Here is a 72089-nt window from a genome sequence, read left to right on the forward strand (position 1 = left end):
GGCTTGGTAGGTTCCTGGGGATGAGACAAGACTCGGGGCTGATGCCTTGTCTTCCTTGGGGCAACATCTTGCCATAAAGTAAAGAAAATAAAAGAGGGTTGGAGAAAAAATAAAAGTGAGTGTTAGAAAAGGATGTCGCCTTGCGAGGGCTTAGGTACTGAGATGGGACCTGAGGCCGATGCCCTATTCTCCTTGGGTCACTATGCTCAGCTCCCTCCTTTTTACACGCCCGAGTATGGAAAATAAGATGCTAAAAGAGCAATGTGCTAAAAGAAAATATTTCTTGATCAGGTCAGACCACCACTTAGGATGACCTCTTTGATAGTTCTTTATAGTTTAGCTGTGTTGGAGCAGTTGGTTAGTGACTGGCTTTGGGTCTTCTATTAGATTATGCTGGGCCTACTCCTTGTGGATTTCATGCCTTGGTTTCATTAGGGGGTAGGGTATGAGCTGTGATGTATTGTGTTGTTATTTTTTGTATCATCTTGATGCTTCTTTTTGTTGTTTATGTGCAAATCTATTCGTGGGATTCAACAGGCTGAGTCACCCTATCCCATGGTCGCCAATGACAGATGATTTTTTTGCCGAGAAGTGCTTAAAAATAGCCAAAATTTACGAATATCTGGGGAAAAATAGACTTCTCGAAGGCAGCGGTGGCAATCACTTCGATTTTAAGCAGCAAGTCCCTAAAGCGCTAGTCCTTATTTTCATGGAAATCAAACGGTGGCGGATGGCCGAGCTAGAGTTTTCCTAGATGTAAAACAATATCAAGAATCCAACGCAAGTCTCAGATCTCCATTCCGAGGTCGTTTGATCCCTCATTTAATCCCCGCAAGGTTTGGGGTTATGAAGCAGCTACTCGATCTGAAAGCCAAGAAGAGCATGGCGAGGCCCAGCTTTGTAAATTTTGATGCCATGGAGCCACCCGTCTAGACGGATCTCGAATCCAATGTCGTTTGCCCCCTCAAAACTGAAAAATCCATTTGACCGGAAGTGTGAATGCAAAAAGCCATGAACTAGATATTTGGGGTGTTTAGCTTAAAGCTCTTAATTAAGAGCTTAAGGCAAGAAATGCCCACGAAATGAAACGATTGGGGGGGGGGGGGAGGGGGAGAAGGCGTCTGTTTTTTGCGCCCCCTCTTTTCTCCCCTCATGATGTATTTTCTGATTGGTAGAGTGGAGAGGAATGCTCCTGGGCCTAGAATGCTTCTATCCTTCACCCTCCATCGTCACAAACAGATCAAGAAATGATGCACTGAATCTAGAGAACAAAAACTGGTCTTTCTCTCCTCCCTCTCTCTCCTGCATAGAGGCTATTCATATGCAAGAAGTCAAGAAGAAGAGGGGTTGAAGAATGCTTGTCCGGATGTGATCGGATTGCTTCAAGATGAACAGGAGGCTGAGGAAAGAGGTTCACCACTGAAGAATGGTTGTTGGTTGGTCCGTGGGCTACTCAGAATAATGATCAAAAAATCCGCAACACGCAAGACACGCGTTATGCTCCAATTTTACAAAGAAATTTGATTGTTTTTGTTGTTTCATGGTCCAAATGTTGTTCATATGCAATGAAATTTCGTTTGAACCTTGTTTGCATGCATCATGATTGAGGATTGGAATTATAGAAATATAGAATCTGTAATGATTTAGAGTCGCTATTAATTCTTTAAAACCCGTAAAATGGTATTTTTTATGGAAATTAATGGCTTTTTTTTATTTTGAGTTGGAGAAAAGGGGTAAAAATGAATAAAATCAGAGAAAATGTTAAGTTTCAATCAAAAGGATAAGCCAATACAAGTAAATCAGAAAATACCTATTTTTTATGAATAATAAATAGGAAAAAATAGTAAAAAATAGAGAAAATTGGGTTTTTTGCGCTCAAAAAATATAGAAAAATAAGATTTATGTGTGAGTATTTGGCAAGGTTAAAGCATGAGGTCAAGCCTCAATTTGGCCTTGTACTTTGTGTTATAGTCTGTGTTTATCACTTTTTACATACAAAAATGATACAAAACAACCATTTACACCTATGCACACCATAACAACACCTAAACGGTGAGGGGGGGTGAAGGTTGTGTGACGATCTAATTGTTGAAAAGATACAAATTCTGATTTTCCTCTTTGTGCATAGCATTTTGGGATCGTTCCATAATTAAATATAGGCGATTAGTAGCACGAAAGTTCCAATGCTAGTTCATAAAGCAGCGCAGCATGTAACGCTTAGTTAAAATTCATGAAAGGGTTGTTTTCCGCACCTCATATGGCTAGTTTTTTTAATCTAAAATAGTTGTGCACAATTGTTATACACCTTGCAACAAGCATGCCATGTGGTATCCCCTGGAATGCATTACAATTGATTGATAAACTTTGACCAACGCTGAGAGGACAGGAAACCTAAGCCATAGGTTAGACGAGTGCTTCCATGGGGGAAAGTTTTGTGAGGCAAATCAAAATCTCCTGGAACGCTGAAGTATGAAAGAGTGGATTTTGTAGGAATGTTATATGTGTTAGCGACATATCTTGGGGCTAATCCCTGAGGTGTAGGAGAATCGCAATGGAGCCGCGGCAATCAGCCGCCGCCGAGAGGTGCTTCCCTATGTGTGTATTACGAGGCAATATACCTATATGTTATGGGATCTCACTCTGAGGAGATGGGAAGGTGAACATTGGACTACATATTGGATAAAAATGCAAAATTGTCATAAGTATTTAGTGCAAAGTGAGTTTCAGATACTCCTAGCCCGCGAGGCCGTATGGTGGGGTTGTCTGTCGTATGCATGAGGTCCGGCTAGTGCCATAGCTAGTGCCGGCCCATTTTAGGTCCCATCACTTCACATATCTCAAGATCCTTCTCAATGTGTCCAAGTGAGGCTTCGTAGGCTTCTGCATGAACTAGCTAATCAGTCCAACTAAATAACTAAGATCCAGTCTAGTAATGGTAAGGTAAATCAGGCTACCCACCATTTGTCTATACATAGTGACATTCTCAATCTCATGTCCAACATTTGCAAGTAGCTTAACATTTTGTTCCAATGAAGTGCTTAATGCTTTGTAATCCAAACATACCATACTTGATTAACATGTCCTGTGCATACTACTTCTACAATAACCAAGTACCATGAGGTGTAGAGACAACCTCAATTCCAAGGAAATACTTCAATTCACCCAAATCTTTGACCTGAAATTCAGCATGTAACATTTCCTTGATCTCTCTAATTCTCGTGACATCATCACCTGTAATGATCAAGTCATCCTCATAGATGATTAATATCACATAACCAACCCTTGTCTTCTTTGTAAATAGGCTATGATCAGCCTTTCCCATAGTGAAACCAAGTTTTTGTAAGCATGCACTTATCTTAGCATTCCAAGCTCTAGGTGCTTGCTTCAACCCCCATATAATGTTTTCTTCAATCTACATACACATGTAGGAAAATATGGATGTACATAGCCCTCACGTTGATCCATGTATAGTTTCTCAATCAAATCACCATTGAGAAAAGCATTCTTCACATCCATCTAATACATACTCCATCCTCTAGATGCTACTAAAGCAATCACTATTCTCACGGTTTCCATTTTAGCAACAGGGCTAAATGTCTCCTCATAATCAAGACCATGTTGTTGTGCATACCCTTTTGCCACAAGTCTTGCATTGTATCTTTCCAATGTGCCATCTCATTTGCACTTCGCTTTGTATACCCATTTGCAACCAATAGCCATTTTTCCTTCAGAAAAATCAACCAAATCCCAAGTGTCATTTTCATGAATATTCCTCATACATTGCCTTGCACCAATGATCATCCAAAATAGCTTCAGAAAACTTTGTGGGTTCCTTGAAGCTAGTGACTTTTGCCATATATGCATAGTGCCTCAATGTATAGCCACTATATGTAAGCCTATCCAAAGCTTCCTGACTCTTTCTGATCTCCTCAATTGAGATGCAATATGAGACTCTCCTCTCTCATGAGGTGGTATGTATCTATGTCTCACACCAGGAGTCACAACTGATGGAATACCAAACTCACTATCCAAGCTGTCAGTGCCGGTGAATCATAACCACAAGTGAGTGGCCCTGTAACATCATCAAGTTTGCCTTTGCCTTTATCCACATTTCTCCCCCTCATTGACATACCTGTGTCAGTGGGATAAAGATGCCGGCATTCATGACATCACTCTTGTGCTTCAACATATACAACCATGTGTACCTACTATAGTTATCTATGAATGACACATAGTAATGTGATCCCCCAAGAGATGCATTCTGTGAGGGTCCCCATACATCAGAATGTACAAGTTGCAATGGTCTAGTAGTAGTGCTTGCATGCCTCATAAATGGAAGCCTTGATTGCTTCCCAAATTAACAAGACTAACATACATGTCCCAATTCCACCTGATTGAACTTAGGAAGTCCAAGTACAACTTGCTTATGCTACATATTATTTAGCTTTTGAACATTTACATGACCGATCCTTTTATGCCATATCTCAATGTCCCTTATTGCAGCATTGTCATGTGAGTACATAACAGCATTCAATGCTGGAATTTTTGTATCCAATGTAAACATCTAGCCATTTATTTTTCCTTTAGCAACGAGTTTGCATCCTTGACCATACTCTTCAATGTAGCATCCATCTCTATAATTTGAATCTAACTTGTAGATTATGTTTAGCCATTTGTCCCACAGAAAGCAAGTTTTTGGCTATGGAGGGTACATGTAACACATCATAGAGACTCTTTTTCCTATCACCATGCATCATTAAGGGAACAATACATGTATGCATAATATCATGTTGTGTATCATCCCCTATGCAAAAATATCCATGAGCACCTTCTACCAATGTGTCAAACCACTCTCCATGAGGAGTCATGTGGTTAGATGCCCCTGAGTCTATATACAATACATCATCTGCTTTGCCTTGTGTAAGCAACCCTTTGTCACATGTTGCATTGCAAATAACCTATCATCCTCTTGCATACCACTAGAAGAAGCATAATTACCATGTTGCTTCCCTCTTGCTCTCTGATCATTCTTCTTCTTGTAGCAATCCTTGGCTACATGCCCATATTTGCCACAATAATGGCAATCCTTATTTGCATTTGATTGTTGTCCATGACTCATTTGAAGTTGTTGTCAAGTGCCTCTTCCTCTAGGTGAATAACCGCCTCTTCCACGAGCATTTGAGGCACCTCTATATGCTTGAGGCTACCTATTTTTCCATCCAATAGCTTGCTATTCATGGGGTGCATATGCATTTCCAACACCTCTTCCTCTAAACTTTGATCTTCCTCTTCCACCTCTACCCCTTTGATTGGAGTAGAAGACACTGTCCCTACTATTTTTAGACCCACTGGAACTTGTATTGAGTCAAAGTTTCACTTCTTCATGCAATAGAACTGCCACAAGTTCATCAAAGTCAGGTTTCTCCTAACGCACTGAAATGGAAGTATCAAAATGCTTATACTCCTGTCCAAGTCTATGGAGGGTAGTAGCCACCAAATCATCATCCTCAACTTCACCTCCAATTGAGCCTAGTTGTTCTGCAATGGAGCTTATCTCATTGACATAGTCTTCAATAGACCTTCCATTCCTAGTTATGTGTCTGAATTTTTACTTTAGTTGTGTCTTTCTCGCATGAGTAACATGCCCATAATTCTTCATCAATATGTCCCAAACAGTTTGCAATTTGCATAGCTTTTGTGTCTAACACACATAATGACAACCAATGCAAGACCTTGCTGGCCTTTTCCAACCATGTCCTGTGTGCCTTTAATTGATATTGTGTTAGAGGTCTATCCTCTGGTAGCTTGGGTTCATCTTCAAGACCTATAACTAGGTCCCAATAGTCTCTTTGAATTAAGAAATTAGACATCTTGAATTTCCATAGAACAAAATTGTTGTAGTCCAATTTCTCACCAACAATCTGAGTGATAGTATCCTTCTCTCCTGTGTTTGCCATTTTCAAGGCCCTCAGCTTTGCAAAACTAGTAGATTTTAGTTCTACCAATATCATACACTTCCAAACATATGGCAAAGCACCAATGCTTGTCTAGCTCTTTAGGCAACAATGCTACATATGCTTGCCACAAACTATTAACAGTCAACCCCACTGTAAAAACTGTAGTAAATCAGTTCAAAAAATGAGCATTCAATACTCACAACATTCCACCTTTACAAAATCAATCAATTTCTCAAAATGCCAATAGGCAATATACTGTAGTGACATGTAGTTCAACCAATTTTTACTTTAAAACTATAGCAATAACCACTATTGCATATTCAAACAGTACATGTCTTGTTCCCATTTAAGTGCAATTACAATGCATCAACAACTTTGCATTACAATGTCATATGATGATTACAATTCTTGGCAAAGAGACTACTGTATGTTTGTTCAGCCCATATTTGCAAGATTTTAAAATGGTGTGGACCACGATGAGGCAAATGCCTTGAGAGAGTACATGTTCATTACAAACATTCTTTTGGCAAGGTCACAGTGACATGAAAATATACATGCTACAACATTTAATTTAGTGCAAGCAAGGCTCCATGTCCATCTTTGTAGATGCACCTCACCAAGCCCAAGAGTCAGTCCAAACAATGTCCATCTTTGCAGTTCATAGAAATGATTGCTATGTTTTCTCAAGTTCTCTTGGCATTTAATCCACAAAACTATTGCCAATAGATAGCTAAGTCACTACTCCTTTCAAGGTACCAGCATGCATCTCAACTTATCTTTTCTCAGTTGGCTGCTTTAGTGCAAGGAAACTAATATTCCAATCATAGGCCACAAGTTTGTATTCTAGCCAGTGGCTGCAGGAACCTTTTCGATGGTATAGGTCTTTGGTGTCCAGTTGTCACATGGTGTAAAACATGATCTACACTTATACTTTCCTTTCTTCTCATCAAGAGAGCATAGTTTATGTTTTGGTGACTTCAGAATTACATTGATTCACAAATCCTGCTATGACTAGATTTGATGTACACCATACATCCCAATCAACCACCGACATTCCATGACTCAATCTTGAAATGCAGCGAATGCAAGTAAAAGATAATATCACCTCCTATTGGGAATGTAATGCGACCCCAAGCATAACTATTGTTAGTGGCCTTCTAATCAACCTTTGGAACTTCTTCAATAAAGACCTTCTAGTCTTCAACAACACGGGGCCAAAAACTCCATTCAAACATTGTTTCTTATGCATTAGATACTAATCTGTGTTTATGAGCTTGGAAGTAGTATGACAAGGGATGAAATACAATGGATAAATAAGGCATCGACAGCACAACGAGTTGGCAGGACACTGCTATCATCTCTACTCATCAGTAGTATATGATGATGCTTTTACTAATTTCAGTTGTTAGAGATTTGTCATGCTCCACTAGAGGGTATCATGCTACTCTTGCACCATGAAATGAATAACCTTTTGACTTCTGAGCATCATGAAGATAGCAAACTCTAATCCCACGCCATCTTTAATAGCATTGAAAACTTGCTATGGTGGCACTTTACACATCAATGGAGGGAGCTCCAATTTTTTCAATTTTGTCTTAGTCTGACATCCATCCTACTGCCTGGATGTAACTCCATCACTGACATTCTATAATCTTCATGTGATCTCTAGAGAATCACTGGCAAGTAGGGCGTTGGTTTTGGCATATCAGAAGAAATGTTTTCTTGAAGGTGCTCTCCTCTGGAGGTCGTAGCCATGACCACCAACTTGGCTCTGCATCCCTGCTACTTGGCGCTCTGATACCATATTAAAGTTCAAAGAGAAAGATGGACAAAAGAGACAGGCAGGAAGGATAGCACACATGCTCCCTGTCATTCCATTCCATCAACACAGACTAAAGCCAACTGTGTACAATCCACACAAAAGATCAAAATGACCTAGATCTAACCATGGTTAAGTCAGTGGGATTTAACCTTATTCAAGTAAGGTAGAACTATGAGTTTGAATCTTAGCAGAGATGATTTGAGATGCTTTGAAGTATTGTTAACCTGAAAATATCTCAATTATTGCAAAGACATTCCTACTCATCATTGAAGGACTGAAATTATCTTACCTAACAAATTTCATGCCTATTCTACTTGGCTAAAATCTTGAATCTTCTTATTGATGTTACTTATGTATATCAATGATGTTATGAGGTGCAAATGTATGTGACACAATAAAGAGATTGCAAGTAAGTAAGATTTTCCCAAAAGGATATGAATTAGATTTGGGTTATGACATTTTGAGTAGTCAATGCATGTATGTAGATAGCTATAATTTAAGTACAACTAACTTCCGTAGTCTTACATATCTTGAGCAGTTGATGCCTACTAAAATATTTCTTAATGGTTATTTGTAGCTACAATTAGCAAACTGCGACAAGGTTTTGCAACTATTTGAAGGCACTGCTATTTCCTAAGTGGAAAGACATTGCATTGTCCTAAACTGGTGAGGTATCAATAAAATTACACAAATTGTGGTGGAGAGACTAGAGACAATAAGAACTTTGATCTATGGAAGTTTAGAATCCAATAATTTCTCATTACAAGAGGTTATTGGGATCTATGTACAAGAGATGAAGCTAAAATGAAACTATCAAAGCAAAATCCTATTGTTGGCCATGAGGGCTCATAAACAATGGATGGAAAAACCTAGTACTACATTGGTTCTTATTGTGAATATTAGATATTATGGCCATGAAAATCATTGATTATTACTCTCCAAATAATGCATGGGATATTTTTATGAAAATCTAGGGAAATGTACAACATGCAAGCAAAGTTCAACTCAAGCAAAGGCTTACTAGCATGACTAAAACCATTGCTAATCATCTTGCTTCTATTCAATTGAAGGTTGAGGATGATGATATGGTTGTAGTTTTCTTGAATGGTTTGGGTAAAGAGTAGAAAGCATTTGACACATCTATTTTTATAAAATCGAAACCCCCGATTACAATGAGGCTTACATTGTTGTTGTATGAAGAAGTCAAACTTGGGTAGAATACATGTTCGAGTACCTCTTAGAGCAGAGGTACCATATTTTACTCTAGTTAAAGAGCTAGAGGTGGCAGGGATTGAGAAGCCTCTCAAGGTCATGGTGGCACTTAAAATAACTATGGACCACAACAAAAAAATGCTTGAAACAATCAAAATGCACAAGGTCAAAGAGGATGAGGAACTTTTAAGAGGCATGGGGAGATCACCTAGAGATAGAGGTGGTTCTTCGCAATCTAATGATTAGTTAAATAGAGACAAAGATTGTCATTATTGTAGCAAGCATGCACATATGGCAAAATATTATCATAAAAAGTGGGCTGACATGAAACTTAAGGGCATGCAACATGGCAACTTTGCATCCTCTAGTAATGCGACTGATGATCAGTCAAATAGGCTATTCACCATGACACATGTATTGAAGGATATGCCTAAGCAAGGCAAGGCTAATGAAAAGTGGTACATGGACTCAGGTGTCTCAAATCATATGAGCCCACATGGAGAGTGGTTTGATGAGATGGCCGTAGGCTCTCATGGCTATGTATGTATAGGTCATTATATGCAACATGACGTCAAGCATACATGTGTTGTACCATTACTCATGCATGATGGGAAGGAAAATGTTAGAAGAATGGGAGAGAGATAGGGGCAATAAAAAGCTGACTACTCTCCTTGTTCTTGATTATTCATCTTACTCTCCTAACTAAATAACACACAACATGAACTCAGTCTAAGTGACCACATTAACTAACCACCAACTAACTAACTATGGTTAAGTCATGTACTGACTTATTAAGAACACACACATGATCAACATCTACACACACCAAACTTTCATGTCACTAGGTAGTAGATGAGTGATGGGAGCTTGACTATCTCAATACTCCCCCGCAAGCTCAAGTGAGGTACTGTACTCCAAGTAGCTGTTTGAAGTAACTAAACTTATCTTTACTTACTGACTTGGTAAGGATATTCGCTACTTGATCATCTGTCTTCACATGCAAGAGATCCACTTATCCCATAGGTACCATCTCATGGATAAAACGATAGTGTACCTCTATATGATTTTTTTTGGCATGGTAAATAGGATTTGTTGCCAAAAGTATACTAAGGTTATCATAGTATGATGTCATTGGAGCCCCTACGTGCATATCCAAATCAACCACCACCATCAACTTAAGCAACCATGCAATCTCACATGTGGCTAAAGCAACACCTCCATACCCTGCCTTAGTACTAGATAGTGCAACAATTGGTTGCTTCTTGCTACTCCAACTAATCATCCCACTACCAAGGTTCAATGCATAGCCACTAGTAGACTAGTGATCATAAGGATATCCTGCCAAATTTGCATCAGTGTATCCAATGAGCTTCAGGTCCTTATCTTTCTTATAAAACAGCCCACATTCTACTGTTGCCTTGACATATCACATGATCCTTCTTACTACATCCAAATGTGATTTCCTAGGCTTTTTCATAAACTCACTAATGAGCCCAATGGCATAGCTTAGATTAGGCCTAGTATAGTCAAGTATATCAAACTTCTGACCATTTTCATGCACATAATAACATCTATAGTCTCAGCTCTAGTGTTTAAATCCAATTTGGTATTTTGATCCAAAGGAGTATCAAGTGTTTTACACTCTATCATGCCATACTTTTTCAGTATTTCCAATGTGTATTGTCTTTGCATCATCCAATTTAAGTCCATTGGCTGAATTAACCACTTCAATGCCCAAAAGATATTTCAACTCATGTAAATCTTTCATTTTAAACTCTGATTTCAACATATTCATCACAGCCTGTATTCCAATGTTATCATCACTTGTAATTATGAGATCATCCACATAGATGACCAGCACAACCAAACATGTATCTATCTTTTTAGTAAACAAAATGTGATCAACCCTGCCAACAACTATAAAATCAAGACTCTGCAACTAACTTGTAATGCATGCATGCTAGGCTCTTGGAGCATGTTTTAGCCTATAAATAGCTTTCTTTAGCTTCTTGCACACATAATTAGGAAATTGTGGGTGGACATACCCCTCATATTGATCCATCAATACATCCTCTTCTAGGTCTCCATTCAAGAACACATTCTTTACATCCTTTTGTTGCAATTTCTAGCCCTTTGCTGTAACTAATGCTATCATAATTTTGATGGTTGCCATCTTGGCAACATGGCTAAAAGTTTCTTCATAATCTAAACATATTGCTAAGCATATCATTTGGCGACCAACTTGGCCTTGTATCTCTCTATGTTTCCATTAGAATTGCATTTTTCTTTATATGCCCATTTATAGCTTATAGTCTTCTTGACTTTAGGCAATGGAACAAGATCCCAAGTTTGATTTTCAGTCCATGCAGTTATTTCTTCATCTATGGCTTTGCACCAGTTCTTATCCAAGAAAGCTTCAGTAAATGTAGTAGGCTCTTTGTACTCCATGACCTTAGGAGTCATGTATGCATAATTCTTTGCAAAATATCCATTGTATGTGAGTCAATCAACTGGTCAATCCACTCTCTACAAGCATCTCAACTATGGTGCACTGCTTGATTTCCCTCTTTCATGAGGCAGAACATACTTGTTTTGCTTAACACCTAGAGTATACACAAATGGAATTCCAATTTTGCTATCAAGGCTATCAACCAAATCATAACTAGAAGTCATCATGTTAGAAATATCATTAAAAACTATTTCTTTTCCTCTACTTTCTACCTCATTTCTCCCCTTTAGTGTTGTCAGTGTGGATGATTATGTAGAACATCTCAATATGCTAATCGATGGAGATACACTAGAAGATACATCACCTGTAGGCCCAGACAAGGAAGCACTCAGGTCTACTAGACCACATTAAAAACATGTTTTGAAGGCATATCAATAGGCACATCAGTAGATGATGCATACCAAGAAGCCATTTCATCAAATATAACATCTCTATTGAATAATGTCTCTCTAGTAGACAGATCTTAACTTTTATATGCCTTCCTCTCCTATGCATAACGAATGAACACACACTTGTGTGCTTTAGGATCCAATTTCTTTCTCTTCTCATCAAGGATATGATCATAGGCAATGCATCCACAATTTTATTCAAATTGTCTTGAGTGTGTTGCGACTACCAAGATCCTCTAAACAGTATAGTAGAGAATTTGGGAGTCTCCCAAGTTCCACTCTCAAATTAGAAATAAAGATTTGACCATGTGGCTAAATCTTGATCCCTTTTTTAAAGATCAAACTTGGTAGTATCATCTATACACTGTCTAGAAAAAGTTTCACCTTAAGGAACGGGGTAACAATTTCACCATGTGACCAAATATCAACCATCCTATAAATTTCCAAAGTATATGAAAATTACCAAACTCCCTAATAGAGTGTTTCTACCCTTGGGGTTGGATCTCCCCCTTGCTCTAAAATGTCCACTACTTGCATTTTGGCCCTGCTAGGTATTACCACTTTGAGATGCATTCTGTTGTATTCCTCTTCCATGAGCAAACTCTCTTCCACAGCTATCACAGCCTCATTAATTATATTAGAACATTGTATCTTTACTTTTAGAGCTACTTGATCTAGTAGTTAACCCCAATTTGACTTCTTCATGTATAAGCAATGACATAGAGGTATAAAAATTTTGTACGAAGGTTCCATACCATTTACAATCCTCATCATCAACATCAACTCCTAGTAGAGCTAGTTGATCTGCAATAGTCTTGACTTTAGTCACATAATCCTGTATGCATCGACCTTTCCTATCCATAGTGTTGAGCTTTTGCTTTAGTTGGATTTTGTGAGCACTAGTGGTCATGCCATAATATTGCATCAAATTATTCCAAGCATCCTCTAGTAAATTATAGTTTATTACCTGCATGACCATTGCATCAGAGATACACAAACACAACCAATGCAATACTCTTCGAGCTTTTTCTATCCATGCTCTATGTGCTTATCTCTATTCAATAGTAGGATTTTTGTCTGGATGCTCAGTGGGTTTATCTTCAACACCTATCATGAATAAATCCCAATAGCCCTTTTTGATCAGGAAGTTCTCCATCTAAAACTTCCAAATAGCATAGTTATAGTTGTCTAATCTCTCACCCACTATTTGTGTAATGTTCTCAATCCTCTCTACATTTTCCATATCTACAATTAAAGGTATTTAATAACTGAAATGTACCTCATGTAAGTGCCTAACTCCCTAGAAACCACTCAGTTGTGTATGATAGTTTCAGTCCAAGAACCTCTAACAATAGATCTCTACACTAATCAATGTGTTTTAGCTCACAAATTTGTCAAAAAAATCTCTAAACATGTGGCAAGACATCTAGATGTAGTGGCATTCCTAGAGTAGATAGCATTTGTTTGCATAGTAGACATGTGGGTGTAAATAATATTAAATGAGACACAACATTATGTAACTAGCAACATTAACTCTACCAAATTAGAGTATTCTTAGCTCAAAAATCCTCTCCAAGCATTTTAGACATATGCCAATACATTCGGGGATCAATGCCTAGCCATTCAGGCATCAATTCTTACTCAATTTTTAATGACCATAGTGGACAATTTTCAACCAGTTCTCTGTTATGACTAGCAATGAATTCTTTGCTATAAAATAAGGGTATTTGGACCTCAAAATAGTCACAAAACATCTTAAACAGTTATCACTCCATGTGGTAGTTCATTCCTTTCCCACCAAGCATCACAAGTTGCATATACATCAAGTAGAGATGACACATAACCTTCCCATTGCTAGTAACCAGCCAAAAACCTGTTGTAACCAATAGTAAATCAATCTAGACATTGAGCATTTAGTGTGGCATCATCCAAGCATTAATGGCCAACAACTTAAGCTTCAATGAGCCCAAACTATCAAGTGCAAGCTATCACAAGCTTTATGACACCACCTTACCTATCATATACATTCAATAAATGCACTTCCTGTCACTCTCAAGATACTCACGTATATAATATTGATACTATGATCATTTCCAAGCATCCATTGATGTTTGAGTATACCAATTCCAATCATTTGATGGTTGAAAAATCCTGACAGTTTCAGGCCAACACAAATGTAATTATCTATAGTTCATGCTAATTTTAGGATGTTTGATCATGTGTTGCTTCTCATTTACATTGTGAGAATTCCATTGAGTAGCACACTAAAGAGTTCTTGATAAGATCCATAATGTAGGCTAAGTCGCCACCAAAAAACAAGGCACAAGATGCTTACCTTCTTGACTATAGTTCATTAGCCCCCCCACATGAGAGAGATTATAAGTGTAGATCTGAGAGCATCACATTGATATGCTAATGTCAATGCTGGTCATAATAAGCCAATCCAAAAACTCTAGTACATGCCAATAGGTCCACCTTGAATGCCTCAATAGGCCATGAGAAAGTCACACAAAAAATTCAAACCTTTCTAACTGATGTAATGGAAGTCATGAAGTTAATGATGCAGGTCAATTTCACCTCCAACTTTCCAACTCCTACTCACTATGACATCGAGCTCTCTGGCTCTAATACCATGTTAGAAGAATGGGAGAGAGATTGGGGTAACAAAGAGATGACTAATCTCTTTGTTCTTCATTACTCATCTTACTCGTCTAACTAAATAACACACAACATGAACTATGTCTAAGTGACCACATTGACTAGCCATCAACTAATTAGCTATGGTTAAGTCATATATTGACTTATTAAGAACACAGGCCCATAGATGAATGACGGGAGCTTGGCTATCTCAACACCCTCTTTCACCTTCTTGATGGCTTTGAGTTGGCGCTTCAAGTTGGGGTACTCCCCAACCTTAGCACTTCTCTTTTCAGCAGTCCATGGAGTTGACGTTTCTTCCTCTACATCAATGACTTTCCCCTCACATGCAACAATGTTGTGGCACTTTGGTTTTGAGGGCGACCTTAGCGTCTGGCAAATTCTTCCTTTGTCTCTAACTCTTCTTTCCAACTGAGGTTGCTTCAAGGTTGCTAGGCCATGGCAATGATATGCCATCCTGCTTCATTCTGCTCGTGGGTCATGACATGCAATGGGATAGGCGTGGCCTCCCCATCAAGTGCCTCAACACCAAACATCCCCAATGGAATCGATGGCTCATTTCTCAAACTAGAGGATGGCCTCGCCTAGGGCAATCGACAAAGAGATGAGTGATTCCACACTCAGTGCATCTTAGGTCAGCCTTATCTCTATTTGCTTACTTCCTCTCAGGGCAACGCGAAGAAATTTATCCTCGCAAGTCCAACACACGATTGGTTCTTGGGTCTGTGCTCCTAGGCCTCTACCTCTCCCTCTCCCTCTACCTAATTCCATCACCGGTACTAGTCAGTAGTCCATGAGGACTACATTGCCTTCCTCATCGTACGACACATATGGGTTTACATAAGGCTTGTCAGCATAGTGGACTGGAGTATTACTTGATGGGTGGGTCACATAGGGTCTAAGTGGTCTAAGGATACCTGTAGGATTTATTTCCATCCTAGGGATTGGTAGCCTAGTGTCATTAGGTGATGGGAGAGCCAATGGGGTTCCCCTTCTAGAGAAGTTTGATGGCTTGTTTGCAAGGTAGGGTTGACCGTAAGGCTATAGGTATGGGAGTCTCTGAGGTAATCTACAATGCGTGGTATCATGGCCCTACCACAATTAGTGCAAGGTCATGACCTAGGTCCTCACATCTCAGCTGGCAAGTGGTTTCTACCACAATGCATGCATTGGACATGTGGGAGCATTGGTCATCTTATCATCTCCTGTAGCTTGTCTATGTCCATCCTAATCTCTGCTAGCTCTTGTCCCGAATCAGTGCCCTTCCCTTTATCCTATGTGCTTGGGTCTGCTCTTTCACTCAGCTTTGAGGCCCTCTCAAAACTCGTGGCACTGGACTCTTCTCCATTTGAGCCCGTGAAGTCTCTTTCCTTGAGTTGATCATCCACTCTAATAGCTTATTCAAAGACCCTTGCCAATGTGTCTTGCTCTAAACTCAAGTTTCTTGCCAAGGCTTTGTAGAGCTCTTCACTTCCTATTTCATTAATGAATACCATGGATACTGCTCTTTTGGTTGGTCTCTTTCCCATGGGGATTCTCTTGAAGAGGCTCCTCACATGGGTCACATAATCTTGAATATCCTCTTTCTCTCTCTGCTTGACATTCATGAGTTGCACTAGCAGGTTATCGAAGTATCCAGGTTCAAAAAATCTCTTAATGAAGAGATTTTTCAAACCATTGAAATTGGCAGACTCTATATCACCAAAACTTGTGTACTAGGTCCGAATCTTGTCACCTAAGCACAATTCGAAGGCTTGGGAGTGTTGAGTAGGATTAGTGAGGCCGTTGTTCTCGAAAACCTACTTGAAATGTTCCACAAAGCTATATGGGTCATCGTTTGCTTGGTATTTGTCCATCAGTTGCTTCGCCACCAGATGAATTTTCAATTGACTCTTAGAGCCTTGGTTGACTCCTAACCCCGCTAGTAGCCATGTTGCTAATGCTACAGCGCTTTGCTCTCCTGTTGTGTTACCTAGCACTCGCTTCGTCTCAAAAGCTCACTCAACGTGAGATCTCTTCTAGCACTCTCTCGCTCTTTGACCGATTTCTACATGCTAGGGCTAGCACTCTCTAGATCTCTCGCATTTCCATGATTTGGTGCAAGCTCCTAGTTTATTGATCCTTGTTGTATGTGGCTAGGCCTTGCAAAGCCCTACATGCTAGCTTTCTCACCTCCTCAAGGTCAATTATGATGTCCTCTACTAGTCTACCGTGGTGTTCTAGCTGGGTTTGAGCATCGTATTTGTTCATGGCCTTAGGAAAATTCCCTAGGTCAAGTTTGTTGATTTTGCAATCTTAACTGCCCTCTTCCATGTCCAAGGCTTCATGTTCTAACAAATCATTGATCAAATTGATAAGGCAGGTAGTTCCACTTCCATGATAGCATCTATCCTCGTTGTGTCCGGCTTTTTAGCTGTGTTCTTTGCTTGGTCCTACCTTTGGGGATTCGATCACCCTTCTATGTCCTTGGGTCTTCTCTTACTGGTGGGTTCTTTCAAATTCTTAAGTCTAGGTGAATTCCTTGTTAATTACAACCAATCCTCAACTTCCCCTCTTTGTAAGTGTGTACGTGTGTGTGTTCTTTTTTGTGCACTGTGCAAAATCGGGCTTTTAGCTCTTCATAAGTGTGTTTTGAGGGCTGGAAATCAGCGTGAGTGAGAAAACAAGTGTCTAAACGGCTCTAGTGCTCTCTCATGGCTTTAGCCTGATAGGCTTGTACGCTTGCCATCCCTGCTAATTCATAGGGTTCTCTGCTATGCCCTCCGCTCAGTCATGATTTCTTTGGGCTCTATGACTCCGCTTGATGTTGCTCACAGTTTGGATCACTAGATGGTCAACTAATGTCACCTCTATGCTTGTGTCTCATTGATTCTTTTGTTCCTTGTGCCAAAAAAGGCGTCTCAAGCATCTCTGTGGTCTTCGGATGATCGTACGGCCGGTGTCTAGGTGGTCTGGTCTAAATTTTAAAAATTTTGGGAAAAATCAGACTTGGTCCAAGTGGTTTGAATTGCAGGGGTCGAGTGACTAATTCAGACGGGCCGAGTAGCCAAATTTCGAGTGCCTAATCTGGCCGACTGGGTGACTTAGAGGGGCTAAGTGCCTAATGTCAGAATGTTTCTAAGAAAGGCCAAGTGACAGTTGGTTCGAGTGGCTAATTCGGATGGGGCGGTCCGAGTCAACTGGGCCAAATTGCCAAATAAAGGAGGGCCAAGGATCGAATTTCCATAAGTCCGAGTTGAGTGGGCTGAATGGCCAAATATAAGAGGACAAGGGCCAAATCTAGGACTTGGCCTAGATCGAACGTGTCGAATGCGGCGCGTTTTTTTCGAAGCAATGAAAAATTCATCACGTGGAGCGATTGTGGGCTTCACACTAGTTGAGCACCTTTAGATCCTACCTATGCACGAAGGGGAAGGTGTGGGTATACTTGGAGTGGGAAATAAACTTGTCGGTGACGTGATTGAAGTGGATCCATGCAATGGAGCTCTCTCTCTCTCTCTCTCTCTCTCTCTCTCTCTCTCTCTCAAGCAGGGTTTCAAATGAGCTTCACCTTGGTCTCCTGGCTATTAAACACCTCCTTTGCAAGGTTCTTACCACTCTTGCCCCCTCACTTGTCGACCTCAATCCCCTTAAACACTCCTTTCTATTTTTCACAAATCTATGCCTTATTTGGCATGTTTACAACAGCAAATCCTACACTTTTCCAACCGATCTCTTAGCCTTAACTTACTCTAAATGCAACAAGAATCAAAAGTAAAATACGGAACTGATTTCTCCTACCTAACTAGCCATCAAAAACCAAACATACTTACTTGTAGCATGTATTAAAGACCCAATACCTCCTATCTATCTTAAACTCTGGTTTGGGGATGAAACCCTTACTTCGATGCTCGATTTGAAATGCACAAGTGCTCAAGCTTGAATCTGTCACAGCAAAACGGAACCAAAATGTAGAGGTGAGCTCAAGCTCAACCACCAAGACCCACGGACCACTTATTCTTTCAAGCATTTCAAGCGAGCACTAATGGCTACCTCTCACATAATTGACGCACTATCCCTCTCTATGAGTGTAAAGAGCTTACCTTAACGCCCGATTGAGTTGCTTGCTCTCTCAAGCACTCCGATAGCTCCACGATTCGTGATGCACACTCAAGCATCCTCAAGCCTCTTTCTTCAAGCTCCATCCTCCATAGTCACGTGTGAGACGAGAGGAGAGAAGAGAAGAAGAAGAAGATAGGAGATGGTGGAGAGCTTCACCTTCAAGATCCCTTACCCTCACACACTCACTCCCTCACTTACTCACACTCCCTCCCTCAAGCACTCACAAGCAAGCAAGAGAAGAGAAGAAGAGAAAAAAAAGAGTCCACTTTGCTACACACCAAAGAATGAGCTCTCATTCACTTTTTGAACTTTATATACAAAACCCTAAATCCCTTTTGGGTGGTCATCCCCTTACCCCCTTTTTTACGTAGCCGGCTGTGGCCCTTTTTGCCATTGTCCTCCTCTCTTCCTAACTTAGTCCTACCGCCCATTCATGGTTACAAATTGCATAGAAGGGAGCCTACTGCAATCATGGCCATTTTTCCCATTGTCCTCCTCTCTTCCTAGCTTAGTCCTACCACCCATTCATGGTTACAAAATGCATAGGAGGGAGCCTGGCCCTCTTTTACTACAGAGGTTTTGGCTATGCCTTTATATTTAAAGGTGTACCTTCTTGCTTTTGGGTTCTTGTGGCTTCCACGGTTGCATCTTGTACTCATGGTGGTTGTTTCCATGCTTTTAGATTTCTTATGGGTCCACTCTCTTGTAGGACACATTTTCCTTTTTTTAGCCTTGTGCTTTTCCTCTTGATGCCTCGTTTTTCCCTTCCTTCGCTTTGTAGTAAACATATAGAGAGCATCACACACCTTGCGCAATGTTCAAACACACAAAATTTGAAAACAAAACCAATTGTACCAAATTCTTGTACCTCATAAAACCTTGTACAACACTTTGACTCTTCAACATTCGAGTTCTCGATCACTTCGTACATCACGTCAAGACTCCACTCTTGCATGTGTGACCCTCCACTCTCTTCACTCAAGTCATCCAGTTTAGAATAGGGAGGAAGGCCCCTAACACTCACTGTCTCCTTCCTTATATAGTTTTTTGGTGGCACACATATTTGTGTTTTAGGCTTTTCAAAAAGCATAGAGGCTTTTTTGTAGGAGCTTCTCTATTGCCATTGCGTGCCTTGTCTCTTTTATACATCACCACTAGTAACACTATATTAGGGAATTTGGGTATTTCCATACACTTTGGGAACCCCCAATACCTTTATTATTTGACCACATGGTCAAATCTTGTTGTCTTACTTGAAGGTGAAGTTTACCCTAAATGCTATATAAGCTACCTTCCTAAAAACCACATTCAAATATAGATTAAGGTTTAGCCACGTGGTCAAATATTTATCACTTATTTAAAATTAGAACTTGGGAAATTTTCAAATTCTCTAATATGGTATTTAGTATGGTTGCTATGGCAAAATCTTTTATCTTTGCTGAATTAACACTTTCGATAACCATCAAAATTTTGACGAAACCACCTTGGTTTGAATATCTTCACACAATGTTTCTCTTTAATGTTTCTTCAATGTAACCCCCATAGTTTGGTAATTCATAAGCCAAACATTTAATTAGGCCGCTGTTCATTTGTAGCATGCTCTATCGTAATGAGAGTACTCTCTCATCATTCTCATCTCACCCAAATGAAAAATCCAAACTTCGCCTCCCTTCATCATTGTTTTCTTTGATACCACCTTCTATAATGCTCCGTCATTCTGTTAGAATCATGCAAATTCCTTTAGCATCAAAGACATTAGGTTTCCCCCATGCAAAATATCTTATCGATCGCTTTTGGACAAAAAGGAGTAAAAATTTGCTGCCTTGGAATACCATCTCCACAATCAAACAAATAGATTGCCCCATCCATTCCTTTTTAATAATGGACGATGAGGTGCCTAAGAAAACAAATTGCATTCCTCGATGGTCACCAAAATTTCCAATCTCGTAAATGCACTTCGCAACTCCAATGTTTGAAGTCTCCTAGGTGCCACAAACCATCTTATGAAGGATGGATGAATATTCTGCCCCAAAATTTCATGCATAGCATATTTGATATGTATCCTCCCTTCAAAGTGTCAAGTACCCATTTTCATAGCATTTAGGCCCATAAATATTGAATAGCTGCACCTTTGAGGTTGTTAACCCATAATCTAATAGCAAGCCTCTCAACACTCAACAAAAAGAAATGATGTGCTCCACTCCACCCATCCAAAATCTCACAGTCGCTCAAAAAAACAATGGCCCTCAAGATGTTGACCAAATAAAAACAAACTATCTCACCACTCGCGGCATCCTTCATGACCCTCAAACTCATCCAAGCACCTTTCCCACTCAACCAAAAGTTCCTAATTTGGTGATGAAAACCCCAACTCTCATGCGTGTAAGAAAATGTGCCTGCACAATGAAGGTGCTCTCTTAAGTGCACGTGCAACTAAGATTTACTGCATGTAGCTGCAGGGAGCCTCATGTTGTACTAGTGCTCAACGATGGTGCAAAATGTGCATCGATCCAACCCATGGCATGGAAGCATTTGAAAATATCAAGAGAGGACCCTCGAGTGTAGTGCATGAGACAAGTGCAAGGTCATGATGTGCTCAAGAACCCAGAATCTTTGTGATGTGCAAGAGTCTCGATAAGAAAACTTACCAACTCCATAATGTTCTACAGCTACTTGCAAACCTTAGGTCCAACAAAAAAATACCAAACTCAACCAAGGCCATCAAGTTTCCACACTCAAAAATTCAAACAAAATGATAGAAAACAAATCCTAAGCTAGACAAACATAGAAAATCCAACTACAAAATGAAAAAACAAGCAAGTATGTAAACAACTAAGCAAACAAAAATTAAACCTATCTACAATTTTTCTAGGGGTTTTCAATTTTTGCAAAAATGCTTGACAGCATGAGACACTATTTAGCAAAGATATTGTATTTGATGAGTTTGCTTCTCGACATGGTAGTTAAAATATGGTCATTTCTAATGGAGTAGAAAATGATACTCATGTTGAAATTCATTTTATGGATAGTGCCACTACTAGTGGGCCTACAAGAGATACATGCTCTACTGTTAGTCTTCAAGTTGCTTGTGTAGTCATGGTTCTATGTCCATTGACACGAATTGATGCCAGGAGGCATATTTCACGGTGGATTCCGTGCCACGGTGGATTCTGTGAGGTTTTACGGTGGATTCCGTAAACTTTGTTGACTGGGGCTCATACACAAAGTGGATTCTTTGTGCGAGAAGTTGATGGGGATGCCTATCCTTTTCGGGCGTTTAATTAATTTAGTGTGTACATGGGTGATTCCATAGCGGGTGATTCCGCAAAATACGTATTAAATTAATAAATATTTATGAGTTTAGAGTGCGTACTCGTAATAAATTAAGGTTAGGATTGATTTCTAACCAGTTGATTTATTTTTGTAGCTGAAGACTGCTAGGTATTCACTTTTGTCGGTTTAATTGTATTATTTTACTAACAATTGTGAATGCTTTAGTTGATGTGTAGAGATAGCAGCAGTGGCGGAGGAGAGGATAGCGTGTATTCGAGTTATCACTTATATTTTGATGGGCGTATACCTTAGACATGCAGCCTATATTTTTTCGCCCCTATTTATTGAGGCGTTGGATATTTATTTATTATTTTGTATGCGCATGGGCGCACGATTATGATATTTGTGTTTGGAAATTGTACTGGGTACGCTTGACTCTTTGGGCACCCGCCCATTAGCTTTATTTCTATTTTTTGCTAAAGCAAACTCAAAAGCCAAAAGCGTGCTATTTTGTAATTTTGGCTATTATTTGAGCTTGAAGATGATTAATACATAAAATACATGCTTTGTGGAGCGCTCACACAAGGCATGGGGGGAGATTGCACCCAATTGGTCTCTTTTTCAGGTCGTGCATGCTTTTTACCTTGACTTTTGTGCAAAAAGTAGAGTTCTTTGTTCTTGGGACCTTCCGACATTTACTATGCGAGCACATGGCATCCGATCTGCGCAGCAGTGGTATCGGAGCGAAGCTGAGATCGAGAGCTTCCAATCGCTACCCATCTTGTGCGAAGGCGGAGCTCTTGGAACGATCAAGCTCTACGGTCAATCTCATCGTGAACGGTCGATACGGATGGATTCCTGGCGGTCAAGAACCTATGTTTCTAGCCTCTGATCGCGAAGGACCGGCCTGCAACGGTGGAGGACCACTCCTACATCCTCTTCTCCAAGTCGTGGATATACAGAGATAAGTCTCCAAATTCTATAAGCTTAAAAGCTTAAGTAAGCTTAATAAGCTTAGTATAGACTTAAAGAAGCTTATAATTCAAAATCGTTGATCAACAGCGGCAGGACATGCAGGGTGGCAAAAATTCCGCCGAGGACATATTCATGTCCTAAAAATCACCGACTGGTAAAGAAGCTAAAAGCTTCTTAATAACCTAAGTCTACTAAGGCTCCCCAACTCTTCAAGTTCAAAGTTACCTATCCTGCAAGTTCTGTTAGTCAGCAGTCATGTAAATCTATCAAGTTGATCAAGTTTCGTAAGTCTACAACTCTGCAAGTCAATCAAGTAACCAAAAGTCAGAACTGGCTTGTGTTCAAAACTCCTATAAGGACTGTTCCTGCGCAGAAGTACCGAACTGCAAAGTTGTTCCCTGGAAGGTACTATTCGCATACGCAGACTTGTTGAACCAGTTTCAGCACAGGCACAAGGTCAAAACGCAAATTTTTCAAAGATTACAAATCCCGCAATAGCCAAAGACGAAAATTGTGAAAGCCACACACAAAAATATATAAGCCTTGTACACCCGATCTTGAGCTACGCTCATCCCGCTAATTAGATTTTGAGAGTGTGAGGTCTTTTGAAGTTATGTAGGATGACATAACAAAATATGGATGATTTGATGGCTGAAGGCGATCTTCCTGAACCTATGATGGAGCAAAAGTTGGATTTAATTATGATGCAGTTGGACGAAGAACGAAGAGCCCGGTAAGCATTGCAAGTTCAATCGGCCAATTTACAAAGATCGACTACCGACAAAGAGGAACCACAATTTGAAGATCTTATCCGACGTACCATCGATGTGACTCTCGAAGCTCAATCCATCTCCAAAGAAACAAAGATAAGTTAAAAAAAATTTAAATTCCGTACTTTCAATGGCACTCAAGATGGAAAAACTGTTCTTGCATTCATCAGTCAGTTTGATGATTACTTTCATGAGGAAACATACACTGAAAAAGATAAAATCAAGTGTGTCACTAATCATTTAGTGGATAGAGCATCTCTTTGGTGGACCGTGGTTCGTAAGAGTATAGATTGTCCCACTACTTGGGAGTGTTTCAAGAATAAGTTTATGCAGAATTTCCTTCCTCCAAAATTCCATGAAAAAGCCATAAAGCAATGGGACCTTCTTCAGCAAAGAGATCGTGAGCCTATTCCTCAGTATACTGAACGCTTTTGGAATGCATTACTCCAGTTACACATGCTTGAAGATGTACCTGAAGCGACTCACAAGCACAAGTATATGTCTGGATTACTTGGGCATTACTACGTTGCGGTCAATATGTTCAAGCCTGCAACTCTTGAAGATGCAATTTCTTTAGCTCATGACACTGAAGACAAGCTTCGAGGAAGAGACAAGCGTCCACAACAATTTCAAGCAAATGGTAACTATGGATCTAAGCAATTCAATTCAAATTTTAGAAGATTCAATCAAGGTCATAGAGGTATCATATCTACTTTACGTACATTAACTGAAGATTTTTATTGCCCACATATGGACACTGATGTATCTATCTTTGTTTCTGAATGTCTGATTTGTCAAAGAGTTAAGAGACATCATGGTAAATAGTATGGATTACTTATGCCTTTATCTATTCCATCAAGATCATGGGAACAGATTTTTATGGATTTTATTACTGGTTTACCTAATACTAAAGCTAACCATGACATGATTTGGACTGTAGTAGACAGGTTTAGTAAACAAGCATATTTCATTCCATGTAAGAAAACTTTAACAGCATCTCAAGTAGCACAATTGTTTTTGAAAACTGTTTTCACTAATCATGGATTACCAAAAGTTATTATTTCTGATCGTGATTCTAAATTTTGTAACAACTTTTGGATTACTTTGTTTGCTAACCTAGGAACAAAGATTGATTTCTCATCTGCATTTCATCCTGAAACTAATGGACAAACAGAAGCCACTAACAGTACTATTCTAGATCTTTTACGTGCTTACACTATTTCTAAACCACAGACATGGGACACACATTTGCATTTACTACAGTTTGCATAAAAATAATACACCACACACATCTACAAAGAAAGCACCATTTTAAGTGATTTATGGTTATAGATTGTCTACACCTGTTGCATCTTTATCAAATAGAATTCAGAGTGCTGATGATATTGCTAATATGCACGCTACTATTTTTTATGAGGTTAAAGACATGATTGCCAAAGCCCATCAATCATATACCAAACAAGTCAATAAGAAAAGACAAGCAATGAATTTCAAAGTTGATGACTATGTTTGGTTGAGAATAGAAAAACGTAGATTACAAAGTGTAAATAAACACCTAATTGTCAAATTAGCACCTAGATTCTATGGATCATTTAAGATAATTCATAAAATTAATGACAATGCATTCAAGTTAGAATTACCACCTCACTGGAAAATTTACAACACATTTCACATTAGTTTATTGCGACCCTTTAGAGGCCAATTACTTGTACACCCTGTTTATGAAAACCCACCTTTGTTAGATAAAGAGACTAAAATACTTGAACCTGAAGCTATTCTAGATACTGACTTTATGACCACTAGAACTGGCCGAAGATATTCTAGATATTTAGTCAAATTTAAAAACCATCCTGTAGAGGAAGCCCAATGGATGCACGCTAGAGACTTAAATGCGTTCTCCACTCTGTTAGCTCCACATTGAGCTAATAGCAATTGAGGTCAATTGCTATCCCACCCCGGGGGTATGATGCCAGGAGGCATATTTCACGATGGATTCCGTGAGGTTTTACTGTGGATTCCATAAACTTTGTTGACCGGGGCTCATACACAAAGTGGATTCTTTGTGCGAGAAGTTGATGGGGACGCCTATCCTTTTCGGGCATTTCATTAATTTAGTATGTACATGGGTGATTCCATAGTGAGTGATTCCGCAAAATACATATTAAATTAATAAATGTTTATGAGTTTAGAGTGCGCACTCATAATAAATTAAGGTTAGGATTGATTTCTAACCAGTTGATTTATTTATGTAGCTGAAGACTGCTAGGTATTCACTTTTGTCGGTTTAATTGTATTATTTTACTAACAATTGTGAATGCTTTAGTTGATGTGTAGAGATAGCAGCAGTGGCGGAGGAGAGGATAGCGTGTATTCGAGTTATCACTTATATTTTGATGGGCGCATACCTTAGACATGCAGCCTATATTTTGTCGCCCCTATTTATTGAGGCGTTGGATATTTATTTATTATTTTGTATGCGCATGGGCGCACGATTATGATATTTGTGTTTGGACATTGTACTGGGTACGCCTGACTCTTTGGGCACCCGTCCATTAGCTTTATTTCTATTTTGTGCTAAAGCAAACTCAAAAGCCAAAAGCGTGCTATTTTGTAATTTGGGCTATTATTTGAGCTTGAAGATGATTAATACATAAAATGCATGCTTTGTGGAGCACTCACACAAGGCATGGGGGAGATTGCACCCAATTGGTCTCTTGTTCAGGTCGTGCATGCTTTTTACCTTGAGTTTTGTGCAAAAAGTAGAGTTCTTTTGTTCTTGGGGACCTTCCGGCATTCACTACACGAGCATACGGCATCCGATCTGCGCACCACGAATATATCAGTAAGGGGGAGATCAAATACATGAAAATGAAAGATGTTTGAAGATATTATTAGGCCACTTACTTTTGGTTATGAGTCATGTGGGATTAATAGTTTAGACAGTGAACTTGGTATATCATTAGTTACTATGATTGGAGTTAGAAAAAATAGGTATGTGCTGCCTCATGAGAGGGAATCTCATAGTGCATCACAATTGAGAAGGTCAGAGAGAGTCAGAAAGCATATTGCTAGGCTCACTTACAATTAATATTAAGCCAGACACTGCTTATATGATAAAATTGATGGGTCATGAAGAGCCAACAAAGTTCAAGGAAGCAGTTGTTGATGAAAATTGGTGTATAGCTATCGATCAAGAGCATGCTACATTGGTTGAAAGTGACACTTGGGATTTAGCCAAAATTCCTGGAGATAAAACACATATTTCTTGTAAGTGGGTTTACAAAGTGAAATGTAAAGTAGATGGATCTTTGGATAAATACAAAAACACACATGGTTGCTAAAGGTTATGTAGATGAATATGGACTAGATTAGAGGAAACTTTCAGCCCAGCTGCTAAAATGGAAACTTTGAGAATTGTTATTGCTTTGGTATCATGTAAGGGATGGAAACTTTGGTAGATGGATGTCAAAAAGTCATTCTTGAATGGGGATCTAATTGAGGAAGTGTACATGGAGAAACTTGAGGATTATGTACATCTAGATTATCCAAATCATGTGTGTAGGCTTATGGTTTAAAGTAGGCACCGAGAGCATGGAATGCTCAGATCATCTTGTATCTACATCAACTTGAAAATGAAGATCATAGTCTATTCACTAAGAAGATAGAGACAAATTATGTATTCTTTGAAGTCCATTATCCCTTTATCAAGGAGATGGTGCTTACATGAAAGATAGACTTGATTCATGTGAAGATAAAAGACTACTTAGTTGATATCTTTATCAAATCACTTGGTAGAGATAAGTCCATTTACTTTAGGGAGCTACTTGGAGTATATCAGTTGACTTGAGCTTGAGGGGGAGTATTGAGAATCAAGCTTAGTAGTATATACCGACAGTGTGTAGTAGTATAGTTGTAGCTCAGCTGGTACCATCATTTGTGACATAATAAATGAGTCTCTGTGGCTCATCCATAGTTAGTCACTGTGATCAATTTGTGACCTATCTCTTAAGTTGTATGTGTGACTTGGTGGCTGTTGGATATGTGAATTATTTGAATGAAAGAAATAATGAGAAGAATGAGGATACATTACCCTCTCATTCTAATGCTCCATCCTTTGTCTATCTCTTCCTATCTCTTTGAACATTCAATGAATTTAGTGTATAACTATGTAAATATGGGTGTTTAGTGTGCACTTGTGGTTGTGGTATGTTTGATATGTAAGTGTGCTATATTGTCTGTATGGGGTGTGAGTGTGTAAATGCATAAATTTTGTGTGTGTGTGTGTGTGTGTGTGTGTGTGTGTGTGTGTGTGTGTGTGTGTGTGTGTGTGTGTGTGTGTGTGTTTCTCGAGGGTCCACCTTATGGAACATGTAAGATACCATATTAGTTTAAACAAAAGGATATCATATTTAGTAAAATTTATAGGATTATATTTATAAAAGGAGATTTTTGTTATAATTTGAAAAAAAAACCATAATTGTAGTAAAGTAAAACTTAGGGGTCATTTTAAGGCCTTATAGCATGTAAAGAAAGAGTATTTCTTAATATCATTTGAATGCATGTTATATAGATGATTTCTTATAGATGGACACCCCCTGCCCTGGGGTGAGTTTGTGAGAACACATGCAAAAAATGACAAACTTGAACAATGTGACTCGTTAATAATTGAGGGCATTGCTTACACAACATGGCTACACCAACAAAGAAATGCTTGCTAAGCCAAGTGTTGTCAAGCTAGAACTTAAACCACGAATTGAAAGAACTCACACAAACATTCAAACCCACTACAATGGAGTATCATATCAGTAATAAAGCAATCCACCACAATGATCCATCTCTTGTACATGATGTGGTCTCATCGTGTTTGTGTATCTCCACATGGCCTTCTTCTTCACTACTTGCAAGCTCACATAGGCCTTTTGGCTTGCACCCCTTCACATCAAGTAGGGCCTAGAAGACCAAGGCATCAAATGCATGCCCTTCCTCCCCTCACATAGCGACATTGTAGGTGGGGGTATGAAGGTTGAGAGATAGAGAGAGACATAAAGGAGGGAAAGAGAGAAAGTTAGTTGGTTGAGAGAGAGAAGGTTGGGGGGATGATAATAGCCACAACACTTGTAAGCCCCATGAAAGCAACACTAAATATTGTTGGTAAGGTAGTTGCAAGGCCACGGTAGCTTGCCATCTATATCATTTTTTCTATTGAGGCACCACCACATGCAAGCAAGACCTTCTTTATACAGAGCATCCACATCTAAGGATAGGGCTTTGCATCCGCAATAGGCAATCCATCAAAAGGATTATAGAGCTCCATCATGAAAGCTTTCCATTTGACCCAATGCTCCAAGCAGACCACGAGAATGAAAGATGTTACAGTTGGCTTGAAAATGTAGTCGAGCCAAGCCGAAGATAGATAGGCATTCCAAAGAGCCGATCACCATGAGTTTGCATGCAACATATTATGAAATAATAACCATCTTGTTGAAAGAACAACAATGTTCAAGACGGACGGCTTACCTACAAGAACCTCACCCTGCGTAGATATCACCTTGGAAAATGCAGAGTTTTTGTTCTTATTCCCATTGGCCATGGTGCCTACAACCAAAAGAGATATGAATGTTCAAAATAATGATTAGTGACTCAAAGTATATATGCATATATATTCTCCTTTCGACATCCTCCATGTATTTAAACAACACAAAAACTTATCTACAAACATACTTCTCTTCAAAACACGATGCATGTCTAAACACCATCAATAAAACTACTGCATAACAAACATGAAAGAAGTGCATATAGAACTTCAAATGATTTACAAAATATTAACATAGTAGGAGAAACCTCTTTTGACATCATTGAGGTCCTTCTTAAAGCATCTGAAAACTAGAATCAAAGCTAATGAAGCTTCAAATCAAGCTAAATAAAATATTGATATTGATCACAAGAGAATGTATGCCAAGAAGGACTCAAGTGTGTCCTAACTCTCCTTTGATTCTTCATCAACATCTTGAGTGTCTTTGAAACCACTTCATGTGTGCTCCTAAAATTATGCCTCATGGATGCACCAGGTGCTCAACCAATCTTTCTTTGGAAGAAATGCAAAGTGAAATCAATGTCTATAGTCAAACAATTGATGCAATCCATGAAAAGATGGATGCACTGAAAGGATTTGTTCCTAACCTAGTCAATTGATCCTTATACTCATCCCTCGTTGCTCAAATAATTGCACTCCTCTCCACCCATCCATATCTCACCATTTCTTGAATATTTAGTGATCCTCGTAATGTTAACCAAGATAGACAACCCATCTCACAACTGAAGGAGTCCTACATGAACCTCAAACTTATCCAACCACCTTTACTCTCAAACTTAGGTTTCTAATTCAATTATGAATATCCCCAACTCTCGTGTGTGAAAAGAAAAGTGCATACAAAATAAAAGGTACTCTCTCAAGTATGCATGCATCTAATATTTATTGCATATATCTATAGTGGCATCATGCCATGCTAGTGCTCAACAATGGTGTAATAAGTGTATCAACCCAACCCACAGTATGGTAGTAGTTGATGAAAATTAGGAGATGACTCTCGAGTACAATGTATTTGATAAGTGCAACATGAAGTGTAAATGAAGATGTCCAACATCTATAGTCATTGCCCTCCATGAATCTATGAAAAAATACTAATGTTGACAATCAAGTTCTCAAGCACAATAAATACAAAATGATGATAAAAAGTATTCCCAATCCAAAAACCATTAAAAATTAAGCTAGATAGCAACAAGACATACAACTATGCAAACAATTAAGTACAAAATCCTTCCTACGAGATGTAGTGGTAAGGGTTTTTAGTTTAAGCAAAAATGTGTGACAACATCAGTTATGGGAAAACCCTTATGTGAAATATCAAAGTGGACTTGTGTCACACTTGATTCAAAGAATAATAATAATAAAGGGGAGCTAATTATGTTGGTCCCTCTACTCGTAGGGTAAAGTCTCAACCTAGCTCAATAAAAGGACACAAGATTGAGATCTATGATGACACTCTACAATAATCAGTATTTGGTTCTTTTCTAAATTTCCCTAATGTAACATGTTTGTGAGGAAAAATCTCTATGTTAATGAAGGTTACCCTACCATATGAGAAATCCTTTAAGGATTCTCCTTGTTGCTTCCCATTCATGATAGGGTTTGGTTAGTTATCTATCATGTTTAGTTTTACACATAAAAACATCTTCCTTAATCATCTCATTAAGAACTAGGTTCGTTCATGCAAGTTAGTTATAACATGAAAATAGTAAAAATATAATTATCTTAAAAAACAAAACTCTTATTCTAAGATGGAAAATAATTGTTTTATTATATTAGTTCAACAGTTCATATATAAGACTCCACCTTGAAGGCAAGAAACATTAATCTACTTTGAGCTAGCATCAAAGCCTTCCTAGAGAACCATCGTTGACTCATCGAGGGGTTAGACTAATCCTAGTGCGCTTAGGGAATTATGATTAGAGCCCCCCCTACTCCTTAGCACCTCTTAGCTAAAATATAATCTCCCTATAGAGAGGCCTCTCACTTTTGGTGTTAGTCCTAGCATCTAGAGTAGACAAAATAGCTCCTTAGAAAATAGCTTTGTGACTAGCCTTAGGGGAGGTGTCGTGCACATCCAAAGCATAACTTGTGTTGGTCCAACCTTGAGTGAAAATACACAACCATCCAAGATATCTTTCCTAGTGCATCAAAAAATTCTTGAAATATAGCCTATGCATTTGAACCTATTCTCAATGTTGTTTCCTCAAGTTTGAGATTTTTCTTGACTTATCCAAGTCTCGTAAACTTAGGGATGACACTAGCCTAGTCCCTTGAAGATAAATCAAATTTTGTTTTGTTTTAATATCTTAAACAGAATCAAGATTCACCCTTGGCAATCTTTGATTCCCTTAAAAGCAACAATTAAGTTATCATGACCTTTTTGGTCTCTTTGCACCATAATCCTCCCTTGTGGATATAGGAATTGAACTAGTGACTTGTTTAAGGCTCTAGAAAGTTCTCTTCATGAGGACTTTTGAAGGAAAAATCTTGTAGATAAGTATAGTCCTCTAGACCTTGACGGATCAAAAGTAAGATAATGTCCATTTGACTCAAATTTCTTTTAGAGGTACCCCTAATGAAATTCAACTTAGTATCTTGTAATTTTAAAGAAAGGAGTTATAACTATATATTGTGGAATTCCTTCCTTTATTCAATCCATGTATGATTATCATAAGAACATAATTTATTTTAACTATCGCACTAATATCATACCATGCATGGAGTAATCCCATCACATAAGGGTATAGTCCTTATAGGGGGGGAGGGGGTCTTAGTGGAAAGAAATGATGCTTCTTCAAGAATTTCTTTGAGGGATAGGTCCTTAGGTAGATTATGAATGGGGATGTAGGGCTTATGCACAAAATATAGTTTGGCTAGAGTGGATATGGGATCCTGATCCTAGGGGGGGATTAGGAAACTTGGGGGAGAGCTAGAAAGAATAATAGCATATTTCGATTAGGGATTTGATAATGATGATAAATGGGGAAGATGAAGGGCACTATGGAGAATATTGGTATTCCTTGGAGTCCACTTCATCTTTTGGCTCCTCTCTCAAGTGGTCATTATAAGTGCACTTCTCTCTCTCTCTCCTTCTTATTTACCGGTTGATCAAACTATGTTATGACATCTTGTGATTACTCCCAATGATGATTTCGATGGTGATGACATTGTTAGCTCTTTTACTTTTCATTTCAATGTTCATGGCGGCACAACAGTTTGATGAGTTGCTATATTTATTTCTAGTCTTTCAATTGCTTAGTCCTTATGGTTTTTACCTTGTCTCATATGCATAGTTCACATGTGGCTTCTCTCCTAGGGATATTACGAAAAAGCATACATACTTTGCATTAAGATACCTGAAATTTGCATGGTTTATTATTTGTGGGCACATTGTCTAATATCTATCTCATTAAAACACTTAACCACAATAGTTGGAGCTCTCTAATCAAAGGTTGGAGATACACACTTGTACCAACTATGAATTAGTAGATTGAGAATTAGATGAGTCTTCTTGGTTCCTAGGTTTGGAGAATTATAGTTCCTCAAAACCACATACCAAAACTTATATGTGGTTCCTTATTAGCCAAAAGAATTGACCCCATCCATTTCAAGGCTTAGTCTCAAATGTTGAGGATCCTTTCTAAAGCTAGGCCATTGGTCCTTGATATGTTCCTATGCATTACAATTCACATGGAAATTTAGTACACCATTACAATATCAATTTTTCAAGTGTGGTGACATAAGGGCCACTAGGTTCTTCAATTTAATTATGTGAATTTTACTAATACTATGTCACGTCAAATGTGATAGTTCAATAATAGTGGTATTGTCACATTTTTGGGCATGCATTTAGCTCTACATTTGTTTTATGAGGAGAATATAATCATCAAGACATGCATAGATCATGTTATAGTTAATACATGGCCATTAATGTAAGCTCCTTTTTGTGTTTTCCCAAGTGTTTGGTGTGATATTTAGTGTTGGAAAATATGAATTTTTCAAAATTGTGGACTCTTGAAAGGGCCTCAAAAGGAGGATATTGGCAAAGAGATTAGTTAGACTACCTTTTTGGTGAGTAGTTTGTTCAATTCTAAGACTATTTTTTGTCATAAAAAGGACATTAATGATTATAATACATATACTTTTTAAAGATGGTGGGGATTAAATCCCTCACATGTGTATAAACACTTTTATATTCTTTTTGAAATGGAAGGGGCACTATGCCACATGTTGCAATGAGATGAAATCTTGAAAATCATGGTTGGACACTTTTACACACATCATCTAGTTGAATCCCAAATTTTGAGTTTCAAATTTTTCCCTTTTCTCCATATTCACTTTTCAAATTTGAATTAGAAGATAGGACACATGCCAATAGATGGTTTGCCTCCATGCAAAGTGGGTCCTTCTTGAAACCACATATTACTAGAAAACCATTATGCTTTAATCTATCAAACTAGATAAAATGTGCATAGCATCCCCTAGTAGTTTACCTTGAAATTCCCTAGATTCAAAAGGTAGTTAAATCTAAAACAAAAAGGCCCTTTTGGAGTCTATATTTCCCTATTGTGATGAAGGAGATCAATTGCATTCTATCATTTAATCCATATCTAGAACAATTGGATCTATGGACATTTCTTGCTCCAAGCATGTGACTTGCTCAAGCCCTCCATTGAATGCTACCTCCTATGTTGTCCTCTTTGAGCATTTGTGAATGGCTCCTTGAGTGCACTTACCATAACCTATCACCTTAATATGTTGATATCACATTGCTCAAATTTATTTGAGTCATTTTAAGAAGTCCTCATCATTTGGCACATTTGTTTAGTTACTATCATTGTATGAGTACACAACAAGGCTAGTACATAATGAGTAGAATATGTAGTCACACTGAAAAGGAGTTTTGGTATTGCACATATTGATTTAAATGGGAGGGTTAAACCTTCCATAACATCATATGTTCTCTAAGGTTGTACAAAAATTCCATATAATAATCATCTTACACTAGTTGCATGAGCAAGTTATTCTCTGATTCATATATCTCACGTCCTAAACACTGCCTTGAGCCACATCAGAATTGAAAATTAAAATCCATAAAATTTGAATCAAACAAGTAAATAAAGGTTAAGATCCAGTCACCTATAATTTTTCTAATTTTAGAGGCTATGAGATCCCAAACACAATATTAAAACAAGATGCATGTCCATTATTATCCTAAGCCATGTGATGCTATATGCATGATGTGATGCTATACACATGACCCTTCCTCTCCAAGTGCTCATACACACATCAACATTTTACTTGTATGATGCAAAGTTTGAAAGAAAAGATATGGCTAGGGTCATTCAATCAATAACCAAACCTTCATTATATGTGTTGAGCTTGCCTGAGAGTAGCGGTAGGTCTTAGATGTTTTTTTTTCCTTTTTTTGTCTCTCCATTCGTTGTTTGTATTTCCTAATTGTGCTTGTCTTCTCAATTCCTCTTAGCCTAAAGTATAGGCCATGGCTCTTAGATCATTGCTTATGTTCTAGGACCCAAAAGGGTACTTGATGGATTGTCAATTGACCCAATTAGATCTTACTAAGGCCTTCTATGGCTAAGCCCTCTTCATGTAGATTAGAGTCTTGATCAATGGAAATGACTAAATAGTGGCAATCTAGCCTAGTTAATTTGCTTAAGCATCCCACATATTTGAGGATGTTTATTACGATGATAACTATATTTTGGAGCCAAATTGCTACATAACCATCATGCCCTCTCAAGCCATTTCATAAGAAAGCAAGCAAGAAAAACTCAAAAGCAACCTTGAAACCATGGTTTTCCCTTTCTACTATGTGCAAACTAACAAAGAGAAGCAAGAAAAGAATATAGAAACACATGAAAATAGAGGAAAGATGCACTTATGTTGCTGGTTTTTCTATGTTCATTTGATCTACACAATGTCATTGAAAAATGAAATTTAGAAAAGGACAAGTTTTGATTTTATATAGCTTTTAACATCAATACGTGCATCATGGTGGTGTCAAAATGCATGTCGATATCACCTTCATGTGCATTGCATTTCAAAAGGCTTTGAGTCTTTCTAAGAAGTCCTCATTCTTGATTAATAGAAAAGATTAAATAATGTAAATTTACTCTAAGTAATTTGTTTAAGTATCCCACATATCTGAGGATGTTTATTATGATAATGTAATATTTCTGCTGAAAATAGTACGAGGCCGTGTGAAGTCTCGAGAAAATGACAATGCCGGCATTGTGGTCACGGACGGTGCGGTCTTTAAATGGTACACTCTCCACTGGCCAATCGAGACTTAGGACTAAGAAACCCGCATATCTTCATAAGAACCTCCTCTTGGGAGGAGGTCAAGAGATAATGTCATTATTAGTGCAATTTTTTTTAATTTCCTTCCCCCAGCTGAAGCGTGGCTGAGGGAAGGGGATTACTAAAATGGAAAGGAGAGAGGTGGCAGCGAGGGGATAGCCACGCAAGGCAATTACGTGATAGGAAGCCCTTACCCCCCTCTTCCTATAAAAACCCTCGCTATGGCGATGGAGGAAAGGGGGTGGGAAGGCTGACAGGAAAGAAATTGTCATGAAGAGGAGGACGCAGAGGGCCATGCTGCGTGAAGAGAGAGGGGGAAGACTGTGATGACGCCGTGTTGCTGTACTGCGTGGAGAAGGACTGGGAAGACAATGGCGTGCTGTGCCATGAGAAAAAGGGGAGGTGGAAGGCACCGCTGATGCCGCTGCCAAGACCACTGCCAACTGATCAGTCACACTCCTCCCCATTTGACATGTACATCAAGTTAGAAGCTTCTTTAAGAAGCTTCTAAGGGGACTTCTATAAGGCCCTTTCACACAAGCCACCTTAAAGCCCATTTCCCATAGGCTTTTCCCGCAGCTTCATTCGCTAGAGGCCTTTTTCGCAAATAGGCTTCAAAGCCCACAAGCCATCTGTAAGCCCATTCCTAGCCACCCCGGTTTCCCCTAAAGAAGCTCATAAAGCTTCCTTTCCTGCAAGCACCATTCGTAAGATCCTTTCCGCAAAACCCCTTGCAAAGCTCCAATTTCCATACATCCAAATTCCATAAGCCCAAGTCTCACAAACCCAACCTTTTAAAGATTCGAAGTTCCGCGAAGGTATCTCCTGCATACGAGGGAGAAAAGCAAAGATCTTGAGGCTGCGTACCAAGGTGAGAAAATTCACCGATCGTGTAAGGCAAAGGCAACCCGGAAGTCCATAATTACGCCCACAATGGCCCAAGAAGTCGCAAGTCGCGCCTGCGGTAGGTTTTTCTCCTAACATTCACGTGGATATCTCCCTGAGCCCACAAGTCCAGGTTTTTACTATTTTTGATTCGTCGCAAAAGTAAGGCATTATGCACGATAAATTCATGGACTAGGAAGCACCTACGCATGTCAAATTCACCTAGCCTGTTAAATGCAATTGGAAATAGATTGACTATTTGAATAATTAGCTCATGACATGAAGTGGTCATTGGTATTTCCAATATGATGAACAAAATAACAAAAATTATCTATGCATCTCACGACCTTATTAGTAGTTTCCCTTGCGTGCATGTCAAAGTGACGGCCTAGAACACCTATTGCCTATCTTTATAAGGTCAAAATTATTAAAGTGCACCTTTGATTAGGCATAGAAAGATTAATCCCATGTCGCATTTTTAGACAAATCTTCATTGAATGATTCATTAGGGAAAGTCATTAATCCTGTAGAAAATAGAAGAGCGTAGAAATGATTCTAGAAATTTGCGTCTGGCATGGATTGTAAATTGGAATAAGTTAACTCTAGTTCTTTTGGCATAAATCTCAATCAATTACGTAAGTAGTTACGAAAGTTTGTGTAATGCTCATTTAGCATACGAATAATTCATTCAAAAATGAAATTAGAAAAAGGCTACATGGTTCATTTTAACATAAACCCCAAAAGCCTAGCAGCATGAATCGTGAATGCATGTTTTAGAAGGATCAATGAAAATTATGCCATAACTTAACCTACGCTTTGATCTTAACCAGGAAAGTTAGGGTTAGTAAATCTAATCATACGTAGGCAATGAATCATGATAGACAAGTAAATTGGTTTACCCTAAACACCTAAACCGCGAGGGACTCGCTTAGGAATGGTTAAATCAAAGCAACATATCCCAAGTGCTAACTAGGATTTAGCACGTTGAGGACGTGACCAAGTCGTTCTTATTGCCAAGCTGAAACTCTCATACCCTAAAGACCTGCCCACATTCACGGAATGTAGCGACAATAGGATATACTTGCGAGAAACGATCTAGGGTTTGTTACCCTAAGGATCGCTCGCTAAAAGGATGAAACTCGGTTTGAATTGGAACCCTAGGACCGATAAGGTCGGCCTAGTGCAATCGGGAATGGATTGGATATGAAGACACCCTAACCCTATTTCCTATTAATCATGATTTCGTGATTAGAAGACGACATTCGATGGGTAAAATAGTCCCATGGATTAGATGCGACACTTGTGCAACAAGTTGCAGAGTTGCATGACCTTGTGGGTTGACCACAAGGGAATGGCCAATTCCTCGAAATGAGATTGGCAGATTCTTGCGCAAGTTTATCTTGCAAGAGGATGAGTGGTCATCCTGATATAGCACCTTTCTTAGGAAAGGTGACCAAGATAAGTGGATTAGATAATTGCTTGGAAGCAAAAGACCAATCAGTAAATTGAAATAACATATTTACTGCTAATAGAACTTAAGGTATTGGTTAAGCTGGGTTAATAGGGTACGGCCCTAACCCAAGGACATAAGGGTTAACAAACAAACCCTTGGGGATCTTGCCAAGTCGCAATTGATCCCGGATCGAGTGCTGGATGCATTCGGAGAGAAGGATTCACTCCTTAGCAGTTGGCCAAATAAACGACCACTAGAATTAATTGTATTTGTAACAGTTTAGAAAGCACTGTTTGCATTGTTTGCTCAAGGAACTAAAGGATGAAAAGATATCTAATGCTTTAGGTTTAAGGCCTGAAGGGAGAAGCAACTTTAGTTACCCCCAACTGCCTGCCTGACCCTTACCAAGGGGGTTGTTGACCACGCCGGGAACATGGACCGAACCAGCCGTGAGAGGTCTCTCCGTTGAGCGCTACTTGGAGCAGGAGGATGCTTGGGTGCCAGAGGGGGCTCTGTCCGTAAATCCCTCACCTTCCGGGCCCTGCACAAGAGGCTAACGTGACTCGAGATTGGATCTCGAGGCCCGCATATTAGTCTACGGGTGGAATCTTGGATTAGTGATCCCTATGGATTGCTGGATAGCCTTCGGGCAGATTGTGGATAAGCCTACAGGCTGGACTTTATGTATTTCAAAGATAAATATGATAACATGTTAAAAAGGAACTTGTTTGACATTGCTTTTCTATATCAAGTGATATGATTACGTGAATGAACCTGTGCCTAACAGGTTAATTAAGGAAGCTGATTGATACATGTCCAACTAAATGTGTTAGGTAATTAAATAACTAAAAAAACCTAAGGAAAGTGCGGTGGATGTGGCCATAGGTCCATCCTACGGATGGGTGGTCCCAGTTGGCCGGGAACTTTTCTCAAAATACAAGGAACAATAGGATGAGCGTCAAAGGAGATGAACAACAAAATAGTTGACTTAGAGTTATGACTTAACCCGATTTACGTTGTTTTAGGGGAATGGAATGGGACTATGCCTTATGGCAAAGAGGTTGAGCTTTGCATCCCTCTCGTTTCCCATTCTCCTTGAACCAAGTGCAGCACAAATCCGCTTGGGACCTAGCGTTCCTGCGTAAAGTAGTTCGCTTGGGTCCGACGCTAGTTGCTGTTAGGAAATGACCAATCAGGAAAACCCTAACTCAGGTTGATCCTAGGTGGGAACGGCTAGAATACTTCCGCTACGTGGCAGACGCGGAAAGCCCTAGATCGCAAACCCCGTAACATTCCATGGGAGTGCCGGGCAGAGCTTTCTAGACATCCTTTCCGATGGACTGCTAAGACGTGTCCTGGATAATTCTAGTGGACATGTTACAGATAATAACTTTATTTTAGGGCCAAATTACCTAGCCATATTTCCCTCTCAAGCTTGTCCATAAGAAAGCAAGTAAGAGAAAATCAGAAGTAACCTTGAAGCCATGGTTTTTCCTTTTTAGTGTGTGAAGAAGAGCTGCAAAAAGAAGCAAGAAAGGAATCCAAAAACACATGAAAATCAAGGGAATATACTCTTATCTTGTGGATTTTTCCATGTTCATTTGGTTTGCACAATGTTTTTGTAAAATGAAATTTAGAAAAAATGAAAGTTCTGATCATAGAAACGTTTCAACAACATTAGTATGTGCATTGGAATGTGTGTCAAAATGCATGTCCATATGTGTATTGGTATATACTAGTGGTAATATTCATATTCATATCAATGCATATGCTACCATATAGTGCAATGTAAATAGTAATAGCATGAATTTTGGTCACCACCTACTTGAATTCAGTGTCAATATTTCCTTTGTTTGTGGTGATGAAAATTAGGGTTCTTAATATCATATTTGAGAACACTTTAAAAACATTTTGTTTTCCAAACTATATAAATGATAATCATTTCTCAAGGGAATTGTTGAAAAGATTCAAAGTGTTTTTCTTACGATGCAATGTTATTCAAAGGTTAACAATAATTTCATAAACATGAACATTTTCTTAGCAATGCAAACAATGTAAAAAGAATAGATTAGAAAAATCTCTAAGTGCACTTTTAATGCATATGAATGAATAAAGAGTAGCTTTTGATCCATGGGTACCTCTTGAAAGTCATCTTGGACTTATGATAATTGCAATGTACATATGTACTAATTACCCCTTTTCTCTCTGTACAAATTTATGTATTCCTCTTTTTTTTTTTGTAGTGAGCCATGTACAAAGTGCTCCATGGGTCATGTATAGAGTGATCCATGTTATTCATACCTAGATTATAAAGAAGATTGAATTCATAATACATCAATTGGAACATTGTACTATTTACATTTTTGTTGTTACTAAGTAATATTTGGAGTTTACCATTTGTTAAAAGGAGCATAAATGCATAAACACACCAATGGCTTTAAAGTATAGAGTCCATTATCCACTTCAAATTGTTAACGAATGTTCAAGTGATCCACGTCAAGTGCGAGATCGTAAAAAGGGTAAACAATGATGTAGCTACCCTCTTATATAATATTAGAATGGGCCCAACACATTGCAAACCAACATAATGACAACAAAATATATTGAGAATGATATATGCACCAATGGTTTACAATGGTTTTCAACTAGAGAATGACAGTTCGTTGATTTGATATTTTCCTCGTCTAGGTGCGAGAATTGTGTTGAATTGGTGAAAGCCTTTCTCAAACTCTAAGGCCAAGCTATATGTGATGTTTGAGTAAAACAATGCAAGAAATATCTCACGTGCAAGAAATATCACATTTATTGATGATGAGTGTCCATAGCTTATCTCTTTAGTAATTTACAAGGTAATATTGTTTTTCCTTTGTACTCTTGATCTTGTGTCTCCCCTTCAACCTTTTGACATGGTTCCACAACTTATCATGTTTCTTGATACCATTTAGGTCATGAGATGATTGGGGCTAATTAATGACCTTTGAGGTGTGTAAGTAAAATGGTTAGGTAATGACCTATTGAGATTTTTTTAAAAAAAGTGTAGTTCATGTGCCAAATGTAACTAAGTGATTATATCTAGCCTCAATTATGTGGCTTTTAATTTGGTTTTGCCGTTTTGGGATAAGGTAACTTGGATGTCACCCTTGTCCAAGGACTTCTTGATGCTTTCCCTTCGATTGATGAATGAAGAAAACTACGAGTGTAGAAAGGTCACTAGTGAGCCTCACTCACCCTTTTTCTCCTCTCTTGCATTTTACAAACCCAACAAGCTTATAAAAAGAGCATTCCAAAACACTTCCACAAGGGCAAATTTTTTGATAGCCTTCTTGTGAATTATAAGGATGTCACAACTTCTATAATTTAGTGTTGAGATTGTGAAGGGCTAAAGTTTTTTATATTTCCTCCTTGTGGGGACTAATTAGGATTGCTTAAAAGTCTACAAATGAGATAGGGACCCCTTGACTAACTAACAATTCTAGATGTGTGAATGGAGACGTGTCAAAGAAGATTAAGCATGCATAGGAGAGAGGGTCCAATAGAGTAAAATTTAAAGGGGCCCCATTAGACCTTCAATTATTTGAGTACAAATATTTTATTTCAAGATTGAAATGTATACATGATCTTCCACTTAGATAAAGGCACTGGGAGCATTTTGATTTGTTTAGCAAGTAAATGTAGCTACAAAGTAGGGGCTCAAACAATACTGAGAATGAGAGGTGAAATAGTCACTAACGGATGTATTGCATAAAGGCTTGAAAAGGAAGCAAACAATTAGAAAAACTATATATGTCCCGTGCTTAGAACATATAGATAATAATAGGATATGTATTTGTGATCTTGAGTATCGAGATGCATGGTTATCATGTCACATCTAGAAATGGCTTCGAAACGTGCTGAATGCCTGAGGCGTGTAATAATAGAAAAGATTGAGAGGACTGGAGGGAGGTACTACGATCCGTGCATCGAAAAGACTAGACCGGTCAACACTGAACAGCCGCGGGCGAAATGTAACCGGCGGGCCCTAAGCATTTGACTGGAGAGAGACTCGAGAGACTGACTCTGAGAGAGAGAGAGAGAGAGGCGAGTGAGGCGACCTATTCCGCATATATTGAGAGACGTAATCGCCGCCGCTCGCCCTATCACGCCTTGAGGTGCCTGTCTGAGCTCTGTCTCTTCCTTCCTCCTGGCATTTGAGCTACCGCAGCTCCCTCACTCCACCATGCCCCGTCACAGGCCTGCTACTCCCCCTACTTACAATACGCTGGCGCAGCTACTACCTAAGATCAAGCTCAAGGCGGCTGCTCGATCATTAGCCACAGCGCTGCTAGACGTTCACTGCAGCCGCACGTCTAGAAGGATGTGGATTCACAAGATGCTGGCCTACATTTGCAGTACTCAGAGTGACATCCCGTACCCTGCTCAGTATCCAGATACCGAATCATACAATGAATATGATGCATCTATCAAGCTCTTACACCTTACTAATAATTACAGTGATGACAGCGATCGCGAGCAAATGCTGCCACGGAAGGAGATGCAGATGCCTCGGGTGCCCGAGGGCTGCGTGCCTGTCATGCTTGTGATAGGGGATGGCATTGATGATCATACCGATCATCAGGCCGGGGAATGTTGTGCGATCCAGGCTTCGCTTCTCAACCACCCCCTCTTCTCTGCTGTCCTGGAAAGGTCGGCACAGCAGTTCGGCTACTCTGGGCAGTACTCGGGCCCCCTGAAGCTCCCCATCGATCCCCTTTCCTTTCAACACCTCATCGACCTCATCATCAGCCAGTCCCCCCCCCCCCCCCAAAAAAAAAGTGCAACCTATGAAAACAATTTTTATATCATATAAAACTAGGTTGACACATGCATCGAGGTTGTATGTTCATTACATGAATCGATGTATCATGTGGTCATCGGTAATTCTGCTTGCCTTTTTGGGGATCCTCGCCAATGGCGAGAAATTACATATGGAGACACGACGTGTAAAGACTTTTTATAAGTCAAAATTTGGAGGAATTTTTGAATAAAATTACACGTATTCACTATTTTTATAGATAGGAAGCTTTGTGAAGTTTAAGGTATTAAAACTTTTTTACATCTTGGAGAATGCTTTTTTCTCAAACTTTTGTAGTTCATTTAAAATTAAACCTCGAATTTGTCATGGATATTGTTGGATCCTGTGGTAGAGAGAGAGAGAGAGAGAGAGAGAGAGAGAGAGAGAGAGTTGTACACATCATTTGAATCTATATGAAACTTTTGTAATTTATTTAAAGTTAAACCTAAAATTTTTCATAATTACTCTTGGACTCTCAGGTGGAGAGAGAAGTTTGTGCACATCATTGAATCCATATTAAAGCATGCAATATGGTAGTTGAATCATGATATTATCTTTTACAAATGTTCTAACAGTAATCTGTTATCTAAACAAAGTCATATAAAACCTTTTCTAGAGGCAAAAGAGAAACATCTATAATGGTTGATTTGCAATCCCTTGTCAATATTCAAATTAAGTTTACAAATTTGTCAAGCAAAATCCAAAGGTAGCTCACTTTCGAATTAATCTTTCAATTATCAAAAGATTTTCACAAAAAAATAAAGATTTATTCTAAAAATGCCTATTTGTTTGTAAGATAGAGTTGTTGATTGTAGAAGATAATGCTCTTGTATTATAAATCGGATTTTCACTGATGAATGGCTATCTAAGATGATAGAGAGATAGCCAAGGCATTATACAAGTTATCTCTATTCACATTACATAATGAGAGACAAAAGTCTCTTAAGCTACACCAAGTGCTTAGGCTTTACTATTATTGTGATATTTGATGAGAGAAGAAGACTATTCTTACGTAGTAGGAACCATTATGGTTTGTACTAATAAAATCGAGAAGAAAGGCTCTCATAAGTCCCCTATAGCTTGTGACAATGCAAGATTTGTGGGTGTTCTATTTGTTCGTGATGATTTTGGTTTGGTTTTGGATGTCTCTTGTGAGTCTCGTGATGTTTCTAATTGTGTTGAAGGATTTTGCATGGTAATTATGTTGATACTTTTGGTTTTGATAATGTTGCATTGCTTGAACCATTAATTGATAGAGTGTTCTTGATTTATGAGATGAAAGTAGAGCATTGATCCTATATGCTAAAAGATACACCAAGTGCTTAGGCTCTACTATTGTTGTGATATTCAAATTAAGTTTACAAATTTGTCAAGTAAAATCCAAAAGTAGCTCACTTTCGAATTAATCTTTCAATTATCAAAAGATTTTCACAAAAAAACAAAGATTTATTCCAAAAATGCCTATTTGTTTGTAAGATAGAGTTGTTGATTGTAGAAGATAATGATCTTGTATTATAAATGGGATTATAAATGGGATTTTCATTGATGAATGGCTATCTAAGACGATAGAGGGATAGCCAAGGCATTATACAAGTTATCTCTATTCATATTACATAATGAGAGACAAAAGTCTCTTAAGCTACACCAAGTGCTTAGGCTTTATCATTGTTGTGATATTTGATGAGAGAAGAAGACTATTCTCATGCTCTTCTTATGTAGGAACCATTATGGTTTCTACTAATAAAATCAAGAAGAAAGGCTCTCATAAGTCCCCTATAGCTTGTGATAATGCAAGATTTGTGGGTGTTCTATTTGTTCGTGATGATTTTGGTTTGGTTTTGGATGTCTCTTGTGAGTCTCGTGATGTTTCTAATTGTGTTGAAGGATTTTGCATGGTAATTATGTTGATACTTTTGGTTTTGATAATGTTGCATTGCTTGAACCATTAATTGATAGAGTGTTCTTGATTTATGAGATGAAAGTAGAGCATTGATCCTATATGCTAGAAGATACACCAAGTGCTTAGGCTCTACTATTGTTGTGATATTCAAATTAAGTTTACAAATTTGTCAAGTAAAATCCAAAAGTAGCTCACTTTCGAATTAATCTTTCAATTATCAAAAGATTTTCACAAAAAAACAAAGATTTATTCCAAAAATGCCTATTTGTTTGTAAGATAGAGTTGTTGATTGTAGAAGATAATGATCTTGTATTATAAATGGGATTATAAATGGGATTTTCATTGATGAATGGCTATCTAAGACGATAGAGGGATAGCCAAGGCATTATACAAGTTATCTCTATTCATATTACATAATGAGAGACAAAAGTCTCTTAAGCTACACCAAGTGCTTAGGCTTTATCATTGTTGTGATATTTGATGAGAGAAGAAGACTATTCTCATGCTCTTCTTATGTAGGAACCATTATGGTTTCTACTAATAAAATCAAGAAGAAAGGCTCTCATAAGTCCCCTATAGCTTGTGATAATGCAAGATTTGTGGGTGTTCTATTTGTTCGTGATGATTTTGGTTTGGTTTTGGATGTCTCTTGTGAGTCTCGTGATGTTTCTAATTGTGTTGAAGGATTTTGCATGGTAATTATGTTGATACTTTTGGTTTTGATAATGTTGCATTGCTTGAACCATTAATTGATAGAGTGTTCTTGATTTATGAGATGAAAGTAGAGCATTGATCCTATATGCTAGAAGATACACCAAGTGCTTAGGCTCTACTATTGTTGTGATATTCAAATTAAGTTTACAAATTTGTCAAGTAAAATCCAAAAGTAGCTCACTTTCGAATTAATCTTTCAATTATCAAAAGATTTTCACAAAAAAACAAAGATTTATTCCAAAAATGCCTATTTGTTTGTAAGATAGAGTTGTTGATTGTAGAAGATAATGATCTTGTATTATAAATGGGATTATAAATGGGATTTTCATTGATGAATGGCTATCTAAGACGATAGAGGGATAGCCAAGGCATTATACAAGTTATCTCTATTCATATTACATAATGAGAGACAAAAGTCTCTTAAGCTACACCAAGTGCTTAGGCTTTATCATTGTTGTGATATTTGATGAGAGAAGAAGACTATTCTCATGCTCTTCTTATGTAGGAACCATTATGGTTTCTACTAATAAAATCAAGAAGAAAGGCTCTCATAAGTCCCCTATAGCTTGTGATAATGCAAGATTTGTGGGTGTTCTATTTGTTCGTGATGATTTTGGTTTGGTTTTGGATGTCTCTTGTGAGTCTCGTGATGTTTCTAATTGTGTTGAAGGAATCTGCATGGCAATTATGTTGATGCTTTTGGTTTTGATAATGTTGCATTGCTTGAACCATTAATTGTTCCCTTTGGGTCACAATACACTCAATCCCTCCTTTTTACATACCTGAGTATAAAGTATTGAAGAAACAAGAATGTGGTAAAATGGAAAAAATATATGATTTTCAATAGCTCAGGCTATAGGGCCCCAAGATGCGTTGCCTCAACATAAAAACAAATGTACAAGCTCCACTCTTTTGTATATTGAACAATCTAGGAGTTGATATTTCCTCATTGAACTTACCCCAAGGAACCGATCGCCTATCCCATAGCAAGGGACTTTCTTACACTCTCAGAGTTGGTCAATGTTCAACATACAAGTGCTATGCATCCAGGAGATTATACCATGTGGCATTCAAGATGCAAAAGTGAATGCTTATTGCACACAAACATTTTGTTTTAAACCAAATCAGCAAAGTGGAGTGTAACAATCATCCCTTCAATGATTTTCATTCTATTCGTTGTTGTTGCATTGCTAGAGACTAGCACCGAGTTACCTCATGCTACTAGCCTCTTTAAACTTAAATGATTATCGTCCTATATAACATGCACAAACAAAAGATTAGACTTTACCTCATTTTCAGCACTTAAACACTTCCACAACCCTTCTTTTCCCCTTATCGCTTATGTGTTGCATCATTGCATAGGTGTAGGGTTCTATTTTTCATTATTATCAATGTATAAAGCAATTACAATGCACTAAAACACAAAAAACAAGGATGATTTGAGGCTTAATCCTCATGTCTCAACCTTGTTACACATCCACAAACATTAATCATATTTTTTTCTAATTATTTATCACAAAATCCTAAATTTTTTCATTTTCTCTATTTATTTCTATTTATTTTCTTAAAAATTTATAAAAAATCAGACTTGTGAGCTCCCACTGATCAAAAGCACTCAACCCCACTTTATTATTCATTTTTAGTCCATGGAAACTCAAAACACTCACTAAAACCCCCAATTTCCATGATTTCTTCAAAAACCACACTTTGCGGGTTTTACATGTTTTGAGGAAAAAATTATAATGTCATCAAAATTTCTGGTTTTTTATTTTATTTTAGAGATAATCTAGCATATGCAACCAATATCAATCATCATCAATCATTTCCTTCAATTATCTTTTATCAAACAAAGAAAAATACCACTTACTCATAGAAAACCACGTGTTCAAGACTTATATCCCGAGATTGAGAGGCCATTGACACTTCCCTCTTGCCTCTAGCGTGCTCTCTAGCCCTGATCTACATCCTCTACCACTCCATCAGCATCGTTTGCTTCAAAATTGTCATCACCCCCCACCCCCTTCTCTCTTTCATTGATGCATATGAACAGTCCACAAAAGGAGAGATGAAGGAGGAGAGAGAAAGACTAAAAATCAAAATTTTATTCCCTTCATCATATTACACATGGTTACCATCAAAATCTTGCCCTTTCTACATAGATCAGGAATCTCCCCCTCTCTCTCTACATGATTGAGCATCCAAGAGGCACAAAAACCTCCAAAAAATGGGGCGTCAATCAAAAAATGCCCTCCCTACATAGCGACATGTTTTTGCATGTTTTCTTCATTTAGAGTTTCATTTCATTTCATTTGTAAAATGACCACTTCAAAAAAACCACTTTCACACTGTCGTAGAAGGGTTTTCAGCTTGTTTGGGGGTGCAAACAGACTGCGATTCATGATCCGACTAAACGATTAGTTTCGTGAGATCAAAATCTATAAACTTGGGCCTTGTCACACACTTTTCGGCTCTCGGATCCAATGGCTGTTTTATAACGCCAAACCTTGCAGGGATTAAATGGGGGGTCAAACGACCTCTGATTGATGAATCGAGACTTATGTTGGATTCTTAATGTCGAAATGCATCTAGGAAAACTCTAACTCACTTATTCGCCACCGTTTGAGTTTTCATGAAAATCGGCTCTTTAACACCTCTCGGGCACTTTTTGGCTCCAAAAATGAGCTCCATCGCTTCAAGAACGGATCCAAATCGGGTCTTTAAATCAAGCTCTCACCAAGTTTTGAAAGGGGGCAACAAGCCGTAGCTTCTTAGTGGGAGGTTTTTAAGACAAGACCCTACTTTCCAAGAATGCCACCTCCCACCACTCTTCTTTTACCTCAACGTCGGCAAAGATATTTGTGCAATGACTAGATCAATGAGTGGAAAAAAAAAACACACGAAGGTCACATTCACTACACCTAGGGGTCCTCAAGTTAGAAACGTCCGATGGCTTTGATCAACTGACTCCAATGCGCTAGCCTATTTTGATTCCGCACTTCACGCTTAGGACACCTCAAGGGCATGACTACTAGACATGTCTCCCTAAGTCGTGCACTGCACCTACAAAGTGTGGGACAAGACCTAGGCTTTACCCCAACTCCCGGTTCCACTAGCATGAGCACAATGCAACACATGGTAAGATAGACACACCCCGAGATAGTGCACCTTCTTTTCTTTTCAAGTAAATACAAATGCTACAACCCACCAACTTCAAAGGCCCCATCATCCACTCAATTCACTCTCGGCCCCCACCACCTCAACCAATTGTTGAGATGTTTGCAATCACACCTACTTCAGTCTCTTTGTAAGGAGCAGTGAGGGCTCATGACTAGAATCCCATATGCATAGTAGGAGAAGTGCTACCATCCAGTTTCCTATAAAGCATTGTACTTGCTCTCTTTTCTTATGTAATGAAAGTACTCTTTTCTTTCCAATAAAGTTTCTATGTCATTGTCCACATACAAGATTGTGTTTATGAGTCCAAGTCTCAATCTTGAAACCTAATTCACTTGTGTGACGATTTGTATTGTCAGTGTCAATATCTTCATGAGTTTATTCTTCCTCTTTCAAACTCCATAGCTTCTATCATAGCCATGTCCTAGATCCATGTTTTAACATGGTATCAGAGCCCAGTTGGGCATGGCATAGCTCCTTCTCTATTCTCTCAGTCCCTCTCTAGCTCAGTCCATCTAACTTCATCTCCATCCCTATCTCTACTTGACTTTCCATGGCAGCCATAGCCTGCAAAACCTACCTTGCTTGGAGCCTCTTGTTCTCACTCTAGAAGCTGTAATACATCATGTTTTCTTCTCTGAATATGTTCTTCTACTCAGGGTGTAGCATCCTATTACACCACATCTCGACATTGGTGTTGTTTTGGTCCTAGCATTGGCAACATTCTCCATCACAACACAAATCTGCGCCATGTCTGGTTGTATAGCTAGCAGTGGAGCTACATGATGCAATCTTGCAACTGAGCGTAGGGAAATTTTAGCTCATGGCTTGAGCTCCTTGTCCACTAAGTTTTGTGGAAAATGCCTTCTCTTGCGACTCGCTACAAACAAATATGCAAATGGGTCTAAAACCCTAGAAGCAATCTGCCATAGCCACTCTATCATAAGCTCATTTTCCACTTCTTCTTTCACTCCCATTGGGAAAAACTAGCATCTTGTTACTCTGATCTGCTTCAAAACAGAGATCTCAGCAAACTTTGGGTGATCAAATCATTGAGGAGGGGAAGTGCTTGAAGATCCTTCGAAGTCTTGAAGAAATCAAACCTCTTACATCTCATCCTTCTCATTCTTCTTACCCTACTCAAGGTTTTGCCACTTTGAGTTTTCAGCAAGCAAATCGAGGGGAATAGAAGACCTATTGAGCATTTACCAAGCATTTAGCTCCACAATTATCTCTTGATACTAATTACTTAGTGCTTTTTTGCACTTGTTCTTGTTAGCACACTCAAGATTATCTCTTGTGATGCTCAAAATTTGAGAATTTTGGTGCTGATTTGCAGCTACTCCAGTCATTTAACATGGGCAAAGACTCTCTAGCTGCTCACTTCAAAGGAGTCGGGTTTCACTCCTAGCAGGGCAGACCCACATCAAACTCATACTTATGAAGAAGGGCCTATGGGCCATTACCACTCAAAAAGAAAAGAAGCCTTGTGATGTGGACCTTATAGTCACTTGACAAAAGAATGATGATAAGGCTCAGGCCATTATCAAACTGGAGCTAGACGATAGTTATATCCACCATGTGGATAACTATGATACTTTACAGGATACATGGAAGAGACTTGACACCTTGTTTGGTGCACAGTCTAAGTCATCAAAGTATGGTCTCTTTATTGAATTTTTTAGGCTTGAAATGAAGTCCAGCACATCACTTGCCACACATCTAAATTACATGGAATGACTTCTAATCCAACTTGTAGGAATCAACATTAAAATGGAAGAAGATGTTTGCATTGGTGTTCTACTTAAAATTTTGCCTCTTGAATATAATAATGTATCAACAACTCTAATCAATATGCCAAACCTTGAGCTTGTTGATATCTAGACATCACTGCTAGAGGAGGAAAAGAAGCTAAAAACTAAGGAAGAACCAAGCACCTCTAGATATGAACAAGCATGATATGTTGGCGACATGTACAAAGGCAAGAAGGATCAGCTTTTCTGTGACTTTTGCAAAAGAACCAGACACATCGAGAAGTTCTGCCATGTCAAAATGAGGTCCAAAAATGCCTATCTAGATGTTGTTAACGAAGAAGAAGAACATGGAGCAAAAGAAGAAGAAGAAGAAGAAGACTACTAGGACAAGGACGAACCTCATCAGTCCTTCTATTCGGATAGACTCTTTTAACTTTGTATTTCCTAGCCCTAATTCTTCGGTTGTAAACTCCTCATGTAGCCTTGTACTACAGCCTCTGAACACTTTGTGAGGTCCCTATTACAGCCTATGGATGTCCATTATATTTATGGTACCCACACTTAGCCTCTCTTATGACAGCCTCCGGTGTTTTGCCCTGTTTATGGTGTGTCCACACTTTGCAAGTGTTGCTTTCACTAAAGCCTCTATATGCTTTGTACTTCTAGTTGTGATTGAGGGGGGGTATTGAGATATTTGCAGTCACACCTACTTCAGTCTCTTTGTAAGGAGCAGTGAGGGCTCATGACTAGAATCCCATATGCATAATAGGAGAAGTGCTATCATCCAGTTTCCTATAAAGCATTGTACTTTCTCTCTTTTATAATGCAATGATAGTACTCTTTTCTTTCCAGTAAAGTGTCTCTGTCATTGTCCACACACAAGATTGTGTTTATGAGTCCAAGTCTCAATCTTGGAACCTAATTCACTTGTGTGATAATTTGTCTTGTCAGTGTCAATGTCTTCATGAGTTCATTCGTCCTCTTTCAACCTCCATAGCTTCTGTCATAGATCCATGTTTTAACATTGATCAATATCTTCGTGTGTTTTTTTCCCTCCTTTCTTTTATTCCTCTATTGTTTTTCCCTCCTCTCTCTCTCTCTCTCTCTCTCTCTCTCTCTCTGTGTGTGTGTGTGTGTGTGTGTGTGTGTGTGTGTGTGTGTGTGTGTGTGTGTGTGTGTGTGTGTGTGTGTGTGTGTGTGTGTGTGTGTGTGTGTGTGTGTGTGTGTGTGTGTCTGTCTCTCTTCTACCATGGATACAGAAATTCAACCTTCAACAAGGCGTCCAAGCTCCCAAATCACATCCATATCAATGTTTAACTCATTCCAAACTAATGGAAGATGGATTCCTACTATCATTAGCAAAGGTAGTTGGATCACCATGCAACAAGCAAAATGTGGAAAAAGACAAAGACATGAGAGCTTGTTTATCTCTGCTTGGAAGGGCAGAATCTGAGATTTTAAGCTTGGAGCAAATAAGAATAGCATCAAAGATGTTCTAGTGCAACATGTGTTCATGCATAGAGAGCTGTGTTTGAAACCTCGATCTTCAAAGCTTCCAATGCATAGACCAAATTGTAAGAATTTGATTCTTAAAGTTTTTCCTTTCTTAAACATGGTTTAGGTTTTTCCATTATAATATTTGTTTGTCTTGTAGACATCTATCCCTCTAATCTTGAGGAATGACAACCAATGGAGTCTATTATTGATGTTATTGATGTTATACATGGTTCAATTGGAGAAGAAATTTATAGAGGCAGAAAGAAGACAGAGCTTGCAGAGAATGGAATATTCTTTTATGACCGTTCTTATGTTATTCCTATGCGGCGTTGCCAATGGGGATCAATAAACCTCCTTCCTTTGCAAGATTTTTCAAGCTTTGAGTGGCCTTTGCCAAGTCCAGGTACTAGTGAGGGCTATAGATGTAAGATATTTTCTGAGATCCACAAAGCACTAAAATCTAATATCTCAAGTAGGCTAAGCAAAGTTACTTTGTTTATGCCTATTAATATATTTATTGATTTCTTCTCTAATATGGAGATAAGAATAACAAAAACCATGCTTTCAGTGAAGAGACTAACATATGATCATATCATACAATTTGTTGATGAAGGATGGAATACAAGGACAGAAGGAAAAATTATATGTAAGATAGATCAAGACTCTATAGCTTGTAAATATATGATTGCTACTCAAAATTTTATCCTTAGCTTTTACTATAGTCGATGGCATTTTGTTGGTAGTAGTCTAGTTGCTTTAGATCAGAATCTTAATGATTTCAGCAAAGATCCTATAGTGGATCTTGATATTTGGTTCAACGAGGATATTATTGCAATCTTAAAGATCAAAAAATCATGTACACTACATCAAGTGAGGATGGATTTACAAAATGAAGACATTGAACTACCATGCTCCTTTGTATTTCAACTTGACAAGAAATGAGTAAGTTTTCACATCATATTATATCTACTTAGATGTATATCAAGATATCACTTCCTAACTAACAAACATTTGTAATTTATTTTTTGCAGATATCGAAAAGGAGAGAAAATAATATACACTGCAAGGACATTCAAGAAAAGATATCTTTACTATCAATATAAAATATATGTACAAATTTTGTAGCAGATGTCTATCTGCCATCTCTATGAGATATACAAGGGATGAAGGGAAATTTTCTATATATGAAGGCTTACAATGCGATATGGCAAAGCTATTTCTTTTTTGGAAAACTATCCTTTCTAGGAGTCCTTTTGCCTTTCTCTAATGTCTTGGGTATAGAAGGTGTGGGTAAAGGTGTTGAAGTTGTGGCTTCACCTTCCGTGGTTATAGGCGTCGCATCTCCTTCATGGTGCAAATCCCCACCAATCTCTATTATTGGTTATATACAATTGACCATTATATACTTCAAGAGCTTTGTTCTAACATACTAAACATGCTCAGATGCATAGCAATCCTTCGAAAACTGTCACACATTTATAGAAAAAAGAGTTTTAGTTCATTATTGTTCTTACAATAGACTATATTTTTATCATCAATGGACTATTTGCAATGAATATCTATCTTAAAATTTAGCATCTTTCATATTACCTTTACATGTTTATCATCATTAAGATAAACAAAGTTAACCATTCTTCTAGCATTTGCAATCACCCTCCAGCCCAAGAATGGCTAACCTCCTGATGAGAACATTGCAACCACCAACACAAAGTAAAACTATAAAGAGGACGGATAGTAGCTCATAGAATAAACTTATGTTTCAATTATTTTAATCAATAACTTACTGCAACTTGTCTATATTGCATTGTTGCAAGCAAATCAGATGGCATAGGGGGTCTTTTCTCTAGCTCTTCAATTAATCTTTTTGCACCTCTATATATAAAATATATTGAAATTTAGAGCACTTACACAAAAAAAAAAATTAAAATATCAAGGAGCCCTTGGATAATATAACTTACAATTTAGCATTTCCATGGCTTCCTTTCATAAAGTGATTTAAAAACATTGCTTATCCACACAATCTATTGCAATCAAGCTCCAATGAGAACTGAAAGCAATCATATCTCAACAAATTAGAAGGATAAAATCTCAAAAACTCTAATAGAATATTGAATCACTTACTTTTCATTATATGGAATTATAAGGAGCTTCAAAGTATCGAAGTCAATCAGATTGAACTACTGCTCAACAAAACTTGTATCAAGCTCGTTCCTCATAAAGAATGAGATAGATGGATCAAGAACCTTAATTTTTTGTTGCATATCCAAAGGAAACTCATGCATTACACACCTAGAAAATGCATAGAAATAGTGAGTATAAACAAGAAAAATATTATTGTTAAAAAAATATCAAAAAGTAGAAGTAATTATGGGTGGATATACCTTAGGCCAACAAGAATAATATTGTCATTTATTTATCTTCTTTTATCCTTAAGAATCTGAACACGTGCAACATCAAAGGAGATAATCTATGTTCTTTTGCCTAAGTCACCAGGTAAGAAACAAAACACATTGAATCATTTTGGATTAGCTGCTTCAAGAAGGGTGGCCAACTCATTTTCAAAGGACTCTAGTTGCTCTGCTTCAGTTTCTTCAGCCCTTTGCCTCCTATACTCTCTCCATATATCTGCCTATTCCTCTTTAGCTTTCTCCTCTTTTTCATGTTGCCTTGTATCCCTCTCATGGGTGACATCCTCAACCTTGGGACCAGAATCATCTTTCTTTCTCCTAGCTGGGGGCACATTAAGGATATTAAATGTCTTCTCATCAGTGAGGGGAATTGGCTCAAGGACCTTTGAAAATCTATATCTTAGCCTCCTAAGAATTACCATGTCCTTGTCCATGAGTGTGAGCCTATGACCATGAGCAGCACAAATATAGGCATCTTAAAAAAACTCAATTAAAAAATCCTCTGTGGCTTCCTGTATACAATTAAGGACTGTTCTTGTCCATCTAAAACTATCCAAACTATATTTGTCACAAATCTCCCTGACAAGCCTCTGAAAAGACAACTTTGGAATTGCATTGTCAAGAGCCTTTATTGTCTTCCTAATCTCCCTTAAGCACCTGATATTCTGAGAAAACTTTCTCCTTGGCTTTGACTTTCTAGAGGGCTTTGGAGGCTTTAAGGATTCATGAATGTTTGATGTTAAACCCCTAGGATCAATCTTTCCCTTCCTTGCTGTTGCTTTAGTCCTAGCCATCTGCCAAAAAAAAAGATATTACTTCCTGTCTAGTGTGTCCAGTGAAACGCAAGTTTCAGACAAGAGGCCTCCATGCAGCATGTTGTTTTCACGTTTCAGCAGACTTCTTGTCCACTTTGTCCAGTGAAACGCGAGTTTCAGACAAGGCGCCTTCTTGCAGCATCTTGTTTTTGCGTTTCACCGGACTTATTGTCTATTGTGTCCAGTGAAACGCGAGTTTCAGACAAGGCGCCTCCTTGCAGCATGTTGTTTTCGCGTTTCACCAGATTCTTGTCCAGTGTGTCCAGTGAAACGCGAGTTTCAGACAAGAGACCTCCTTACAGCATTTTGTTTTCGTGTTTCACCGGATTCTTGTCCAGTGTGTCCAATGAAATGCGAGTTTCAGACAAGAGGCCTCTTTGCAGCATGTTGTTTTCGTGTTTCACCTGACAACTCATAAATAGCAAAGTAATCAATAAAATGAAGAAAAACAAAGCTTTGATCTAAGGAATGCCATTAAAATTACCTAAAATATCCACAGAAAGGAAAAAGTTTGAAGGATTGTCTTAAATCTCCACAGCATTAAGGAATGCTCACACTATGGAAAGAATTCGTTTATAGTGCTCATAAGCTCATAATAATAGAAAAAATTAAGGAAAAGTATCAAAAAAATGCAATGAATGGACGCCTGGGCATAAAGAAGGAGGATGCAGAAGAGAAGGAGGATGTAGAAAACCATACCTTCTTTCACGTTTTGCTATGAAAAATCCATTTAGAACGAATTTTGTCAATGGGTTAGTGAAACACGAATACGTTCTTCACAACCACAGCATCACCACAAAAATGTGCTCGAAGGCCCTACTGCATGACCATGAAAATGTGCTTCATGACCATAAAAATATGAAACGAATTTAGCCGTTGCTTCCCTTTATTGGGGGATTTCAAGGGTACATTCATTACTTGGCGAAGTGTTAAGTAAAACATGTACGACGTATTCTCGAAAAAAGGGAGTGCGCACGTCTTCTGAGAAATTTGATACTGTGTGTTAAGTGAGACACGTGTGCACGTATTCTGAGGTATTGCGGACGTGCAAAAATATTGAAAATTTCGTCCAAATTTGCGGTCATTTATTTTTCATCATTACACAAACTTTTTCGTTGGAACTATCAACACACATTTGACGATCAATATAAAAGCTTTTCGAAGCCATTCTCTCTGATATTGTCTACCTTTCTCCCGAAATTTTGTTTCGACTTCCCTTCAAGGTTTTTTCTTCCTGTTTGAAGAGCAGTTCAACAATTTCTGATAGGTAATAAAATTTTGTTATTACAAGTATTTGAACAAAATCAATTTGATTAATATAGAAAGAATTTTTTATAACACTTGAAAATTTACAGATGTTATGTGCTTTTTATCTTTTAAAAGGAGCGCAGCACTTTCAGAAAGGATCTTATCATAAATTTATGTATTTTAATAGAATTAATTCATAGTTCATGTTTCTCTTTTTGTTTTGCATCTTTTGACAGTGAAACGCGAAATAATGTCTCTGGTTAGTGATATTTTGCTAACTATCGCGTTTCACCGGTGAGATATTCAAATAACTTTCGTCTTCAAGTAGTGTCTGGTGAAACGTGATTTCTTCACCGGCATTTGCCTTGAACACCTTGTTTTCGCATTTCACCAGTCAATTAAAAGAATTTCTCCTTTTTTGATTTTTTGTCTTGAAAAATGCAATTTTGGGGCCTCTTTCCATGGTTCCATCTTGTTTTATTAGACATTGTTGCCATTGTGCTTTGTTTTCATGGACAAATCTTTTGTTGGTCAAGATGACAAAGAGAAAGCTATCTCTGGAAGGAATGGATGAGGAGGAGCTAGTGGAGACTTCTGATGATAGGCTCTTTGATTTCTTATACACCACTGGAAATTCTTCCAAGTTTAGCTATATCAGGGAAATTTTCAATGTTCCTTTTGATTTGAAGGAGTTATTGGAGGATCTTGAAGATAAACTTAAGGAGTATAGATGTTTTTATGATAGACATGTTCAAGGTTTGGAAGTCAATGGATTTGTTCATTATAGTGATGTCATGGGAGCCACCAGTACATCCAGGTCAACTTTGCTAGGCAGGTTCAACCTCATTGATGAGGAATTCAGAAAGAGAGAAACATGTTGCCCTTTCCACAGGTATCAACAGCAATGCCTCCTGATCCACAAGGACGTTGGATTTATTGTGTATCTTCAATACATGGAAAATTCTTCTCCAGATATAGACCAACAGGGAAAGCTAGAGGATATTGCAAGTATGGATAAGGAGGTCGAAGAGAAGGAGGAGATGTTCCAAGAAGATATTGAGAATCAACTTGTCCAAGGTTTTGATGTAGGTTTGTTCAAGAGTGACAATATCACAATGGTGGAAGAAAAGGAGATCAAGCCAAGTGCACAGGTTGATGAAGAAGGTCCTCTTACATGTGTTCCAATATTTTCCACTTATCTTATCAACAAGAATAGATATGTGTTGCTAAATGATATTCAACATCTTTTTGATCTTAGAGAAGATTATTGCTTAGCAATCATTGCAGGTTGGGGTAAAAATGACATGAATTTTATAGGTTATGAACAAGAACCACTAGCAAGTTTTGATGTTGAGGGAGAGAATTTTCAAGACAGCTCTATAGCCTTACATACATGTATTAATCAAATCGTAGAATACGAAAAGGGGGGGCTACCTACAGAAGAAGAGTTCTTGCAGGTCCAGAAGAAACTTCATATTGATGATGTAGGGTATGAAGAGAGATTGAAGTCTCCATCAGATGAGAAACCCAAGAGTTCAATAAATCTTTATGATGATAGTCTTCTCGAAGAAGACGAGCATCCTAAGGTATGAAATATAATTCGAAGTTACCCATTGAGTTTATGTTAGACTTTATTATGCATTATAGATAAATATCTTATATCTTATACTATTGTGGTTTGTTGTGTAGATTGAGATTGAAGATCTGGACAACTTTCTTGGAAGGGCCAAGGGCTCTAGACCAATGAAGCTTGGAAAAAATCAAAGCCTTGGCCATTATATTGGAAACTTAAACAATCAAACAATTGTAATATATCATAGTAGATTGTCAAGCTCTTCAAGTCTACCAATGATGGCTTTGAGAGCTATCTCAAAGGTAATTGGATCTCAAGTTTTCAACAGAGGTTTGGACAAGATCATTTTAGTGGAGAAGGAAGAAGCCATAAGAGTTTTTGGCTTCATGCCTGGATACAGTGGATCTAGAGCTGGATATTTTGGAGTTCTTGGCTCCTATTTGCTCTCTTATGTAGGAGATAGTAAGAATTTGAAGCTTCTTCCAGGCTATCGAAAACAGGAGTTTTTGAAATACAGAGGTCTTATTAAGTGGGATGAAATAAAAGATTCCTCTAGAGGCCCTGTCGAGCTACCTGAAACCAAGGACTCCTCTGAAGGCCCTATTGAGGTGCCTGAAACTAAGGACTCCTCTGGAGGCCCTGTCGAGGTGCCTGAAACTAAGGACTCTTTTGCAACACAATCAAACTAGAAGATGCCAAAGATTAAGGGTTTCTTGAAACCCATCTTTTCCCAACTCTTTGTTTGGTTTGTAACCATTGTGTAAATCTTTGCTTTGCACAAGAATTTAAATATCTATCTTTTCTTCTTTGGCTAACAATTTGTATAGTCCTTGCTAAAGATGATGTATTGCTTGATGTGGTTGTATCTTTAAGCTTGAATTTATGCCAGATTTGTCGATAGAACCATTGAAAGACCTCTAATAAACTATTGGCTTTGTGTCTTCCACCTCCATGTCTTGTGTGTCTAAAATATTTTGTTCTTTCTTGATAATGTGATTTTTCCATATCTTGGGTTGACCAGATAGATAGAGATCCATATTGTTTAATAAAGTATGGAGCATGGTTATATAGAATATGCTGCATAGTCAACAAATAAATAAAGTTATTAAAAAACATTATATGAGTTCGACAATGAAGAAACAAACATATACAAACTTCTTACCATATAATGAGTAAAGTGTTGATCACCCCAAGCTTCTGTCATCGCCTTTTTGAAAAGGTTCAATTGGTTTTTAAAGTCTTTGAGATCATCATCATTCCATTCAATCTTATCGCAATAAAAAAACACTTTGTCTAGTGTTTCCCAAACTTTAGCTTTTCTATTCCGAGCTTGTCCATTATCAGTGTGATCCTTAACTGCATTATGTAGGGATTTCCACTGATTAAATTTAATAGTTGAGCCACCATTTCTCGAGTTTATCTTGCCAAGTCTCCCATGAAAGCCTAGAAACCTTCTAGCCTTCACTCCACCAATAGATGGTTTTTTTGGTACACAATTACCATCCTTAGACTTCTAAAGATCTGGTTCAATAATAACATTGCCACCATGAAAACCAATTGCAGAGAGAACTTTTTCAACCTTCGTTATAGCATCTGTTCTAGTTGATAATGGCTTCAGCTTCCATGCAAATCCTATATAGAGATGAACAAGCTTTTCAATTATCCTGCAAAGTGCATGAAGTGTACAAATATGGACATTCGCTAAAGGAATGTCCAAGTCTAGTTTAAACTGTGGATCCTTATTGTGCCTAGAGGGAGCTCTATTACAATTTCTTGAGTTTAACTCTGCAGCTGGTGACATGCAGTATAAGCAAGGAGATCTCGAGTTGGCTCCCTTTGATACATTATACATACATTTGAGTGTCTTTAGGTCACCAGCTATGTGCCACTCAATCCTGTAGTTCCCAAATCCTTCAACAAATAGCTCTTCTCCTACTTGTTGCCTTTGAGTAACATTAGGTATTGATGTTTGATAAAAAATCCAATACAATATATCAAAATTCTCAGTATCTACCTCAAATGCTCCTAGCCACCAGATGTTATATTCAGATTTAACAATAAATGATGTTGAGTGATTACAATGACCTGACAAAAGTGCTCTATTCATCAAGGTGATAGAGATTCTCTCCAATTTTTTACATTTCAGAATCTCATTTTCATCAAGTTTAATCACAAATCTAGCCACTCTGTGTGCCTCTGCTATACTGACAAGTCATAAAATTTTATCATTAAGCATTGTAGGGTGGGCAAGTCAAGGAAAATATTGTTAAATTCATTGAATGTAACCTCCTTTTTCTTGCCCGTGAAGCTAGCCTTGATATGAAAAGGCTCACCTAGAATCCCCATCACTTTGTTATTAACTCTCTGTCTGATAGTCCTAACCACAAATGGCTTCGAAAGTATGCAATTGCGTACTTGTCCTTGCTTCATATTTGATTGTAAAAGGTGAAAAAGTTGCATATAAGCATCTCGACTTATACCAATACTATCTAGTGTCTTCTGTACTAACTCAGAATCCAAAGAATGATCCTTTACAAATGACTCCAAGCATTGTTTCTTTGCCTTTTTAAATTTCTTCTCCAAAATATCCTTTGAAACTACTGAAGGAAGAAGATAATAATAAAACTAAGATGCTTTTAAAGAATCTCTTTCACTTGTATTTGGTTGTAGAAGAGATCTAAGCAAAATTAACATCACAAATCAATGCAAGTAATTTAAATAAAGCCATATTTAAGATTTTTCAAGTGAAAAAAAATATACCTTGCTGCTTGGATTCTTTTACCACAGCCTCCTCCTCCTCGTTTGAGATTCTCAATATTTTTAAGAGCTCTTTGTCAATTTCGAAGGCCTAATAAAGTTTGCTTTCGTTGATACGCTTTTCCAATGAATGAATTTTTTGTTGACAATCCTCTAGCTTTTGCAACAACTCTATATTGTGTTTCATCAAAAGATGATTCTCTAGCCCAGGGATATCCTTTTCTGCAACAAAGTTAAGTGTATAACCTAAAAATCCATTGTAGCCATCGCCAATAAGCCTCATTAATGATGAGCTATTATAGAAAGGAGGAGTGCTATTTCTGCTAGGATCTTTAGGATATAGCTTTCCATCTAACCAAATATCAATATTCTTCTTTCCTTCAAACCTCAGTATATGTTTCATAGACTCTGTAACCGTGATAGATTTTGTTCTCTTTCTTATTGGTTCATACTCACTATTCAACTCAATATGAAGATGATAGAGAGGTCTTTTATGAGAGCTACACAAATCATTGGATGATAGATCCATAGTTGAGTTACAGAGATCATTGGGTGATTGATCCATAGCTAAGGATATGATTAGAAGCAAGAACGAAAACAAAGAAGAGACTACTAAGGAGGAGAAAAAAAGAAGAGAGAAACGATGGAGGGAGGCAATCGAGTATCCACCAAAATTCAAAATGAATATTACTTTTCACTTTAATGAGGAGAGGTAAGATCTTCATTATGAAAACCTTGCCAACTTTATGGCGACCTAGATTTCTAGGTTTGATGTGACCACGAGAATATCACGACAATGACTTATTAATGAATTTTGATATTTTAACTTACCAAAATATAAACCTTTTAAAAATTCTATAAAATGATTTTATTTCTTAAATTATTTTCTCTCTCTAGGATCTCTTACAGGGCATTTTCGAGACCTCAAAACTCCCCTAATGTCAATTTCAAAGACAAATCCACCCACCCACCATTCTCCAAGAGGGATCTATCCAACACCATCTGCAATTTCAAAGGACCAATCCACCCATCGTTGGCGTCAGGCAGGGACCAGTCCCAACACCATCTTCAATTTCAAGGGCCAATCCATCCAACACCATCCCCACAAGGGCTTGTATACAAACTCAAAAAGCCATCTGGCTACACTTGTCCCATCTTCCAACTACTACGCATTAGTGCCATGGGACTGACACTATGGTAGGAGGGGGGTAATGTTAACCTTAGCATAAGAAAAAGTAGAAAAAAATGAAAAAGCATATGTCAGGAGCTAAAAGAGGTGGCCCAAAAGGAAATCAGACACAATGGAAGAAGCAAGAAGGAAAACGGTTGAAAGCGCAAGGGCTGCCCCAAAAGTTAAGTCAAAGGCAAAAGCACATTTGTAAATGCAAGGTGCCCCTAAAACTTTTGTAAAATAGTTTCAAGCTCCCTCCTGTTCAAATTCTAAGGGTAGATGGGTGGTAGAAAGGAAGCTAAGAGGATAGGAGAACAATGGGAAAGAGGGCCTATAGGCCACGTCGGGCCATGTAAAAGAGGAGATAACTGCCCAAAAGGGATTAGGGTTTTGTATATAAAATCAAAAAGTGAATGAAAAGCTCATTCTTTAGTATGTGGTTAAAGTGGACTCTTATTCTCCTATCCGTGAGTCTTGGCAGTTGAGCGTGAGCTCGCCTCTACAACATCACAAAATGGATGTGAGGTTGTAGAGATTGAGAGTAGATTGAGCGGGTGACATGGGTCTTCAAAGTCAAAGGTCTGTCATGGATTATTGATTATACTTGGAAAGGAAAAAGAAGTGCACTTGCCCTGAATTTTTAAGGTTTTTCTTTTGCTTTTGGCATTTTTCCCTCTTATTTCTTCATTCCGGCCATTTTTTCTACTTTGCCCTACATCCTTTTAATTTTCTTTTTGCTTTCTTTGCACTGGGGTTAACATTACCCCCATCCTAACTGAGTGTTAGTCCCATGGCACTTGGCTGGTACTTGTTCATGAGAGCTTGGGTGGTTGAAGGGTTGCCATGTGGGTTAATGATGGGGCTTTGTGGAGATTGAACGTGGAGAAGAAGCATCACAAAATGGATGTCATGTTGTGGAGGCCCAGAGCAGATTGAGTGGGTGATGGGAGCCTCCAAAGTTGGTGGTTAGCCACAAATTGTCGAATAATGTACTTGGAAAGAAAAAGGAAGTGCACTTCCTAGGGGGTGTGCCTACCTCACATGCAGTGTAGGGTGTCCATGCCAGTGAAATTGAAAGTTGGGTTGATAAACCTCAGGGAAGCTTGTGGTATTGTCCCACACTTGAGGACCCACTTCATGTACAAGAGGAGAGTTGGTGACTTAGGGATACATGTCTAACTATAGGCGAGAGCAAACTCCCTAGGTGTGTCCTTCCCTTGATATGCCTTAATGGTGAAGTGGAGGGATAGGGAGGGCTAAGGGGGTTAGGCACAAAGTCAGCCAACCAAGGCCACTAAATGCACCTAACTTGAGAACCCCTAGGTGTAGTGTTTGTGGCACTTTGATGTTACATGAGAAAGCTCTTTGCTCCTTTCATTTGGCTTCAAGTGGTTCTTTTCTTTATTTTCTCTTTTTTTTTCTCTCTTTCTTTTTCTTTTGAGATACATTGGGAGGGAGCATGTTAGACTAATGCTCTTCAATAGCTACATTTCGAGGGGGCCTAAGAGATTTGCTAAGGAATGCATGGCTTTGAATGTATAGCCCTTTTGGATAGTTCTTACATTGAGAGGGGCAATAAATAGGAAGGGGTGATTATACTTTGAGAACATGATGACACTCATATCTTCCAAAGGATCATGCAAAAACTTGGCAAGAGAGCATCCCTTAACATCAGGCAGTTCATTGCATAGCTGTCTCTATCCCTGCATTGATATCAAAATAGAGGGGTGGCAGGCACTCTTCTTGGGCTATACAAGTTTTTGTCTTAGTATGATTCACAAGAGGTAGAGGTAATTACAAGTGGTAAGGAAAACGCAATTAGGACATGCCGTGAACTCATCCAAGAAGTGAGTGATGGAGGGCTAGAGGTCTTGTGCCTCAAAGGTCAAGCATTCTTCAAGGTTGGTAGCATTGATGTTGTAGATCAAAGGGAAGTCATACCTACCATACTTTTCCCAATCATAATCCACACTGTGGAACCTCAAGTAAGCCATGTAGGTGGGGCCATCCCTTTTGTATGGCACCATATTACAAAAATCCATCCATGCCCCAAATTTGTTATCCCAGATCTTTCACTACCATTTAGGTTGGGATTCGTAGCCTTTGACTTTTCTTGGCTCTTCCATGACCTTATCCTCCAAGTAATTTGTAGGTCTACTTCTCCATAATATGGAATTTTTAACCCTCTCATCTAGTCACCACTTCCCTAGCCTCTTTGAGGGCTGAATGGCTCCTTCAACCACTTGTGGAGGTAGCACTCGATTCAAGGCAAAAGGGTAGAAGAATTCAAATTCAAATGGCCTACACATGTTTCCCCATTTCTCCCAATGGTTTGATTCTCATGCCCAATTGATAGGCAATAGTTCCTCAATTTGCAACATCTCGACATCGCGTACTTCTTGTGGTCTTGTATTACACTTTTTCCTCGTGAGTTTAGCCAACTTCGTGCATTTCCTTTTGGCCTCAATCATTCTTTTTGTGGTGGTAGGATCTTCTTCTTCTTGGGCTTTTGCTTTTGTTGATGGATGTGGAGGCGGGATTTGTTCATTGGGCTATCCCTCAATGTCATCAAGTTGCTGTCGGTTTTCTGCCTCTAGTAGCCTTTTAGTTGACACCTCATCTTTTTGTGCCCTATCCTCTTGCAATTCCCCTAGAAACCATTCCTTTTTCCATCTCTCCTTGTGGAACTTTTCCTTGGCCATCCTTTTCAACTCCTCAACAAACTCATCTCTAAGTTTCTTTAGTTGTTCAAGGTGCTCTTCCATGTCCTTTTTCCCTTGTATGAGGATTGAAATGTCCATTTCTAGTCCCATTTTTCCCTCTACCTTCTCCACTTGGAGTTTCTTTGCGCTCTCTTCTTCCTTCTCCACCTCCACTTTCTTCCTTGCTTCTAGTTTCTTCTTTAGATCATTCATCTGCCTTTGGTAGATAGCTATCTGCTTTGTCTTCTCTAGCTAGTAGGTAGTGAACACATCCTTCCCAATCTTTAACTCTACCATAGGGTCCCTTCTATCTTCCTTCTTCTTTTTGAGTTGGCCTAGGAGCTCCTGCACATATTCATCATAGTTGGTTGCTTCTGGTATGGTTAATGGCATGGACATTGTCGATGCTTTGACCTTGGACTTCTTTGGGTCTTTTCTAGATTATGCGTCCACACTAGTAGGTCTCTTTCTCCATATCACTAGGGCTCCCCCACTTGGCATTGGGCCAAGCTACTTCACTGAGTTTAGCTACTTCACCGAGTTTAGTAGGTAAGTAGTGCTACACCCACGCTACTATGTTGCTTTGGTCCACTCCCACTTCTAAGGTCTCTGGGGTGGTGGTAGGTCTGGCAATCTTAGGGCTGGTTGTGGTGGGTACCTGGGGGACTTTCCTTTGCCTAGCATAATGGGCCATTGAGCTCTTTCCTCTATTGCAGTGCTAGAGCCTCGTTCATCACCTAGGCTTCTCCTTGTCAACTCTCTGGGGCAAGAGGCTTGCTCTACTAACAACCTTGAGGCTAAGGCCATTTACTCATCATCTTCTCTTTTCAACCTTTCCTCATCCTCTATTTGCTTCCCTTTTTGTTCCTCTTCCATCCGTTTGGACTCCTCTTTCACCTTTCTTATTTGCTCCTCTTCTTCTTTGTGCTTCTTTTTCTGTTCATCTTCTAGCTCTTTCGACTCCTTCTATGCAGCTTCTAGTTCTTTTTCTCCTTCTGTTGTGGTTTTCTTCTTCTTCCCTAGGATGTTCAACTTGATTTTTCCTTTTTCTCCTTGTCTTGATGGGATTGAGCCCTCCTTTCCTTCCCCATTAAAATAGTTCTCTCACTTGAATCCTCTTGTTGCTGTTGGACATAAAGTAGAGCTTCCTTCTTTTTTGTAGCTTGCTCTACTTCTTCCCTCATGACCTCTTCATCCCCCAATTTTCCAGTGGAGAAAGAGACTAGGGTGCTCATCTTTATGGTTGACTACACAGGCACGGTGAGCGCTCAAGGGGTTTATTTCACCACTTCTTGTGTTTCTAAGTCTCCAATGCCCTCTTGGATGATGGCGGTGAACTCACCTCCAAACATGTTGGAGGCCTTGGATGTCAGCTTCTTCCTTGTCATCTTTGCTATGGAAGCTGGAGACTCCCCACCTGCTACTCTAGCTCTTGTGGCTAGCACTTGTTGAGATATCGAGCTCCACTCGTGATATGCCAGGGTGACCGTTGTGCATTTATGTCACCGACTTGTCAATTGGCAAATGCGGTTGGTACACCGCCCATGAATAATAGCTACATGACAGCTATCCTTATCTACTCTAGTTCGTGGCTCAGTTAGTATGCCACCTTAGTTAGTTGAGTTTGGTTTGAGACCCATATATAGGGTTCTTCTATTTCCTTTTATGAGAGTTCTTTTTGGCTTACACAACTAAGAAGAGGAAAATTGTTTTTAGCCTCCATCTCTGTGTGTATTCCCCCATTGTGCAAGCAAGAAAGCTTCAAGTGAGACTCCTTCCTTCTCTCCCACAATCTTGACATGGTATCAGAGCCTTGTTCGTGGTAAGGAGCTCAAGAAAGCAAGCCAAGCTCGCGGTGTTCTGATAAGAGGAGCAGTGTTTCTTTCATTTTTTGTTTTGGGAGCAGATCTCTACAGGCAGCACAGCCGAAAATTGCAAGAGTGCATTGTCTTAGGTTGAGACGCCCTTCGCGGTGAAGCAAGAGGGCAGTATATGCTGCGGGAAAGGGCTTTAGCCCCAGGCGACCCTGTTTTTTTTATTTGAGGCCATTTCGGGGCCTGTTTTGGAGGCCGAAGTTTTCTGCACGCACTCAGGAAAAAGCCCTGTTTTATGCTGTGCGACCACTGTTCTACAGGTCGGTGAAAAGTTACCACCACAGATATTGCATCGTATGCTCGTGTGCAGAGACATTGGGAGTTACAGAATCATCCTTGGTTCCTGTATATGCAAGATTGTCACTAAGAAGTGACTGTGTGGTCAAATACCACTTTCGCCAGTTTTGCAGATTTGCCCTTGTGAGGCTGAAGCTGTGTTCTTTGCAGTGACAGAATTTTTTGCAGTGTTCTATAATGGCGTCTGATTCTCTTTCACAGATTGTCACTGAAAAGCTTGACAAGAACAACTTCCAAGCATGGAAGTTTAGAATGACGAATTTCCTTATGGAAAAAGGATATTGGGAATTTGTTGCAGGAAATGAAGAAGAACCAGTTCTTCCTGATGTTCCCAATCAAGAGCAAATGCAAGCATTTAAAGCAAGGCATGAGAAAGCCAGGAAAGTTATGTACTGGCTGTCTATCAACATTTCAGACTCTATGATTGTGCATATTCAAGATGCAAGTACGCCAAAGGAGGCATGGGATACTTTGTCAAAAATGTATAGCACAAATACGCAAGCCAGGAAAATGCAGCTCAAGCAAGAGTTGCACAATGTGCAAAGAGAAAATATGAGCATCAACGACTACCACATGAAGGTGAAGAAGATTGCAGATGCACTTGCTTCCATTAGGTCGCCAGTGGAAGATGATGATTTAGTTTCTGTGACCTTGAATGGTCTAGGAAAGGATTATGCACAGTTCCGAACATCCATTTTCGTCCGTGAAAGATTTCTTGATTTTGAGGAGTTGATTGCTCTTCTAATTTCTGAGGAGCAGAGAAATGGTGGTGCATCTTCTTCAGGAGGAACTTCAAAAGAAGCTGTATTCTACTCAAATGCTGGAAGAGGTAGAGGCAGAGGTAGAGGAGGCCGATTTGGAGGCCGTGGTAGAAATCAGAATATGCAGCAAACTCATGAAAACCAGTCCTATGGAGGAGGACGTGGTAACTCTAGAGGCAGGGGGAGCCAAAGAGGTCGTGGTGGATGGCAAAGAGGCCAAAATGCAAACAACAATTTTGAATGCTACTACTGTGGTAAAATGGGTCATATGGCTAAAGACTGCTATAAAAAGCAGAATGACATCATCAATGGGAAATTGCAACAAGGAAATTATGCATCTTCTAGTAGACAGGGTGATGACAGAAATGAGCATTTGTTTATGGTGCAACACATGAACAATTCTGTGATAAGTGCAGAAGAAAGCAACAATGTGTGATTTGTTGACTCAGGTGCATCAAACCACATGACAGGTCATGCAGAATGGATGGAGGATGCAAGGAAAATGGAAAAACCAGGATTTGTGGAGACTGGTGATGATACTGCACATCCTATTGTGCAGATTGGAAAAATTCATTTGTCTATGCAGGATGGGAAAAAGAAATACATGTCCGATGTATTTCATGTCCCGAATATCACCAAGAATCTAGTTTTTGTTGGTCAAATGGTTGAGTAGGGCTTGCAGGTCAGATTTAATCCTCATGGATGCTTTGTTAAGGATATGAAAAATAAAGATCGCTTAATAGCAAAAGGAAAGAAGAAGGGTAGAATGTTTATGTTGGATGCAGACATGCCTGAATTGAGTGCAGCAATGTTTACACATGGGACCGGTGTAGTTGCAGATATTGATATCTGGCATAAACACATTGGTCATGTTAATGTACAGCGACTTAAATCAATGCAAGCCCAAAATATTGTTGCAGGATTGCCTAAATTCAAGGTTGCAGAAATACATAAGGTATGTGAAGCCTGTCAATTTGGAAAACAGGCAAGGAAACCATTTCCTAGACATGTTCAAGAGAGTAAGAAGCCATTGGAATTAATCCACTCTGATGTGTGGACTACTAAAGCTGCATCTCTCGGAGGCTGTCATTATTTTGTCACTTTTATTGATGACTATAGCAGAAAAGTTTGGGTGTATTTTATGAAAAAGAAAAGTGAAGTTTTTGGGCATTTCAAAACTCTTAAAGCTATGGCTGAAAAAGAAACAGGTTTGCAAATAAAATGCCTAAGGTCAGATGGAGGGGGAGAGTACCTCTCAAATGAGTTTGCAAGGTTCCTGCAGGAGCATGGCATAAAGCAGCAATATTCATGCAGTCATACCCCACAACAAAATGGAATTGCAGAAAGGAAAAACAAGCATATTGGAGAGGTATCTCGTGCCATGCTCAATGAAAAAGACCTGCCAGATTTTTACTGGGCTGAAGCAGTTGCTACAGCATTCTATATAATGAACAGGACTCCCACTGCAGCAATACATGGGATGACTCCACAGGAGAGGTATACTGGTAGGAAACCAGATATTTCTCATTTGAAAATTTTTGGTTGCATTGCCTATGTGCATGTGCCAGATGAGTTGAGATCCAAGTTGGATCCAAAAGCTGAGAAGTGCATCTTTATTGGTTACTCTCTGCAGTAAAAAGGGTATAGATGCTATAACCCCTCTACTCGTAAGTTTACAGTGAGCAGAGATGTTGTTTTTTATGAGATGAGTAGCTGGTATAAACCAGTAAATGTGATTGATGATGTAGATGCACAAAATGGTAATGCTGCACAGAATTCACAGCAGCAGTCACAAAATATTAGTGGACCTAGAGCGTCCTCTAGCAGTGGTTCACATTCTTCGCCATGGACAGGCAGATTAAGATCAGGAGAATCTTCTCAAAGCAATGCAGATAGTGGTATGCAGGTATCACGAAAAGAAAAAGAGAAGGTTGATCAGCCCATGTTTGATGTGAATGCAGGTCACTCTTATGTGGATGGTGAATCCAGTGGCTCAGAACAGAGCATTGATGATGAGTTGGATATTCCTTCTATTGTTACACCTGGAGTAAGGAAGACCAGGGATGTTTTGAGAGCACCTGGGAGTGAACCTACTTTGCACAGGTCTACGAGAGCTAGGTATCCTGTGGATAGGCTGAAATATGATGGATTTACATCCATTCACTATGCATATATGGTCAAAGTGATACAGGAACCAGAACCCACTTCTTTTGAGCAAGCCATGGGAAAAGAAAAATGGGAGAAAGTCATGGATGAAGAAATGGATGCCTTGAAAGTAAATGCTACATGGGAATTGGTACCTTTGCCTAAAGGTAAGAATACAATTGGCTGTAAGTGGGTTTATAAGGTAAAGCACAATGCAGATGGTTCTGTGAACAGATACAAGGTAAGATTAGTAGTCAAGGGGTATGCACAAACATATGGCATTGACTATGAAGAAACATTCAGTCCGGTTGCAAGGATGGCAACCGTAAGAGCAGTCATTGCTATGGCTGCATCAAAGGGATGGTCTTTACATTAGATGGATGTAAAGAATGCCTTCCTGCATGGTGATTTGCAAGAAGAGGTCTATATGGAGAAGCCACCAGGTTATGTGCATGCTGTTCATCCGAAGTTTGTTTGCAGGTTGAAGAAAGCCTTGTATGGCTTGAAGCAAGCACCTAGAGCATGGTCTGACAAGATAGGACAGTATCTTGTCACTATTGGCTTTCAGATTTCCAAGGCAGATTTCTCACTTTATGTGAGAAAAACAGAGAAAGGTATTATGCTACTTGTCATTTATGTTGATGATTTGATTATGACAGGTGACAGTGATGAAGATATCTTTCATGTAAAAATGCTATTAAAGCATAAGTTTGAGATGAAGGATTTGGGAGAGCTGCGTTATTTCTTGGGCATTGAGGTGATTAGATCACCAAGTGGGATACGGCTCTTGTAGAGGCAGTATGGATTGGACATGCTGTCCAAATATGGGATGACAAGCTGTAAGCCTATTTCAGTTCCTTTGGAGCAGAGTGTGAAGCTGAGCGCAGATGCAGATGAGCTTCTGGAAGACCCTACTATGTACAGACGCATAGTAGGAAGTTTGATTTATATGACTATTACAAGGCCAGATTTGAGCTATGTTGTTGGATTGGTTAGTCAGTTTATGCAGGCTCCAAGGAAACCGCATTTGGATGCGGCTAGACGCATACTCAGGTATGTGAAGTCCACATTGCAGTATGGACTATTTTATGAGACTGGGGTTCAGATACAGCTGCATGGATACACTGATGTTGATTGGGCTGGTAGTATTTCTGATAGACGATCTACCAGTAGATATGTATTCTCTTTTGGAAGTACTGCAGTCACTTGGAGCAGCAAGAAACAGCCTACAGTTGCCTTGTCGAGCACAGAGGCCGAGTACAAGGGTGCAGCAATGGCTGCATGTGAGGTAGCTTGGTTGCATAAGCTACTTTATGATATGCATCAGCCTACAGATGGGCCAGTTGTCATTTATTGTGACAACATGAGTAGTATACACTTGGCAAATAACCCAGTCTATCATGCTAGAACAAAACACATTGAGGTGCATTATCACTATGTGCGGGAGAGGGTTTTACTAGGTCTTATTGATCTAGTTTATGTCAGCACAGAGGATCAAGTAGCTGACATATTCACAAAGGCATTGGGCGCAGAGAAGCTACGCAAGTTCAGAGACCTGCTTGGTGTGCAGGAATTGGGATTGAGCTCAAGGGGGAGTATTGAGATATCGAGCTCCACTCGTGATATGCCAGGGTGACCGTTGTGCATTTATGTCACCGACTTGTCAGTTGGCAGATGCGGTTGGTACACCGTTCATGAATAATAGCTACACGACAGCTATCCTTATCTACTCTAGTTCATGGCTCAGTTAATATGCCACCTTAGTTAGTTGAGTTTGGTTTGAGACCCATATATAGAGTTCTTCTATTTCCTTGTATGAGAGTTCTTTTTGGCTTACACAACTAAGAAGAGGAAAATTGTTTTCAGCCTCCATCTCTGTGTGTATTCCCCCATTGTGCAAGACAGAAAGCTTCAAGTGAGACTCCTTCCTTCTCTCCCACAATCTTGACAGCACTTTCACTAAAGATTCAATAGTCTTATGTACATAGCCATTCCAGTATATTTCATCTTGAGACTTAGCTGTGAGGCTATCGAGAAGCAGCACTTCAATCGTGCTCATCAAGGCATTGTACCTTTGATGACTAGAGAATATGTATTTGCCTACAACCTAATGTTGGGGTCGGGGATGTCAACTAAGATGCTCCATCATTCATGTAAACTTGGCCCTTGTCCATCCCTAGCATGCTATAAACATCTTTCATGGGCTCCCTCTTGGGCTCATTAACTAGCCCTAGAGCTCTTTCCACCATTTCAAGACAACTCCTACTTTACGAGTCTCTTCTCCTTGCCTTATTGTGATGGTGCTATGGTTTGTGTTAGCATCAAAAGTTTGTAGGAACTCCATGCACTTGTTGTAGTCAATGTCTTGACTAGCCTTCTCCATATATTTACTAAGATTACACTGGTCGACAATCTGTTTTACTATGAGTTTACTACTTGCTCTTCCATCTCCATGTCTTCTAAGTTTTGTGGATGCTTCCAAACTAAGCTGATTAAAGGCTCTTATTTTCGTCATTAGGCTATATTTGGCTTGCTCTTCTTCGGTGATGG

The 72089-nt window shown here is 38.8% G+C and overlaps 1 protein-coding gene across 1 annotated transcript; it reads left to right on the top strand.

The window, feature by feature from the left end:
• The first annotated feature begins 41963 nt into the window (after window positions 1-41963).
• LOC148032262 (uncharacterized) lies at window positions 41964-42961 on the top strand. Its single transcript, XM_087684061.1, has one exon. The coding sequence runs from the start codon at window positions 42135-42137 to the stop codon at window positions 42762-42764; it is 630 nt and encodes a 209-aa protein (XP_087540187.1). The 5' UTR covers window positions 41964-42134; the 3' UTR covers window positions 42765-42961.
• Window positions 42962-72089: the final 29128 nt, after the last annotated feature.

Source organism: Lygodium microphyllum, chromosome 8 (genome assembly GCF_053477565.2).
Source record: "Lygodium microphyllum isolate KBCC chromosome 8, Lygodium_microphyllum_v1.1.10, whole genome shotgun sequence".
NCBI classification, from domain to species: Eukaryota; Viridiplantae; Streptophyta; class Polypodiopsida; order Schizaeales; family Lygodiaceae; genus Lygodium; species Lygodium microphyllum.

Coding starts and splice junctions, on each gene's coding strand:
- LOC148032262 (XM_087684061.1), top strand. CDS start 42,135: ATGCCCCGTCACAGGCCTGCTACTCCCCCTACTTACAATACGCTGGCG.